This window comes from Solanum stenotomum, chromosome 7 (genome assembly GCF_019186545.1).
Source record: "Solanum stenotomum isolate F172 chromosome 7, ASM1918654v1, whole genome shotgun sequence".
NCBI lineage: Eukaryota > Viridiplantae > Streptophyta > Magnoliopsida > Solanales > Solanaceae > Solanum > Solanum stenotomum.
The window spans coordinates 56,411,781-56,467,685 of record NC_064288.1 but is presented as its reverse complement, the minus strand read 5'-3'; the positions used below and the strand labels follow the sequence as shown (position 1 = coordinate 56,467,685).

The window sequence follows — 55,905 nt, the reverse complement described above, 5'->3', positions numbered from 1 at the left end:
ATTAGCACAGTGAAGTTACAATTTTACCCTTATGACAACTTTTCACTTCAAAATTACAACCACTTATTTGAATTAAAGTGAAATAAATTGGAGGGAAACAACATACAACAACAACAACAACAACATACCCAGTGAAATCCCACTAGGTGGGGGAGGGAAACAACATACACTTTTACAATTTTCAAGAAGTGTAAATAAGGGTATAATAGGAAAAAATTTGTTGTCCTTTCTTGATTTGTCAAAATGGACAACTAAATAGGGACAACTAAAAAAGGAAATATGGACAAGTAAATAGGGACGGAGGGAGTAATTTTTAGTTCTTTTGGGCAATTTTAGGCAAAGATCTTCATCTAAAGCATTAAATTTCTAAGAGGCTTCATAAGGTGAATGATTCTCTACCACTTCGTAATTATCACACTCAATTTCATCCATTAAATCATTTGACTGAGATGTAAAAGTATTAATCCTACGGAATTTTAAAATATCAAATTGAATCAGTAAATGACATCAAAATTAGAAATTAGTATTAGATTTTGTTTTACCCACTTCAAGGGTTTTCCCAAAATATATCTTTCAACACATTTGGGTGTTGATGGCCACGGGTTAACTTTAACTTTGACCAGATTTGGACTTCTCGGAAAATGACTTGTGTAAGGCAATTAACCATTCTAAATCTGTTTTTTGAATAGAATGAGATATTCAGGAGGCCCGAGGGCATAGTTTTGATCATTGTGAGCTGGATAGAACTACGTTACCAAGTAGGGGATCTTAACTCTTGAGTCACTTCTTTAAGAACAGCAACAAAAGTTATGATGCTTTCATGATTTGTAATCATGGAGGTCTTTTCATGGGAGCTTCCAGCAGAACTTGAAAGAGTTGGAAGCAGAAGTATATAGTCCAATACATGAGGGGAGGAGTTGAATGCAGGCACACTGATGCAAAGTGCTTGAATTATAGGCATTAAGTGGACAGGATATGAATGTGCATGTTTATGCACAAAATATTGCAAATAGCAATTAAATTCAGCACATATATATTAGGGATAGGAAAGTGATAGGAAATTCAATATGGAATCTCAAAAGTCCAAGCCAGCTGAAGTTGAATGGATATTGAAAATGCAAATCTCAAAAGTAGTCAAAATCCATTTCAAAATAAGCAATGTGCAAACAGACTAATCACAGGCACATAAAGGCCATATAACACTTCCACTGAGGCAATCCTCATATATCACATATAACATTGCACTGGGTTACCCAAAAGAATGAATCAATTAGAACCCCAACACTTAAAACCTGAACAAAACAAACCAAATACGGGGCAAGGCACCAAAGTTGCTATCTTTAAACTAATAATCACAACATTTCTAACACACACAATCCAAAAATACACATAGAGAAATGTATCTCATCATACCTCATTAATAGCCAGCATCTGCCCGTTGCTCTTCTTCACCTTCTTAAGTTTCCTCAGAAAATACCTTTTATTCGAACAAACCACAATTAGCCTAACCATTAACCAGCATAAATACATCAAGTAGATCGATAGGAAACGAGATGTAAATACCAGAACTTGGACTTAGCACGAACTTCATTGGTAGCCCACAGCTTCATACGATAAATCTTGGGATGCTCATCTGATTCAGATGGCAAAGCTCTTCCAACAACCTGATACTGATGGAACTGCAATTACAACAATAAAACAGCATTGTTTATTCAAATCTTTGAGAGAATCGGATAAAAGTGCAAAATTTTGGAAATCCATTAAAGAAAAGAAAACCCTTTACCTTGTAATTCACCATTTTTGCACAGCTATTCCCTCTGCGACGCTTCTGAATACGAAAGGGAAGAAGAGCGAAGAGAAAGAAAGGTTTTAAGTTAAAAGGGCCTCCACAAAAACCCTAGTTTCAAAGGGCTACTAATTTGGGCTGTAAAAGGAGTTTGGGCTTAGTCTTTAATGAACCGGCCCATTTAATTAATATTGAGAGGAAATTTCATAAATAACAGCATTTTAATGCATGTATATATAGAGTCTCGAGCCCAAAGAACTAAAAAACTTGTGTAAAACTTTCAAAAGAGCAATAAGAATTGAGGATCAGACCATAAGGGTAACATTTGGATGAAAGGATGGATGTCGTTAAATCGTACGTTAGAAGGTGCACGATGACATGAACCTTACAATTACAACATTAAAAAGAACGTTTAAAAAAAAAATATTTCATTTTCCTTTATTTATTCAATCATTTTGTTGTTGTGTTTTTGTGTTTATTCAAACCGTTAAGAACCGATAATGTGATAACAAAAAAAAATCAAAATTGTTATCAATTAAATATTAAACTCAATAAATTTAAATCGATCATAAATCAATCTCTTGTGGCACACACTTATTTGTAGATATACGTACGCACATATATAGTTCTGTAATTTTATTAAATATGCATATTAACCTGATGACATACTTATATATATTATTAATTGAATTTAAAAAGCCATGAATCTTAGTAGCGGGCTTATTTATACATATTCTTTATTATTCACTCAATCGTTTTGTTGTGTTTTCGTGTTTATTTTCTTACTATTTATATGTAAATAAAAATGTAAGTGATGCGGTCAAGTTAAATAGTTTTTCTATATATATAATTTGATAACACTGAGGACAAAATATACGAACATGAAAAAATATAAAAGACAAAACTTCTAATGTTGGAATTTTGTGTTTTGAGCTTTGCCTTCAATCCTACCTTTTGAGGAAGAGGCCACTAAGGAAGGTCTTTCAACCATAATGCCTCTATGGACAGGCGGCATGCTCCATTCTTAGTATTGCACGGTCAGCCCGGCATTAGTAGAGGCGCGCAAGCAAGCGAATAGAAAAGTAGTCTTTCTCCGCGGCAAGAATATTCAAGTACCAAACAGCACGAGGAGTAGTCTTACCGATGTTGAATTTTATTCCTTAGGTTAGGAGGTTCATAGGTTCGTAGGAGGAGCCTTATGACGTATGCCCGTCTTTCTAAAAAATTGGAGTTTTGATGGACTCTTGTGCCTATGTGTGAAAACGAGTATGTGAACAAAACATCTTTCAAACATCGAGATGAAATAAGTCGCGGGATCGGCAAACAAAACTAAGAGTTGCTCAAGGCACCACGAGCCCTTGGCACAATGATCAAGTCAAACAAAGCGATATTATTTTCAATTCATTTTTTAACCCATAGGTACCAAGCAATTCGTTTAGATTTATTTCAGTCGGTGGAAATTTTGATTTTGCACAAAATACACATCAAAATGAATTTCAAAAATTCACCATTTGGTGTTGGGAAATTAAATTTTTCGAGGTAAGTAATACACTCTTTAAATAATTATTGAAATACTTAATTTATATTAAGTTATGTGTTAATAATTTTACATCTTATTGTAGAATGACATGTCTCAAAATCAAAATGATGATAAAGATGAAGCTTCATAACAATATGTATATTGTGATATATATATATATCACAATATACACATTGTCTTCTTTAGTGCTATTTAGTATCTTAAATTACTACCCCGTTCATCTCTTTCTTTTAACCTGTATTCTTAACAACTTCTTCATTAACCCCACCCCGGAGATGGACAACAAGACGTCCTGTGATTTTTACGGACTTTTTTAAGGCTTTTGAAACATCCTAGAAATTTACAAGTTAATCCATCGTTGTTACTAAGAAGTTAAAAGCCTAACCATATACTAAGGGTAGTTTTTAACATACTACGAACATATTTACATACATAACTTTAAAACAAACATAATTTAAAATAAACATACTTTACATATATTTTTAGGGAAAATACATGAAACATAAGAGACTTACATGACTTAGACGGAGAGAGGTTTCCTGTATTTTCCCTAAAAATATATGTAAAGTATGTTTATTTCATGACTTAGACGGAGAGAGGTTTCCCTTTCGGGAACCCCGACTGACCTTTTCACACTAAAAACAAACTTTTTTACACACTGGATATTACAAGAGGGTTGTTTAGAGATATTTGGATTTGGTAATGGAGAGGATATTTCGGAACATTGGAAAGGGAAATATGTTGTGTGTTCTTTCTTTGGTTTTTCTTTCTTGTTCCTCTTTAGTGTAGAGTAGTGTCTTTTTATAGAGGTCGAGAGAGTCTTAGTACAAAACGTGAAAAACTACTAGTGGCCTAACGTGGCAGAAGCACTAAGATAGTGGAATAAAAAGTAGTGGAATAAACTTGGCCGACGCTTTAAAAGATAAGATCAAATAATTCATGTCGGGTACACATTTGGGCCCCATCACACATGCATTATTTTCACTTATTGACACAAACTTTGACACAATGTATAACACGTGCCTATCAGTTTTTCCTCGTTGGAGGATAGTGATAAAGTAAGCACTCACACGACAAATGTGGGCATACCCACATGACACACTTTTATTCCTACTTTTATTGTCTTGTTCTTCTTCCTTCTTCCGTTTCTTCCTTCTTCCGTTTGTCTTCAGGTATCAAGGTTGTGCAGAGCTATGGAATCGAAATTCATTCCTGAATCATCATCTTCATTAGGATCTTGAGCATCTTGATAATATGAATGTTCTTCATAGTCTTCTTCTCCTGAACTTATGGATCTAGTTATATTTCTATCAGTAGTGTTCCTCCTTGAGCTTGTATTAGTTCTGTCTCGTTCTGTATTTATACATTCTGTATCTGGTACCAGTCTGTCTCCACTTGGATCTGGATTTGGTGGAGTAGTAATTACATGTTTATCTTGTCCCTGTTGGAAAAACTTTTCTAAAGTCTTTTTTATTATGCTCTCTATTTTATCATTCTTTTTCTTTTTATGGAGCATAGTTTTCTCTGCTATTGTCTCTATCTGAGTAAATGATCTGGGTAACCTTCTTCTTGATGAAAAACCTTTACCTTCACTTTTTGGCAAAGTGACAGCCATAAACGGGTTTGAAATGTCTTTACCGGTTACCGTTTGAACCGGACTAGTTGTATCTTTATTATCCGATACAGTGGATCTTTTTGCATTCGTTGGGGAATGCACACCCTGCTCATCCATTTTTTCTAGAGATGGACAACTCAGTTCTGAGGTCTGTGTACTGGTGTGAATTTTCTTAATGGAGTCTTTGCCTTTGAATGATTTTACCAGCTCTATTAGTTTAGCATTCTCTTGGAGTAAAGCTTATACCTTTGCATTTAACCTTTTGAAAGTCTCGGTCATTGAAGAACAATGGTCACAAAAAATTATTTTGTCTGTGTCTTTTTGGATCTTGTATTGTGGGGTTTGTTGTGGATTTTGTCTGAGAACTGGAGAGATATAGTNTGTAAAATGATCCTTAAAGTATTTGGAAGCTAATGGTGAAAACCAATTTGAAAACGGAGTTAAAATCAATTCACAAACTCAATTTGAAGGAAAATTCACATTCTTGAAGAAGCCTAAAATATTTGGATCTGAAACCCCGACTCGAAAATGAAATATCTCTTGAAAAAACATCTTACCCATGCTTAGATAAGTTCAAATATGAAATTTCATCAAAAACGGAGTTAAGATCGACCTTGAAATTTTCGATTTATCAAACTTTAACTTTACCGGAAAAGTCCAAATTGTACGCGGTTAATATGATGAAAATAATCGATGAATCAATAATTTTATGTTAAATTTAGTTTACCCATAACAAGAATCGTAAATATACCTTTTTCATCAAAAAGGGAGTCCAAATCGATAAAACCCCAATTTTTCCCAAGAGATTTACGGATAGGAAAAAAAAACCAGATAAAGAAATTATGAGAAAATGTCAAATTGAAGATTGAATACTAACCCTCATATTAATTCAAGAAGAAACCCATAATAATCACTCCATTCCGATCTCTAAAACTCCCGATATGCTCAAAATACCAAATGAACACAGTCTGAGATTTTTATAACAGTACATGACTGTTATGCACCAGAAAAACAGCAGTTAATCTTTCACTAAAAAGTCGTAATTTCCTTATACGATAGTGAAATGACCCGATTCTTTTTGTAAATGTCTTAAATAATGATACGGACCTGCTCGTTCAATCGGAGCTCAATTTCATGCTCGTTTGCCCAGTCAAATATCATTTCTACTCGGTAAACAATTATTTCTTATTTGCGATAAAAGTCCAATCTTGGGTTAGCGAAAATGCACCAAAATTTGCAGATAAGTCCTATAATTCATGCTCAAAATTTCAGAACCTTCGGCATAATTTTTCGACCTTTAAAACTAATAATGAATCCCTTAGTTGCCACAATTTGCTGAAATAGTGTCAAAGCATCAAGAAGCTTAAAAGCTCACCCAAAACTCATTTGGCACTTCCCGAACACAAACCAAATATGCTACTAGCTTGAAAATGACATTTCGAACTCAATGAAATCATCGAAATTTGAATTCGAGGTCTCCTTGACCTGGTATCAGATAAGGCGTCAAGAAACTAACTTTAGGCTCAAAAACTCGAAACGCACTCGGGGCCTCTAAAAATTCAACCAAGACTCATTCTAGACTTAGAATCACCCCCTGAATCCAACGGTGCCCTTGGAATTCCATTTTGAGCACCGGAACCTAGTTTGTTGACCAAAGTCAACTTTTGATCAAAATTTCACAATTTTAGCAACTTAGGACCTCAAATCTTTGTTTTAACTCCAAATTCGACTCCGTAAATTCTCATAGACCCGTTTCGACATTCTAAAATTGCTGGAATCGACGGAAATCTGATTCGAGTCTCGAAACTCCAAATGACTCGAAGTAGCACTTTTAATCAAACTTTAACTCTTAAAAACTCAACTTTTCATCCATTTTCCTTCAAACCAACTTCGAAAATACAATAATTAGGACTCGGGGAAATTATCGGGAGGGGTAAAACGGTCATTTTATGAAATTTCCAAAAATGACCTTTAGGGTCATTACACCAATATCCTGATTTACAATCGAATTTACTAAATATCTTTTTTCCCTGGATTCGATTGATCAATTTATTTTTATCGGGTAATTTATATGCATTTGTTCTGGTGTTATCATTAAGTCGTTTGTAATTAATTACCATTTTTGCTTTACCTCGCACTATTTCACTGTGATTTCTTACCATGAATGCTGTTGATCTATGTTTTGATGTAAATCTTCTTATTACTCCTAAGTTTAGTAGTTCTTTTATCTGTATACCAAAATCCTCTAAGTTTTTATTGATTGCTTTAATAGCAGCTGTTTTTATTATGTATTCAGGGTTTATGATATCTAATTTACATACTACCTTATTATTTTTCCAATATTTTAAAGGTTTTTCTCCTATTATTTCCATTTCGTCTAATATCTTTATTATATTGTCTAAATCTTTAGGACTTCTAATTGTACCTATCCTATCTATTCCTAGTTGAAAATTATAGAATGCATTTTCTACTTCTATTAAGGTATAATCTTTTTCTCTTATATCATATTCTTCTTCTTCCTCGTATTGTTCTTTATGTCCTGAGTCTTTACAACATTGACTTTTATTTTTGTAGTCTTTACAACATGTCTGTAAATTATCAGTTTCAGGAGTGCTTGGAGATATACCAGCTTGTCTTCCTTTTGTTTCAAATTTAATAGTTTGTACTGGTGTATAAGTCAGGTGTTTGAAGAATATTACCCCATCTCTTGTAATTAATGTTCCTCCATTATTTTGTATCATAAATTTTAATCCTATTACAAATTCTACATTTATGTTAAGATCTCTAACCCATATCATATCAAGTGTGTACATTGGTTTATAAAATTCATTACATGTATTCATAAAACTTACCTGAGTCTTTTCTATATAATGTTGGTATGTATTATACGTTTCATCCATTTGCATTGCTGCAATTGGCTTATCTAAGGTTCTTATTAATTTTTGTGGTAGAATCTTTTTATTTATTATACTACCTGTACATCCTGTGTCTACCAATGCCAAGGTTTCTAATTCAATATTCTGTATTTTAAGTCTAGCTAATACCTTAACAGTAGTGAATTTTTTATCTTCATTATATATTAAATTCTCATAATGGTTTACCATAGTTTCTATATTCATTAATTCTGCTTCTTGGGTTGGTGTTTTGCATATCCCCCATTCTTCCGTCATATTTTCTTCACATTTTTGTTTTCCTTTTTCTAACAATATTACCTTTTGTTCTAGTTCATTTATCCTACTTTCTAATGTTATTATTCGTAAGTTTATTATATCGCTACTTATATCTCTATTTTCACGTCCTTCTTTTAATTTTATTTTTAATAAATTTTCTATGCATGTTATACATCCTTCAGCATAACAAAACTTACATTTTGCCCTTTTTCTCTGCTTGCATACCATTTACATAAAATACATTGGTTACTACCTATTCCTTTATTTCTTTCAAACTCATGGGTACATTCTTGTGAAATATTCATCATTGTACTTCTTTGTAATTCTTCTAAGTCTATATTTTTGAATTCTAAACCTATTTCATTTATTAGTTCGTCATTAGCTGAATCTGACTCATTAGACCGTGTTGTTTCTTCTATTTCTACACTTACTATCGAATATATGCTTTCATTATCTGACATGTATTCATCAACATTAATCAATGTTTCTTGAAAATCTTCTATTAATTGTGAGTTTCTAGTTCTACTATTATTTCTTTTAGGACATATACTTGCTAAATGTTCTATACTTCCACATGTAAAACATTCTAGCTTATTTTTATAATTTCTATCATTTCTATATTTTCTAACATGGCTATCCTTATTTAGATATTGCTTTCTGGCTGAAGACTTTCTTAAATAGTATCTTTTATTATACTGCTGATTGTAATAAGGCCTATATTTCTTGTATCTTTTCTTTCAGCTCTGATACCAAAATAAACATACTTTACATATATTTTTAGGGAAAATACAGGAAACATAAGAGACTTACATGACTTAGACAGAGAGAGGTTTCCCTTTCGAGAACCCCGACTAACCTTTTCACACTAAAAACAAACATTTTTACACACTGGATATTACAAGAGGGTTGTTTAGAGATATTTGGATTTGGTAATGGAGAGGATATTTCGGAACATTGGAAAGGGGAATATGTTGTGTGTTCTTTCTTTGGTTTTTCTTTCTTGTTCCTCTTTAGTGTAGAGTAGTGTTTTTTTATAGAGGTCGAGAGAGTCTTAGTACAAAACGTGGAAAATTACTAGTGGCCAAACGTGGCCGACGCACTAAGATAGTGGAATAAAAAGTAGTGGTCTAAACTTAGCCGACACTTTAAAAGATAAGATCAAATAATTCATGTCGGGTACACNATGCCGGGTACACATTTGGGCCCCATCGCACATGCATTATTTTCACTTATTGACACAAACTTTGACACAATGTACGACGCGTGCCTATCAGTTTTTTCCTCGTTGGAGGATAGTGATAAAGTAAGCACTCACACGACAAATGTGGGCATACCCACATGACACACTTTTATTCCTACTTTTATTGTCTTGTTCTTCTTCCTTCTTCCGTTTGTCTTCATGTATCAAGGTTGTGCAGAGCTATGGAATCAGAACTCATTCCTGAATCATCATCTTCATTAGGATCTTGAGCATCTTGATAATATGAATGTTCTCCATAGTCTTCTTCTCCTGAACTTATGGATCTAATTATATTTCTATCAGTAGTGTTCCTCCTTGAGCTTGTATTAGTTTTGTCTCGTTCTGTATTTATACGTTCTGTATCTGGTACCATATATATATATATATTAAACAAATTTATCTTGTGATTAAAAAAAAACAAAGAGAGGAGGAAAATGTTTTTTCACAAAAAAAGAAAGGAAAATCACTATATAAATTTTATGTTAATTTTTTTTTAAGAATGAAATAATTATCCCCAAATTTAATTATTTCTCATCCCTCTTTAAGCCCTTAAAAAAAATTAAAATTTGTATACTAAAATTGCAAATATATCCAAATTAAGGGTTACTTTTATAGTATTATCAAACTTAAACTGAAGAAGCATTTTGACTATTTTAGCTCTGCAACTTCCCTGATTTCAGCTCCAAAATTCTTCACTCTTCATTCTTCAATCTCTCGTAAATCCTCTGGAAAAAACCCCTAATTGTTAGGGTTTTAGTAAAACTCTTCAAATTCTCGTGAAAATTCACTTCATTGTTTCATTTTTGAAGTTTCAGCGAATCAAAATTGCGAAAGTTGTGATTCAAATCGACGATCTAGATGAAAACTAGGGTTTTTTTACTCTGTTTTCTCATCCTTTCGTCGAATTTCTCTCATTTACAATCGGAGGAAACGAAGACTAACAAATTCCGAGAACGAGAAGCTACAGATGATTCCAGTGCTTATCCAAATATGTAATGTTTCGATTCACTCCAATCTCTTCTGTGTTTACTTGCAAATGATGTGGGAAATTAGTTGTTTTGACTTAATTTTTCTGTAATGCTAATTCTTGGTTTTAATTTTAGCAGCATTTGTGTTCTTTAGTGTTTAATGAGTATTTGTTGTGTGTATTAGCGTGAATTTTGATCAATCTCCTATTTTGTGTAGCTAAATTTGGAGTTTAGTCAATCTCTTTTATATTCAATTATACGCACCATGGAAAATTGTATGCTGATTTAATGTTGTTGTAAGAGAGATCTTTGTTTTCAACTCTTGCTTCCTTGTTGTTTTATACTCTCCCTATTTCAATTTATACGACATAGGTTGACTGGCTACAAAGTTTAAGACAAAAGGGAATATTTTTGAAACTTATGGTCGGAACAATTGTGTCGTTATAAAGCTTTTGAAACTGCTGGTTTTAAATATGCCATAACATTTTTGTGCTTATAAAAGCTTCTTATTAAGGGTAAAATGAAAAGTTCAAGTTAAATTGTTTCTGAATTTAGAAATGTGTCATTCATTTTGGAATAGATTGATACGGAATTGTGCCATTCTTTTTGGAATGGAGGGAGTAGTAATTATTGGAAATTTCTCTACTTATTTTTCGTGATTTTTCTTTTGTCAGTTTCATACTCTGTTTAGCGATATTTGCAGTTAGTTGATGATAGACTAAGAAAGCAGTAAGAGCTCTTGAGGATAAATTAATAAAGTTGAGACTGTATGTTTGACGAAGGGAAAAGGGTAAAAAATGTCCTCCTTCCATCTATTGGATAAAATTTGACCCTCTTCCACCTATTGGATAAAAAATATCCTTAATGTAGTAGAAGTGGCTCAAAAATGCCTCCTTCCAAGTTCCACCTACTGGATGAAAAATATCCTTAAATTTTAACTAAATATGTGGCCTTCATTAAATACGTGCCCATGGCCTTCACTAGTTCTCACAATGAGATTCATTTAGTTGATAATCATACTATCATCAACTCCCATGGTCCCATGAAAAATGGAAGCTTATGGCTGGCTCTCAAGTACTGAAATAATTGTGATATATGCAATATATAAACTTTTTGTAAATACTAAGCTTGAGATAAGCAGCCCCGCAATGCTCAAATTTTTTGAAAGAAATGACATCGCAATATATGCTAGTTCAAATTTTATGGGACCAATAAATAAGTCCACGTATTTAATTAAATTTCATATAATTGTGTCGTAATTGAAGGGTCAGTTTTAAGCCTGAAAATAACTTTAGGGGCAAGCTTGTTCCAATAGGTGGAGGGAGAGTATTTTTGAGCCATTTCTAAGATATTAAAGGCATTTCACCCTATAAGTGGAAGGAGGAGATTTTAGAGCCATTTCTAATAATTTAGGGACATTTTTTTATCCTTTTCCGTTTGAGGAATATGCTCTCATTCTTAGTTTCTTTTTGGTGGACCTATGAAGTTCCAGTTTGTATGGAAATTCTTCCCTTTTCTGTTTTTTATTTGACATCATGAGAGAAATGGTTAAAAAGTGCTTCAACTTTTCTGCTTATCAACAAGACAATTAAAAAATTGTTGAGTTTTTAAAAATGTATTCTGCAGAGATGAGGATGAATTGCTGAATACACAATGCCCCCAGCATTTGGAGCTAAGATGGCAGACAGAAGTTAGTTCTAGCGTGTATGCCTCGCCCTTGATAGCTGACATTAACAGGTAACATGATACAAGCTTCTGATTTTTGTTCTGTAATTTATTTTGTTTGACATGTTCTGTATTTGTTTCTTGGATTGCGATTCTTTAGTGGTAAGGGTTCTGCATTAACTTACTGTCACAAACTAGTTTAATCAATGGAACTGTGATGAAAGAGAAAAAAGAAAGTTAATCATATTGATTTTCTTTGTTCTGGTGGCTGGAGTTTATAAGAGAGATAACCAGTGAGTTTACATGGTAAATGAGTGTCTTCAAGCACACTCCCCTCTCATCAAAGAGACAAATAAAAGCAAAATGTACCATTATACCTGTTCTACCAAATTTGACGAGTATGAGTTTTTGAAGTTTAACAATATCATTGCAATGTTTTCTTAATCTATTCCTTTTGGCTCATTTATTCATCCTAACAATATTTTCAATTTCTTTGTTAGTGATGGGAAGCTTGAGGTTGTAGTTCCCTCATTTGTTCATTACTTGGAAGTTCTGGAAGGTTCTGATGGAGATAAACTGCCAGGTATAATTTGTGGGAGGTTGGTAGTGAGAGTAAATTCAAGAACTTCTATGAAAATTTAAATGAAAACTATTTGGTTAGCCACAGAAGACTGGAAACACCCCGTACCTGGTGCATAGTCACCCAAACTAGCTTATAAATTGGATCTGAATTCAAATTTGGCATATCGAAGGACAAAATAATGCCTTGTATGAATATTTTTCTAGAAGAATACTCATGAAATGTGAGAATTATGTAAAATGGGGATGATATTTCTGTTAATTATATTACTTCACCTTATCAGGATGGCCGGCTTTTCATCAATCTACCATTCATTCCAGTCCTTTACTGTATGACATTGACAAGGATGGAGTGAGGGAGATAGGTTTGGCCACCTACAATGGTGAGGTGCTCTTTTTCAGGTAATGCTACAGCATCTTTCTTTATATTGTCTTCTTTTAGTAATCAGATATTTTCTTGATTCAACATGACATGGTTAGCATCTAAATAGGGTGTCAGGATACTTGATGTCTGATAAACTTGAGATTCCTCGGTTGAAGGTCAAAAAGAATTGGTATGTGGGTTTGAATTCAGTCCCTGTGGACCGTTCTCATCCGGATGTCCACGATGACCAACTAATCCAGGAGCATCTGATGGAATCTGTAGTCCGTAAGTATTTCCCTTTTTTACGTGCAAGTCAAATGCATCTTTACCTCCATAAGGTAGTGGTAAGGTCTGTGTAGATTCTACCTCCCTAGACCTCACTTAGTGGGACTTCACTAGGTATTTTGTTGTTACGTGCAAGTCAAAATGGGCATAGAAATTCTTGGATTTTTCCATTGATGTATCTGTCTTTCCTCTTCTAATGCCTGTTTGTTTTCCTTACATATACAAAACTGAACCAGAATAGGATTGCAGTGATCTTTTCTTTTCCAAGTGTGCTATGACACTTGTTAGAAGTCTGAAGCAGCCGCAATTGAACTTCATTCATTAATTTTATAAGTTAATAGTGCTGGGATCAAAATTTACTGCCTCTTAAACTATAAATTATCCAGTTTGAATTCTTTCTTCTAGTATGCATTATGGTTTGTCACTTGTATTTTGGTACCTTGGGTAACATTTCATCTATAATTGGGCATCTTATCATGTTTCATGGACTTAAAACTTGTAGCGAGAGCCTGCGCTCCCTGTTTATATGTTTTGTCTTATTTCAGTGTTTTTCCAGTGGGATTTAGCCTGGATTCAGCCTTCAGTATCTATTTAGATTTAACAAGCTACTATGGAATGACTAGTTTCTTGAAGTGATCATATCTTTGTGTTTCAGGAGATACTCATGCATGTCATTTAATTAACATTTCCCGTCCTATGATAATCCCTTTAGCCTCTTGAAGTGGAAAGCCATGGGTTTGACCTGCATCAACTTTTACTATATCCTATGACATATCATAGATGTGAAAATTTTCTTTTAGGTCATAATGCATCTAGTCACAGTGGCAACCATTCAGACTCTACAGCATCGGCTGTTCACAATGAGACACATTCTGCTCTGGAAGAAGTCCACCATGATGCATCTAGTCACAGTGGCAACCATTCAGACTCTACAGCATCGGCTGTTCACAATGAGACACATTCTGTTCTGGAAGAAGTCCACCATGATGCATCTAGTCATAGTGGCAACCATAATGCATCTAGTCACAGTGGCAACCATTCAGACTCTACAGCATCGGCTGTTCACAATGAGACACATTCTGTTGTGGAAGAAGTCCACCATGATGCATTTAATGCTTCAATATCTTTGCCATCAGAAGTTTCACATGACAACTCTTCTAACATGGCTAACTTAAACAATAGTATTCTGAGTTCTGAAAATGAGAAAATTAGGAATTTGGAAAATGGAACCAATACCGGAAGAAGGCTTCTTGAAGATGACGTGTCAAAAAGAGCTGAGGAGGATGTTCAAGCTGCAACTGTGGAAAATGAAGAAGGTCTAGAAGCGGATGCTGATTCATCTTTTGAGTTATTTCGTGACAGTGATGAGTTGGCAGATGAGTATAATTACGATTATGATGATTACGTTGATGAGCACTCGTGGGATGATGAAGAATTTCAGGAGCCAGAGCATGAGAAAGTAGAGGATTATGTGGATATTGATGCTCATGTTTTGTGTACGCCTGTAAGTCTTTTACAAGGTTATAAGATAGATATTTATTATGATCCTGATGGTTTTATACTTTTAAGGGTCATTTCATTTGTATCAGGTCATAGCAGACATTGACAATGATGGGGTGTCAGAGATGATTGTTGCAGTTTCCTATTTCTTTGACCATGAGTAAGTTCTCTCTTATGAGGTGCTGTTTTTGTTCGTAATGCTGTCTTGTTTCGCTCTGCTGACTGTGTCACTGCTGATTACTTCATTTATTGTGTCATTAGAAAGTTACTATTTTTTCCTGGTGCAGTGCGTGCTTAGGAACACTGCAAAATATGTTTTTTTAATTGTCACTTGCAAAACATGTTAGTTTTGGGGAAAGCGGTTCTTATCTATAATCTGATAGTTGCTAGGCTTGTTGAACATGCTGGAATTAGGTTGTTGCTAATCTTGAATCAGCTCTGCATTGGATAGGTTGATTTCAAAGCACAGGTCAGCTCTGACAATTAGTGCAATTAGTAGAGTCTAAGATCTTTTGAGTGGCTCCTATTCGTGTCTCAGCCACTACTTCTTGATGTCTCTCATCTTTGCTAATTGAGGACGCTTAAATTTCTTATGGAACACATGTGCTTTGAAGTAACTCATGTCAATGTCAGCCCCTTTGTTTGCTTCATTTAGGTGTCTACTAGCATGGGCAACAACTATTGCAAGTTTAGTCTAGTGCATATGTCACTGCCGATTGATCTTTAATCAACAGGTACTACCAAAATTCGGAGCATTTGAAGGAGCTTGGAGACATTGAAATTGGAAAATATGTATCTGGTGGTATTGTTGTTTTTAATCTAGATACCAAGCAAGTTAAATGGACTCTACAGCTGGACCTAAGTACTGACTCAGAGAACTTCCGTCCCTACATCCACTCTGCCCCTACGGTAGTTGATTTGGATGGTGATGGAAATTTGGACATTCTAGTTGGGACCTCTTATGGAATGTTTTATGTCTTGGATCACAAGGGTAATCGGTTTTCATTTGTTTTATCTTCTTGTCATGTTGCTATATACTTTTTAAGCATCTTTAAACTTTCAAATTTCTATGATCCACCTGAAAAGTAAATACCCCTTTTATGCCATGATATTTTTACTTTGTGCCATTTTCTTCTAAAGCTTGCATGTGCCCTTTCCCTGCTAGCTTTCCTTTTAGATTGATTAAGCCCATGAGTTTGAGGTAGTTCCTGGTTGAAACCAATAGGTATTGATTGGTGCAACTGTATCCTATTGACTTGGGTTGTAGACATGTCTATCTTGTAGAGGAATAAGCAAGAGCATCCTTTTGTAGTCTGATCTGTATATATTATTGTGCATCATAGCCTTTACCATTTCAAAGCAAAAATATTATTGTGCATCATCATAATGTTTTGAAGGCTTAAAGATTTACTGTGTCAGGGAAAGTGAGGGATAAGTTTCCTCTTGCAATGGCTGACATCCAAGGGGCAGTAATTGCAGCTGATATAAATGATGATGGCAAGATTGAACTAGTTACTACAGATTCACATGGCAATGTTGCTGCATGGACTGCACAGGGCAAAGAAATTTGGGAGAATCATCTTAAAAGCCTTGTTCCACAGGTACACTATGGTTTCCTGTCTCCTTAAATTTAGGCCGAGTGTGATATGAATTGCAAAACTTTTAAAACCCCAGGGACCTGCCGTTGGTGATGTGGATGGGGATGGCCATACCGATATCGTTGTTCCAACAGTTTCAGGGAATATTTATGTTCTGAGTGGCAAGGATGGCTCCATTATACGCCCATATCCTTACAGGACTCATGGTAGAGTGATGAATCAAGTTCTTCTTGTTGACTTGACCAAACATGGGCAGAAGAAAAAAGGTCTTACAATCGTTACTACATCATTTGATGGTTACTTGTACCTCATAGATGGACCTACATCATGTGCTGATGTTGTAGATATTGGTGAAACATCGTAAGATATATCCTTAGATTCTCTATTTCTTTTTTCGTCTGTTCTCTTTTAAAAGGATAAGATCTTTCAAAAAAACATATTTGGACATCTTCTTTTTTCTGCTCTTGTTCACAGATACAGCATGGTCTTGGCTGACAATGTTGATGGTGGAGATGACCTCGATCTTATTGTGGCTACCATGAATGGCAATGTCTTCTGTTTCTCGACACCTTCTCCACATCATCCCCTCAAGGTACTCAACAAGATCATCCTTTTTGGCTTTTGCTTGGTTAAGATCTTTGATCAGTAGTATCTGCATGATATCAACTGCAGTCATGGAGATCACCTAACCAAGGGAGAAATAATGCTGCATATCGATTAGATCGTGAGGGAGTCTATGTTACTCCATCATCAAGAGCTTTCCGTGATGAAGAAGGCAAAAGCTTTTGGGTTGAAATAGAAATTTTTGATAAATACAGATACCCATCTGGGTCTCAAGCTCCATATAATGTCACGGTAAAAGATCTTTACCTTCTAGTCAAGTTTGCCTTGTATTAATAATTAATCTCTCTCGCTGCTTACTAGTGAGTAATGGTCCTTTTTTAATTTCTCAATTACTACACAGGTGAGTTTGTTAGTACCTGGCAATTACCAAGGTGATAGAACTATTAAGCAAAATAAGATATTTAATCAACCTGGAAAACATCGGCTTATGCTCCCAACTGTTTCTGTGAGAACTGCTGGTACAGTGTTGGTGGAGATGGTTGACAAGAATGGGCTATATTTCTCTGATGATTTCTCCTTGACATTCCATTTTCACTATTATAAGCTGTTAAAATGGCTTCTCGTTCTTCCTATGCTGGGGATGTTTGGTGTGCTTGTCATTCTTCGTCCGCAGGAGGCCATGCCATTACCATCATTTACGCGAAACACCAACCTATGATGCTGCACAAATAAAATACAACACATCTTCATCGGGTTATAGAAATGAGGCATCTTCTCCAGCTGGAACTTTGAGCTGACAACGGCCTTTGTGGCCAGCGGGAGTGTTCAGCAATTCAACTGTGACTAGTAGTTGAACTGTATAGGAAAAAGGGACAATTGCTTTTGATCCTACCTGAATATGAATTGAGCATACAAGTCGGTTTGTGACATTATTGTACCCCCTTCCCCAGGTGTAACTTATAATTGTTAGACACATTCGAGTAAACAATGGCTATTTATGGAACCACAAGTTTGTTCCAAGGTGGTTAACTTTCATTTCCCGAAGTTTTGTACTCTTACTTTAGTACTGTATGATGACAATAGAGCTAAGTTCGACCATCTTATTGAACCACATTGTTCTTCTGTCAGATTGTTTATCGTGTGTGTTTGAGTTCACCATTCATGCTTTTGCCAGTAAAGTTGATCTTATTATTGTATTACTTGCCTCATTACAATTGAAGAGACCATAATCGATAAGCTGGAACTGACCGTAGATTTCTTGAACTGTTTATGTTACTTCACAAATTTCGTTAATTCATCATTTTCCCTTCATTACAGTTAAGATTTCAATAGACAGTACCAACATTTTCTAATCAAGACATGGGATTATACGATCTTGCGTTAAGATGAAACATAAATTTCAATTCTAATTTAACCTCTTATTTTATTTAAAATGGGATTTTGACCTTGAGAATGCATAAAGAAGTGCCAATGGAGAATGTAAGATAAATATTGGTTGATTTACATGCATCTTTACAAACAAACTCTCTATCCAACATGCCTTTCTTGATTGATCTGATCAGATACCACATGAATACGAGAAACAACTATGTGTGGAACATTATCATTGCTTTCTTCTGGCAAACTAGATCACAATGAGTTAAATTGAATCGAGAAGCTCGTAATGGATGGGTTTGAGTTGTCCAGTTGAGCAGCCGACCCAATCATGAAGCTATAATGAGGAGTAATACAATAAAACAAGTATTTTTGAGGAGATATTGGACATGGATCGAGACTGGGAACTGAACTCTATGAGATTGAATCCCCTGAACCATCAACTCTCTGACTCCCCTTTTTCTAGTGGCTTACCCTCCACACAATCTCCAACTGACAAAGGAAAAAGACTCAGCCACGACAAGGTTTTACACATAGGCTACGATGGATATATTGGAATATCTCACCAGCCTTAAACATATATAAATTATGGGTTCTTCAGAGTGGGCCGGTAAGCCAGGAGTGCCATAACAAGCAAATTATGTTACCACAAAATGTAGAATTGGAGTGACTGAACTAATAACCTGCAACCTGCAGGCCCTTCTAGTGTTCTAGTGTCTACCCTAATAGGTTATCCAGCATAACCAACCACACTTTGGCAAAAAGACTACAACACTTTGAAGTGAATGCGAAAACCTTTCTAAGAATTGAACATGGAGTCCATGTACTTGCACTAGTAGCTTTCCCCATGTAAAAGGGCAAGGCATACACAATATTTGAGACATTAACTTTGGGCCATGTTCAATAACGTACTCCAAGGGACGACTAAGAATGAATATTTAATACTTCCTACTAAACAAACTGTTAAAAGTAGAATTTCAAAAATCAAATGGAAGAACAAAGGTAAAACAACTCTTCAGCTGAGTTTGGCCATCATGACTCAAAAGCTATTTCCAATTCTAACTCATTAAAGATATAACAGAAGATTTTACAGAACCATTGAGGTTAGAATTTAGCTAAGTCGAGGTTCTAAGCATTCCACGATCAGGTCAGTCAAGCAAAGGGAGTAAGTGAAAACTGCCATACTGTAGCTGAGCCACCTTCGCCCAAGGATGGTAAATTGAATCCCCTCTTGACAATTGAGTTCTAAACAAAATCAAATCACATACTCTTTTAATAATAACAGTGTCCGGGGAAACTTGTGTTCGTCTTGACTATTCCACCAAGTACCTGCTACCTCCCACCAGATACCAGGTAAACTTTGCCCAGCAAAGCTTAGGCAAATGGCAAGGAACACTTTTAACTTTATTATGACTCGGCTGGGATTTGAACCTCAACCTTGTGAGTAAGAAGAGCTACACTCCCTTACTTGGTAGCATAAAAAAATTCAAGTCATACATAACATGTGCTTTATATTAGATTTGTATCATCAAGGAACAAAACTAGTATAGCAAAAAACACTATCCATCGCAAAGTTGACAACCAACAGTAGATTTATATACAAGTTTAGAGAATCCAGTATCAGTCTGTAAATCTGAACAGAAAGAAAAAGCATTTGCTGATGCACTTACAAGTATATCCATCAGAACAAAGACAAAAGAGCTTAGAAGAACATTAATAGACCTGTAAAACAGGCCTTTTGCCAAGCCTTTTGATTTCTCTATCCATTTGACCAGTGAGCATCAAACCAAACATCTTGAAATCACATAAGAAAGACCAAAAAGGGTGTCCAAATGTTGCAGGAACATTCCCTTCAACAAAAAAATGACTATACCAAGCCAAGCCATACCCAAGAATTGGCACAAGTATCACAAACCACTTATTAAACAGCACTGTGTAAACCAAGCATAAGATACTGAAAAGTGTACCAACAAAATGCCAACGCCTTGTTGCTGGTTTTGAGTGATGATTCATGTAGTAAGGCCAAAACTCCTCCATACTTCTGAAATTCATAGCTCCCCACAACTGCAAACTTAATCAAACAAACAAAAAATTGGAATTCTTGATTAAAAATCAGATCTTGGAACCAAACATCAATAATACAGAAATATTTTATCAAGAAAAACAGTTCAAGAAACCCCAAAAATGCTTAGTTGAATCAATTCTCTTGGGGGGTTTTGGCTCTAAGGTCAATACCTTGGAGTTCAAAATCTAAAACCCAGAAATCTAATCAACAAATTAAGGTTTTGGGTATGACAAAAACACAAACTTTAGCAGCAAGATCCAATAAAAATTGGTGTGGTTGACCAAGTATCTGATTTTTTTTATTTTTTTTTTAAAAAAGATGTAAAATTGTGGGCCTTGCTAGGTAATACTATTTGTTTGGGAAATTAAAGAAATAAAAAAGGAAAAGGTGGGTTTGAAGTTATCATCTTCAAAATAGTAAAATGGTCTTTCTTTTTATCAAAGATGTGTGATGGCAAAAGAATATATGAGATTTCAGAAATATGTTGATTTGGTCCCATTTTTATCTTGTTTTTTCCATGTTGACCATTGTCATTTTTGTTAGAGCCCGTTTAGATTGACTTAAAAGTTGGTCAAACATACTTTTAAGTCAGTTTTTGACTTCTGAAAGTATTTAACAAATATAAAAAATAACTTAAAATAAGTTACGAAGTGTTTGACAAGGTAAAAAATGACTTAAAATAAGTCAGAAACCAAAAGTAGGTCTCCCCTACTTTTTATTTTTTGACTTAAAAATCATTTCAGTTTGACTTTTTATTTTTGACTTAAAAGCTACTTTTTTTAAGTCAATCCAAATGGACTCTTAGTTTGTTACTTGTTGGATAACTTTAAAAAAATAGTTTGTTACTTGATGACTTTGGGGATTGGTAATTGAATATCACTAGGCCATTTGCTACCCAAAGAAAAAAGGATTAAAAGAAAGACATAATACATAAACATGATTTTTAACTTAACTTCAATTGACAACTATGACCTTTAACTTTGGGTGTGTACAAGTAAACACTTAAACTTGTATAAAATTGAACAAATAGACGCATTCGTCCTACGTGACACCCTACATGACAATTTTGTGTCAACATGACTAACCATGTGTATTATGTCATGTAGGACACATGTGACTATTTGTTCAATTTTATGTAAATAATCGGACAAAAGCTTTCAACAAAAATCTCATTAACTAGGGTTCATGTGATAATTTAAGCATGAACAACAACTCAAGAATCGAAACACATAAAATACCATAGTCACAATAGTTAAGAAATCAAAACTCAGAGTAAGAAACACAAATTGAATTCAGAATTCATGGAACTTCGGGTAGAACCCTAGATTTATCTTTTTACTAACTGAATTTAAATGTAGGGTGTGAATACGAACTTAGTCCAACACTATGAATAGCCTTGCATATCTGATTATAAAGCTATTGGGTTTGGGGACTTCATTTTCTTGAGCCTGAGGAAGAACACTAGTTTTCTTTGAGGAAATCTTTGATCTTGGAATCTTGGTGCTTGATTTTGAGAAAAGAAATCCTTTTATGGAGTTCTTAGAGTGAAAGAACTTGGGCAAACCTTGGATGGAAGACTTCTCTTTGAATTTTAAATTTTTAACATGGAAGTTTTAGGGTTCTTGATGGAGAAGAGGAAGGAACCCTATGTGAGTTTTGAGAAAAAAATTTGGAGACTTGAGTGTTTTAGTTGAATGATATACTCCTTTAAAACGCCCAAAAAAGACTTAAATTGAGGCTAAAAAGCTCGGAAAAGGACCAAAGTAACCTTGGAACACGTGCATGAAGTTTCTGGAACCGTGGAACATTCCATCATCTGTAGTGTCGGCCATAAAACATCGACTGCATGACAAGGATTAACTGAAACAGGCATAAATTTTTTACTCCCAACTCTAATTAATGTAAACTTGATGGAGTTGAAAAGAAACTCATAAACCTTTAGTTTGATAGGTTATGGGCGACCTAACTCTTCATATTTTAAGAGATATGATCGTTTGAAGTTAACCCAAATAAAATCTTATATTGAAACTCAATCTGTAAGGAAGCTTTCAACTCAACTTTGTGATAGATGGTTCTTATTACTTTAATTAAACTCCAAATCTATTCTCACCCTAAAAAATTGACCTTAACACCTAAGCACAACTTAAGAATCACACGATAAGACCTTATACGCATATGAAGAATGGTTTGAGTCTTAGCATAGAATATTTCGAGGTGTTACAACTTTTCTTTAGGAAAACTACACAAATTAGACTCATTGGGGGAAGTATTTATCCAAATTGGACCCACGGTTCAAACTAATTACCCGACTTCCCCCTTATTCTACTCACTGAACCACTACTTCTTCATCCCTGATACCATCAGAGTATGATACAACTATAGCAAGTTACTTTCCCTTTATTCTAAATTATCAATTAATGTTATTAAATAGGATTATCCGTAATTACCTTTTGAATAATTTGATTGTGTAAATAGTTCTTTTACCTAAGTTCATAGAACTTAAACTCATTTAAATTTAGTGGTCTGCAGAGTGTAGGAATTATAGTAGAACAATTATGATTCCGATAAGTGTGCCCTCCATCTCATATTAGTTGATCATTTTTCTTTTTGACACGTATATTAAGAAATCATAAATAAAAAGATAATTTTACTAACTCATGACTTAAAAAAAATTCTTGAGAATTTTACAAACAATTATGAACACTTCTAAAAAAAATTAATTGCAAGGGTAATATAAGAAAATTTTTAATTAATGCTTTCTTAATTTAGCAAAGTAGACAATTAATATAGACAACTATTTTTAGTAAGATGACCAACTGATATGTGACTGGGAGTAATAACTAGATGCATACAAGGAATAAAAAAAAAAAAAGTAAGCTATTCATCTTTCCTTCGTTACAGAAAAAGATAAAATAGTAAAACTACACATGAAAAATAAATAAACATATTGTTCACTCTCATCCCTAAGACTTGAGTGAAAAGAAAAAATGGAATATTTGTAAAAAAATGTACTTTGTGGTCCTTCCTACAATCTCTTAATGAATTTATAAGCCATGATGACGAATATATCATATTAGACTATAATATAATAAGTTGCACACACTCTTCACTTTCGATGCCGCACATACACTTTTGGCTAATTTGACACACACCCTTGACATTTTTGAAGAGTCTTGAGCAACATAGATAATATATAGTCTAAAAAACTCTCTCTCCTGTGGCATAAACATTCCAAAAGATGGCTGTAACAAAGTAGAGGCAAGCAGTGAGAGTTAAGAATGCTTGAAAGGATCCAAGCCACTGTACAAAGAACCCTGTTCCAATTGTGCTGATTATAGCTGCCAGTGTTCCTGCTGAATTAGATATCCCTGTTTCACAAGTACAAAAATTGTTAGCTGCACATAGAGGTCGTCCATATTGCATATACAACGTTTTTTTTATGGTATAACATCAATAAAACTAATACAACGTTTGATTACTGGTATATGGAACGTAGTACTGGAAACTTAACGTTGTGTTCTAATTTTGGTTTAACTTCTAAAGGAACTTATGTATATTATCAATACGTAGATAAGAGTATTTAAAGATGAAAATGTTCTTAAATTACACAATTCATACATGACAATCCATGTATAATTATTCACCGCTCTCCTCCCAGTACTTTCTGTCTCTCCTTCATATTTTGCAACTGAGTTTCTTTACTTTGGTTGTCTTTACTATTTCTACAGTCAGTACTTTCCTTTCTTTCTTCGAATTTTCATCATAGCTTTTGACTCGTGCATTTCTTTTGAATATGTTTTTCTTGAGCTGAGGAAACAACCTCTCTACCCCACAAAAGAAGGGGTAAGGTCTGGGTACACCCACCCCTCCCCAGACCCCATGTGTGGGAATATACTGGATATGTTATTGTTGTTGTTTGTATTATTATTCACCGCATAAATAATTCCTGCATTATAATCCCCTTACTACTAGATTGTCAATGGAGCGATCCCTTAGAGTAGCAGAAGTAAGATTAGTTAGTACAAATACATACCATGTAGAAATCCTGCATACTGAGGTGCAATATCCTGTCCAAACAGAAAACACAAGCTAAGTAAATTGACTTTCAAAGTAAAGCATCAATATTGGCTTGTGAGGTTATAGAAGTGTATTCAATTGAGTTATGTTGCCTTACTTGCATATTAAGTAGAAAACCAGCTTGGCTGAAAGCGCTGAAGCTCAGGGCTATGGTTATCAGCACTGATGCAACCTCAGGCGTTTTGGCAAAATTCAAGCAGAGTAAAGCCATCCCGGGTCCAATGAAACCAATAGACTGCAATGTTTAAAACAAGACGTGAGAATTTCATTAAAAGTTCAACACAACATGAATAGTAGACTAAGATTTTGGATTAGCAGTACCCCTTCGATTAGCAGAAAAGAAATGTGGATTATCAATGTAATTTTCATATCTATAAATGATAATTGAGGAGAATAAGTGGGAGGAGATGAAGAACTACTCATGTGTTGTATAAATGTAATAGATGACTTGCTGTTCATGACTGTTTTCTCAAAGAAGGTGTAATTCTTGCAAAAAACACCAAATCATTATAGGTAGTTATTTCGTGATCTCTATAGACAATGTAAACTACAATTTTAGTATAATATCATCTGAAAAAGTTGATTCCCCTTGCCCTTTAGCCCAATAAAAAAGGAAAAAGAATCCTGTTTCGAGAAGTCAATAAGTTACCTGCATGACTTTCCTGACAAAGGTCAATGAGTACCCTGCTTTGATTAGGAAATCTGATGCAGCTCCGGCAACATAGCCTGAGATTGCCATTGTACCCCAAGGCACTGCACTGAACCAAGCTGCTTGCTTCAAATTCACATTGAAAACCTAGCAACAGCGGAAACAATTTCATTCAAACAGATATCAGGAAGACTTTCAAGGTTTTTCTAATAATTGGCTCTCAAGTCTAAAACACTTAGTATATTTGCAACCACACCACAAGTTGAAGAATGTAACTTAGAACATATTATATAGAGGGAACTTCTTTTAATCTTCTTAGCAAGATGAACTCATGCAAGATCTTCTGTGTTGCCAAAGGCAAAAAGGCAGATTAAACAAGGGAATCATGACTCACCGTTTTGAAATAAACAGGCATCCAGGACAGAAGAACAAAATATCCCTGCAACAAGTTAAAGAGTTTTAAAGGTCATTAAACAATCTTCAAAGTTCAACATTTTATCACCAAAAGTAACGACATTTATGTTCTAATATCAATAAAGAACCAAGTCATAGAAAGAGGGGGTACCCAATTATTAGTGACATTAGCGAAGATAATAGCCCAAGTGGGCATTTTTGACAATAGCAGTCGCAGTGGTGGAAGTTCTCCTTTTTTTAAAGAAGAAGAATCTGATTTCCCTGCTTGGATTAACCTCAACTCTGCTTTAGTGATAGAATTGCTTTCTTGTGGATCATTTGTTACCCGGCTAATCCATGTTGTAAGCCAGAGAAGTCCAAGAGATGCGAAAAGGATGAACGGACCAGATATTCCAACTGAGGTCATAAATAATGGGGTTAGAACCAAACCCACAACATTTCCAAGATGGAAACCACCCATGGATATTCCAACAGCAGTTGCCCGTTCATGGCATGGAAACCACCTGCATAATTGGAGGCACATACAAACTCAGCTACCGTTGAAATTGCAAGAAAAAATTCTTTCAGTAACATAATCATAGGTTTCCGCAATTTTGGCATTTCAAGCTATAGTCAGCATTTTCAGTATTTATGAGTATTCTCAATTTGCCACAAGTCAAAAATGAGGCGACTTAAAAAAAATACTGAAGTTGCTAGGTGTTTATGCTACAATGAGAAATTCAAATTACCTGGACAAAAGAGTGTTCATGGAAGGCAAAGCTACTCCTTCAGCAAGACCAAAGAAAGCACGAATGGCCAAGAGACTGATTGTGGAGTGATATGCTGCCCATGGAGTAAGGAGAGTAGCCAGAGACCAAAGAGCTGCACCCCAAGCAATCACTTTCTTTCCTCCATATTTGTCAACTAACGCTCCTCCAATCACCGAGGAAAATATGTAACCCCAGAGGAAAGATGACTAGCAAAGCGACAATTATTTCATCATCAGCATCATAGACATAAAAATATATTCAATAAATGCAATGCCTTGCTGTAACTCTTTATCAATAATCTTGGCATTACTAGCTATGTATGAACGATGGGCAGCCCAACCATATTACTCTATACTGAAGCAGCAGTAGCTGACTAGGTTTTAAATTGATGCTCTAACGACAAGACCATTACATATCCAACTGACATTACATACTGCATCAACCTAAATCACTAATAAATTTTGTTTGGAGCATAAATATTCCTATTTCAAAGATGTGTAATAACAGAAACCTCAAGCATGAACCATAACTATACTTGGAATAATTATGATGTGTCCAGAATTATTCTTCGCAATCATCTGCCCATCTACAGTGCTACAACTAGAGTTTACAGGTCTGATCAATATTACATTAGCATCCAAAACTTAATGCCTTAATTATACTAGAGGAACTTTTTGTAAGGTAATAAGATAAGACTGTTTTTCTTCCTTTTCTCTTGTTTTTTTCTTGAAATTCTTAAGACTAAATCGATAAACAAAAAATATTTCACTGGTCAGATTGTATAAATTTGACTATAAGATCAACTTACGACAATCAATTTAAAATAGAGTAAGTAAAACTTTTTTGTGCCTACTTGTCTTGTATACTCCACCAAAAAAGAAAAATAAGTTAAAAGTTTCATTTCCAAAGCTACCAGTAGAAAAAAAGGCCTCCCTCAAAGAAATGATTAATAAAACATTTTGGTAATATGTATAAATTAAATGAGTAATAGACCTACTACAAAAGGAGAGATAGTGCTGAAAATGAAGAAGGTTTGTAGGTGGCTTTCACTTTCAATTGTTGTTAGATATGTATCTTCTACCAACTAATCTTAGAAGCAGGAAAATGACTTGTCCTTAAGGTGAGGAGGTTGTGACTTAAGGGTCAATAAAGTGAATAAATTTTCATTTAGAGCTAAAAACAAAAAAAAACATTAGTACATGATTTCTTCCGATTTACCTAAACTTGGTAGGTCAAAGTTACGCGGAGCTGTGCTGGTAAAAGATAACAAGTTTATAGTGAAATAGTCATGCAAATTAGTCTAAATAGCAAATTGTTTAAAGAAATAACAGGAAAGTGACATCCCTTTTTGGGAGCAAGGAAAATGCTTTTAAGTTTTAATAAAGCCAACAAAGGGACCCAAACAGCAACTAAACTCTTAGAAATACAACAAAAAGGCCAGGATAGAGGTCCCACCCAGATCAGAATCCATCCCCAGTTTGTGGTTGAATGTGAATTTCCTAGCAGACAAAGCTTGATGACTCAGATACACATTCTTCTTTAGAGTTCATCTCATTTAAAAGTCTCACCGCCTACAAGTTGTTGCAAAACTCTATCCACTAAAGCTCAAGAATATGAGAAAAATCACCTATCATTTTTTTTATCTCAACTGGGATTTAAATGATTATTTTCACACGCTTTATTGACCATTACACGTAACTTGAATGAAAGTTCATCTCCTTAAAGGTAAAAAACAATTTGCAATCTTCCACTTGAAAGAGTTAAAAGCTAACACTTGTTGAGAAACCTGAGTTCTCAGGTTCAAAACTCAGCGTACACAAATTTTTCCCATCTATCCTAGCCTTGTTGGAAAGAGTCACCAAGTACCTGATACTGGCGGGAGGTGGCAGCTATCCAATGGAATTAGTCAAGATGTGCGAAAGCTGGCCCGGATACCAGAGTCATTAAAAAAAAAAAGAGTTATAAGCTAACACCACTTGGGAGGAGGGTGAGCATGGCAAGCTGACCATATCTTAGGCTTTTCTTGCTTTCCATTGTTTCAGTCTTTTATATTAGCAGACTTGGCAGGAAAATAACAGCTACCATTCTGATCAACCACAAAGACTGGTCCCCCTCATTCCCCCACCCACCCCACCCCAAGTGTGTAATATTGGAATAAACTATAATGAGGAATTGCACTCAATATTATCACAACAACAGCAACATACCGTGTGTGATACCATTGGTACGAGGATAGGATGTACGCGAAACTTATTTTTATCTTTAATTATAGGTGCAGAGGCTGTTTTCGATAGACTCTCGCAATTCAAAGCACAATTATAAGAAAAATAAGAGCAGAAGCCATTAAATAAGCAAAAGAAGTACCTGAACAATACCCAAAAAAGCATTGCTCCATCCATGTTTAGCAGCTAAAGGAACAATAGCAACAGACATAACAACTCTATCAGCATTACACAAACACATAACACAAGCCATTAAAGCCACCACTTTAAATCTCTCTGCCACCATAAACTCTCTTTCTTCACTTCTTCCACCAACAAGCATTCCCCTCTCTATCCCCTCTGCTGTACACTTCACAGTAAATCCCCTCTGCTTCTTCTCCAAAAAAACTTCCTTTTTCAATCTTTGATCTCCACCACCAGAAAGATTCAAACTTTTCCATTTTTTTTGAATTTTTGGCTGAAATCCTAAATGGGTTTTCCTAAAATTGATCAATCCAAAATGGGTATTTGAAAAAGATGAAGAATGTAATTGAATTTTATTGCTAAATCTAACAGCTTCCATTGGGAAGAAGAAGAATCTTGAATAAAAGGAATAAAAGAATGAGTCTTTTTGTTGTAATGTAAATTCCTATAACAAGCTCTTTATATGAAACATTTTGATATTATTAACTATAACAATATGTAATGAAATTGGGGTTGTTGAAGAGGGTTAATTGGATGCATTTATATATAGAGATTGATTTTCTGGTGAAAGAAATGAGGAGGAAGGGGAAATTGCGTGCGCGTTGAAAGTTGGTGAGTTTGTAGGACTTTTTGCTCTTTGAGGGTATTTTCGTCCATTTAAAAAGTTTACCTAACAACCAAAAAAACATTACTCCTCCGTCCCAATTCATGTGACACATTTCGAATTACGAAATTCAAACAAGTTTCAATTCACGATCAAACTTAAACCGTATAACTCTCAAAAAACTAAATGTATTACATAAAATGAGACAAAAAAAGTACTGTTGTTGGTGATAACATTTTGGATCGTTTGATTCGTGGGATATGGATATAAACCATTTCCCTATAACAATCTAAAACATCTCAAAGATATTATCCACAGTGTATATGCACCTAATAGATATTAACCTTAATTAATTAATACGTATGTAACTATTATGAATTAGTTTAATCTACCACCTTTATCATTGATAAAGTAAGTAATATAGTTTGATGTATGTGTTGGATATAAAAATAATCTTTTTACTATAATGTAATATTAAAACATTGACTATGATTTATTTTATTTTCATGAGTGAAGGTTTTAGGTTGTCACACGTCACATAATTAATATGAAAGCAAGAACTATTAATTACATATACGGATTGTGATGGAATTGTATTTGTTAATGATGCAGTACGTCATAATTGAATTAATTAAATTAAAATCACAATCACATAAAAAAAATCAAAAATTCTTGTGCTCTGTCTAAAATAAAAAATTGTATTTCTAAAATCTAATTGGACAAAAAAAAAATCTTTTCATTTATTTTTGGTAAGAGAAGATATATGCGATTAAATCAGTACAATTATTGATAATATTATAATTAGTATTTTAAGAAATATTGGCCTTTCCAATTGTCCCCATGAAAATAAAATATAATCACAAGCTTCTATTTTTTCCCTTCTTTAATTAATTACTTACTAATTATGAAATGCTAAATCTATCTAAGTTCTCTAGATTCACCTAACCTTTCACACCCTGAAAAGGTAGATGGCAAAAGGTATTTGAATTTATTATTAGTGGTATAAAATAACTTCTTAATGGATTGAATAAAAATAAAATAATTGAATATTTTCACACTATATGGCACATTTTAAATGTTTATATAGTTGAAATTGACTATGAAAATAAGAGGTATCGCTAGAATAAAACAGGTAGATAATCAGGATTTAAATTTCAATAAAAGAACTTCAAAAATAAAATTAAATAATATTTTCTCATATAAATTTTATACGAGTTGTAGACAAAATGAGCCAGCCACGAGAATTATTCACTTTTTTGGAATATTTTTATTATTATTTTAAAACTAGTTTTTGATTATAATTTTTTCAAAGTCAAATTAGAGTTGAATACTAAATATGGATTACTGCTTCAGTTCTCATTTGGTCATAGATTTTGAACATGAAATTTGAGATTTTGAAATTGAACGAATTAAAATTTTGTAAATGTAAGTTAAATTTCTCTTAAGAATCTAAGTTAGTTTTTAAGAACTTGAAAATATTTAAATTTATATTTCAAAATTCGATCAAATTCCAAGATTAAATATATTACATATGAAGATAAATTTCTAAAATATGATCTCAACATTTATGGTTAACCGCTTGCAAAAAAATATTTAAAATCTACTATCAAACCCTACGACATTATTTAATAATTAACTCAAATATCAGTATCATTAAATATAATAGAATTATTTTCAAAAGTGGTTGCATGAATTGGACATTGCAAAAGGGTAATGTCGTCCATGCAATTTTAGTTGTTTAGAATTTGAAATGTGACACGTTGGCAATACGTGGACTTGACTAAGGCAAATAATGTTTTTGTCTTTTTAAAAAAATATTTTTGCTTTATTTAAGGCCAGTCAGGTCAACTCCCAACAACCCCCCACCCCATTGAATTAGTTAAAAGTATTTTTTTAAGAATCAATGAAAAGGTATTATCTTATATCTTTTGGATACGGGTGTTCATGAATCAGTTTGGATTGGTTATTGGTCAAATTTAAAATCAAATTAATTTAATTGGTTCTTATATTATTAAAATCAAATCAAAACTAAATATAATATATATTTATCGATTTAAGTATTATCAATTTTGGTTCGATTTGATTCAATTATTAATCATACATTAAAAAAATATTCATTCAAAAGCGGGGAAAAAGATAACAATTCATTTGAAACGAAAAATAGTTAGAACAATTAACACTGCAGAAGTTTCGATCACTTAATTTACCGTGAGTAGAACTTCAAAATTCATCATTCTGGCTTAGAAGGAAGAGACAATGTATTCCTAGTCCTATCAAAAAACTATCATAGACACTTATATACATCATACATTAAATTGATAAGATAAATGTACGAGTCTATGACATTTTTGCTTTCATAAATAAATTTTGATGAAAACATATTTAAGATATTTAAAATTGTTTACAAAAATAATATATTATGCATGTATAATAGTAAAATAAATGTATATAATTTATCGGTTCGATTTGGTTATTTCTTCAATTTTTTGTACAAAATCTAAATCAAATCAAATACTATCTATTTTTAAAATCAAACCAAATTCAAACCCAAATAAAATCGATTTATTTAATTAATTTGATTTGATTTTTTGATTTGTATCATTTTTTATCCAAATTGTAAATACCCCTAAATCTGTTTTTCTGGAGAAAAATATTCAACCTTTATAAATTCACTTATTAAAAAAAATCGCAACCAATAAAATATTGATCATATTTTTTGTGAGATTGAGATGATCTCGATTAAAGTCAATTCAACATTTTCCTACCAATTTTATTTCCCTTTTGAATTTATCAATGAATGGGTCCTCGTCTTTTGAAAGATAATGTTATATTACTAGCTAGACAATAGATCATGTAGTAAAATTATTTTAGTATGATTGTATCGTTATTATTTATTTCCTTTTTTAATTTTTGAGTAAATGGGTCTTCACCCTTTTGAAAGAGTGATATACTACTAGTCAAACGATCGATCATCATATAATTAATTAATTTAATATAATTGTGTTGTTATTATTTATTTCCCTTGAATTTCTAAGTGAATGCGTCCTCACCCTTTTGAAAGAGTGAATTATATTACCAGTCAAACGATTGAATCACGATATAGTAAGATTAGTTTGAAACGATTATGTCGTTATTATTTATTATTTAAAATATATATTTTATGTTTATTGTATTTTTAATAATACTTTTATTATATGTCCTAATTTATAGATTTATTTTTTAAATTATTAACATGTAATATTATATAACGATGAAAATGATACAATTTACCTAAGTAATTTATTTTAAAAGAATTTGCTAAGGGCAGATCCCTCACCAACCATTTTAGGTGGGTTATACTTGGAAACCGCCTTCCATAGTCAACAAATTGAGTCCAAATACTAGAATTGTTATCTTATTTTTGTGGAATAAAAATAATATCATATTTTCAAATAATTATTTTTGAAATACTTTATCACAATCAAATATGAAATAAACTTATCGTAAAACTAATTCCCAAATTAATGAACATGATCTATCAACCCAAAATTACCATGATATATGGCCAAATAGTGGGTTCACAAAATATAGTTTATAAGCAAAAAATAGTAGCACTATCCATAGATGACCAAAAAAAAGTAAACAATAAGGAAAATTCATATCTAAGACTAATATTAAAACACTTGTGCTTTTCACATTACAATCTCCTCATTATAGTACAATTTATAGATTTCAACCTTGAATTCAAAGTCTGATTCACTGTGCTGTTTAATTAGATAAAATGAAAGTAGTTGGGCAAGTATTTCTTATTTATATTTGGCTTAATATATAATTAACCTTTTAAGATAATCTGTATATTTCATATAAATACTTGAACTAATCCATATTTCAATTAAATATCTAATAAAATATTTCAATTATACTTTCGATTTAAATTTCGAATTTCTTTTTACATATGTTTTAATTTATCTATTATGTAGTTAAGTTAACCACATAAACTATGTCATTTTCTTTAGTTAGACGTTTTCCCTCAATAAGACATAAAACCACAAACTTTTTACTTAAAATTGATGCGTATAATTAAAGAAGATCACAATTAACTATCTAATAAACGGATGAAAACATGCATAAAAGATTTTTCAAATTTGAATCAAAAGTGTTTAATCAGAACACGTTATTGAGAATTGAGGTATTCAATCGAAACATAATTTAATTTGAATATCTAAATGAAATATCGTGATTTAAGTTTATATTTTATTAGATTGTTAATAAAATAATGTTGAGTAATGATGGGGAGTAAGTAGTAACTTTCTGTTTTTTTCTTTTAAACATTTTTCTGCAAGATTAATTTCTTTTTATATTGATTAGTTTAAATAGTTTAATCTAATTATGTTCTCCCAAAAAAGAAAAAGAATGACAACATGTTGACACGTGTCTTATCTAACATTAATACTGAAAAATATAGACAAATTGTTACCAAGTAGAATTCACCTAACACCAAACAGGAAAAACACACACATATGAATTGACATGTACCACATGTTTAATTGGAGTTTATGTTATGTTATTAATATAATAAATTTTTCTTATGTTAAATTAAGAGAGAATGACATATAAGTATAGTCTACACAATAGGTCAATAATTTTGCAAAGTTGTAATTCAAAACAATTGGTCAAGATTCAAAGTCAGATTTTGATAACAAAATGCAAGTGGTGCACACCAAGTTTATTTGGGTAGGGAAAAAAAGATTTTTAAGATAATTCATTATTGTTGAACAAATTCAAATAAATGGATTTAACTTTTAAATATGATTTTGTGACAAATTTAGAGTGGATATTGTTTAAACTGGTTAGAAATAGTTTAAAGAGACTGTTTACCCAAATTGAAGTCGTTTGATGGAGATTTGAACTGATTTTAAATAAGATTTGCAGTTGAAAATTATAGAAGTTTGTCTATAGATGTGTAAACACTACTACAACTACAATAACTTAATGTAATATCACAAGTGAAGTCTAGGTGGGTAATGTGTACGCTTACTCCTAGGGGTATAACTTTTTAAAATTAAATTGGTTACTCCTAGGGGTATAAATTGATTCGATTTAGTTAGATTCGATCGATTTTTCATATTCTTTTAACACCCCTACCCTGCAAGATAGAAAAATTAGTTTTGATAAGTCCTCAACGCAAATGTGACAACGCATACTAAAAATGGAGCAATTATCATAACAAAACAATATGAATAATAGAAGAGCCACAAACAGTAAATAGTAACATAGATGAATAAGAAATAACTCCCAAAGTCAATATATAGTACAACTACTGGTATGAAAAACTAAATGATATAACCCTCAACTACTAACTCTTTACTCTTATCTATATCCTCCATAAGCTTCTATCTAAGGGTATGTCCTCAATAAGTTGAAGATGTGTCATGTCTTGTCTAATCACATTTTCCCAACACTTCTTCGGCTTACTTCTACCTCTACTATAACCATCCATAACCAACCTTTCACACCTCCGTATTGGTGCATCTCCTCTTCACATGTCCAAATAATCTAAGTCTCATTTCCTGCATCTTATCCCCCATCAAGACCACTGTTATCTTGTCCCAGACATCCTCATTTCTATTCTTATCTCTTTTAGTGCATACGCCAACACATCCACCTCAACATCCACATTTCCACAACTTTCAAGTTTTGAACGTTGTTCTTGATCGGTCAGTATTCAGCCCCATACAACATACTAGTCTAACCAATGCTCTGTAGAACTATTCTTAAGTCTTGATAACACATTCTTATCACATAAGACTTCGGATGCGGGTCTCCATTTCATCCACTCTGCACCAATGCAATGTGTGACATCCTCGTTAATTTTCTCATATGGAATGCGTAAACACTTTTAACAATATTATACACCATTATATAAAAATTGTCTTCCGTCTTTTTTCTTGAGCCTCTTCTAAAATTTAACTCAAATCACTTCAAATATAAGTATTAAAAAAATTGAAGCTTCGAACGACCTTCAATGGTAAGACTTCTACTCTTCAAATTTTTAATCAACTATACTAAAATTAAAGGAGATTGATTTAAGTTCAGTTAGTCAAGTAGAGAGATATTTTTAACTTTTAAGGTTGTCAATAGTTCAAAAATTAAACTAATAATCCGTGTCAAGTTAAAAATTATTCTCAATTCGAGTTTGAATCTTCAAAGAAACCACAACATGACCTTCTATGAAGGTTCCATTGTACTCTACTCTTAAGGTTTCACTAATTATGAAAGATTTTAGATTAGAAGTGAATCAAGCGACAATGACACAAATTTGAGGTGAAAAATAATTTATTGCCTCCCAACTATAGTATATTAAAAATTGTTCAATAAACCACTATAATATCCGTTCATACAAGATTCTAATAAAAAAAAAAGAATAAGAAAAAAAGAGTAGGTCCTTAATTAAGGCTGCAAAATCAAATACGAATTGTATTTTTGTAACAATAGATACATAATTTTTTCAATTCAAATCGATAGATATATTGTGACGTTCTAATGAGAAATAAAAAAAGAATTCAACAAATTAGGAAACCAGCTTTATATCAACCTCATAAACAAAAAAAAAGTAGTTAACTGTCAAATAAATTAAGTTCAGGTACCTTTTAAACTACTTGCTAATCAGATTTTTTCAGGATGTTAGGATGATTAAGTAGTAGTTGTTGAGTGTTGAACTGTATTACTTACTACTTGGTATGAGATTATTATATTATATAGAGAGAGAGACATGTGAGCCACATAATTTTTTAATGAATAATTAACATGGTTTGTTGAAACCACTCACTTAAATAATTCATATGAAAATATAATTCGTCATGTTAAGATATAAAATTTGAGAGAGATACGCAGTACGTGTTTGTGTTGGTAAAATAAAGGTAAAAATACAATAATAGAATAATAATTTATTTATTGACAAAATAATAGCAGTGGGTAAATAAAATATTATTATGACAAAGGGAAATTTTTTTAAAATATGTTACTAAACTTTTGAGAAAAGATTTATTTTCATCATCCATTAAAGGTCGATTTATATGTGGTACGCAGTGTTCATTCGTGCCATTATTTATTAATAGAAAACGATTTTGGCATATTTTGTATAAAATAACAAACTATTAATTCAAATTAAATGCTATAACCATAGTTTAATTTAATTGTAACCCGTAGCAAACTGTTGCCATTCGCCTCTCTCCCTGAAATTCTTGCTTGCCACTCTCGTTTTCTCGCTGGCAGTCTCTCCCTCGCTCTCTCACTTTTATACAAACACAAATGTATAAAATGTGTTTCTGTTTGTATAAAGTGAGAGAAAACTGTATATATACATATCTTTTCATTCGCCTCTCTTCCCAAAGAATCTCGCTCGCCACTCTCACTTTATACAAACAGAAATGGATAGTTTGTGTTTGTATAAAACGAGAGAAAATTGTATATACAAATACAAATACATATATTTTTGTCATATACACTTATAATTATACAAATACAGATCGTCCTCTGCCCAATTTTCTTTTGTCTTTCTGTCTTTCTCGCTTTATACAAACACAAATTATACAATTGATTCTTTTGTATATGTATACTGAAACAGATTATACAATTGATCTTTTGTATATGTATACTGAAATATATATATTAATAGCCATAGCAAAAATATAAAGTTTGATATGGAGCACAATTATACAAACTATAGCTATAGCATACAAATATGATTTTTATGTTTGATAAACCTAAAATTTACTCTAATTTTAACATGTGTTCACCTCACTAATTAAATCAATTAAACTTTAAAAATAACCTTAATTAAAACATACATTCAAATTTAATTTATCTTATTCACATTCCCTTTTTATCCATCCCAACACTTAATCCTTCATTGACTTCTTCACTTGCTCAATCGATGTAAGAGAAGTGCTTGTGTAATGTGTGAATGACTACATTCGAGACGATCAATGACATAAGTTATTCATTTTGTGAGAAAATCAATGGAGAAATATAAAAAAAGAAAGTAAAATTTACATTTAGTATTCATTGACCTTGAAAAATCCTACTATAAAGTTTTGAAGGAAGTCCTTTGAAAATGCCTCAAGGCTAGAAGAGTACTGGTATAACCTACACTATGACTATGAGGAACATGTATGATTGAGTTAAGTCTCGGATTAAAATAGTGGGAGGAATTTCAGAGCAGTTACCATTATTTATTTTTTTCTATTTTGTTCCCATCAAATTAAACAAGTAAAGTTTAGTGAATATTTAACGAAAACTAAAAATATCAAATTTTGACAAATTTAAAGAACCAAAACTATTCAGTATAATTAAGAGGTCATTTCTGTCATTTTCTCGAAAAATCAAACATAACGTACGCCAAAAACATAATCACTATTTTATTTGAGCTAATTTCCCGCCCCTTATCACTCAGCCTTTAAGCTACAGATATCAGTGTGTCCCTTTTGATCATTACATCTAGGGTTTTCAATTTTGAAGATGAAACGGATTCGCAAGCAGAAGAAGACTGAAATTCCGAAGGTATGATCATTATTGTTACAATGTATAGCTTCCAAAATCAATCTGCATGTGTTTTCTTAGCTTAATGTGTCAGTTTCGATTTTGTTTTTTGGCAGCTGATGTTAGAAGAGATTGTCGGTTTCACAACTGAGAATGCGAATGGACTGGCTTCTGGAGTTTCGAATTCGAAATGTGTGTATATTGCAGGCTGTGTTGCGGTGGTTTATGACGTTGATTCATCCACGCAGTCGCATTTGGTTGTGTCCAATCGATTGCCGAAGCCGTTGAGCTGTGTTGCGGTTTCGTGTAACGGACGTTTTGTTGCTGCTGGAGAGGTATGTCATCTGTTCTCAACTTGGAGAATTTCTCTATTTGTGGTTTTGTATGAAACATGTAATTTTTGAGGATTTCTCTATTTGTGCTTTTGAATGAAACATGAAAATTTGGAGGATTTTTCTAATTGTGCTTTTGTTTTGTACTACATTTTGTAGTCTGAAGAGATTAGAATGACGTAGTGATCTAGATGGAAAAAAATGTGAGGCTTAAGTAAGCAAATGAGGTTGAACGTTTGTGTTTCTATTTAAGAGTTTAGGTCTAAATGTTGACTAGTGGGAATAAGAAAGGTAGGAGGAGGCATAGTTCCGGAGTCTTCTTTGCATTAGAGGAACTAGTTCAGTTGAATAGACTAGAAGTAGTTTTGACTTTTTAATTTTTCTGATATCGCCATCAGTCAATTATATGTAGCTTCAAACATGAAAAAATTGGAGAAATTTATACATTTGTACTATATTGTGTAGTCTGAAGATTATAATGAGGTAGCTCATGGTCAAGGAGGGTATGGTGTACCAGTCATTGGATAGTCAAAGCATGATCCTTCAAGAAATTTCACAATGATGTGCCAGTGCCATAAGGATTAACTTCATGGTTTTATAATTAGTCTTCTTTTTGAAAATAAAAAAGGATTAACTTCATGGCGGTTGGCACCGAGACTGATGGTGATGAGGTGTTGAAGGTTTAAGTGGGTCCATATCCTTGTTGTATAGTTCAAATGCATGTCAATTGAGGCTTATAAGGTCTTACTTGATTTTGTAAGGATGTCACATTATGGGCTTATGCTGACTCTTTGAGAAACAGAACAACAACTTATTGTCTCAATGCAAGATTATGATGGTGCTCTTGATGGCTTAGATTTGTACCCACTAAAACAGTCTTTTAAATTTGCACCAGTAATTCCCCTTGCAGTGCACCCTTGAGGATAGAGTCCGGTCTCTGTGCTGTTTCTTGAGGATGTTGCTCCAGCTTAGGTGGTCGTAGGCTCATAACTAAGTGTTTATTTTATCCATTAATGCAGTAATTTGGTGAAATAGGAATCATTATGTAGAGATAAAAGGGTTGGATTGGCAATATTCACCTTTGTACCGCTTCTTCAGTTTGTCTTTTCAGCTTCAACAATATGTCTCCTCTGCTTGTTTGGAAGATACAGGTTACACTTTACTAAATATTAAATCAAATTGTATTCTTGTTTTAGTTTTTTGGTGTAAGTCCGAATACATAGGTAGTCATGACACAACCTTAGATGTGTTAGAACTTAGAAACATTGTAAGAAGAGCAAGGCTGATGTAACTATCCATTTTGGTCCAGCACAATTTGTGCTGATGTCTATATATATACAAAAATGTTACCTTTTCAGGAAAAAATATGTCTTTCTGCTTCTATGGCTTGTTAAAGCTGCAACATGGATAAAATTAGCTGTCTGCTCAAACTTATTAACTATATGCTTGTATAACTGTCTTTCATTTTAGTGGTAAGACCTACTTGTATATGTATAATAGCAGTAAAAGATACATACATAGGCACATATAAAGAGTGCTCTGTTCAACTGGTGTGACTAGCTTTTTTATTTTTACTTTTGTTAAGTCAGTTTTTGCACTTGTCAATGCTTCAGTCAGGACCTCATCCTGCTGTAGTGATATGGGAAGCAGCAAGTTTGGTTATGAAATACGAATTGAAGAGTCATCAACACGGCGTAGCATGCATTGCCTTTTCACCTGATGGTTTGTTGTAATTAGTCATTGCTCTTTATCTAAGCAACTAGTTTTCTTTGAGATACATGAAATGGGACATAACCCTCAGTGTCTTATTCTTCTTTCCCGTTTTCTTGATTATGTTACTACCTGCAGGCAAACACCTTGCTTCTGTTGGATATCCTCATGATGGATATATTTGCCTCTGGGATTTTCAAAGTCAGACTTTAATTACAAAATGCAAGGGGTGCACACCAAGTTCCGCAATTGCATCTGTTAGCTTCTCATCAGATGGAAGATTCTTTATCACCGCAGGAAAGAAGCACCTGAAGTTCTGGAAATTGGGATTATCTACCAGATCTCGTATGATAGGTAGAACAGCATCAGGTGCAATTGGAAAACAAGCTAATCTTGGTCATTATAAAGGATGCTCTTTCATAGCTATTGCGTCTCCTATGTGGAGTGAGAGTAGTCTCCTTGATCATATTCAAACTGGTGAAGCTTCACATGTTTATGCACTGACAGATGCAGGTTACAAGTTTAACATACATCTGTTATCTTCATGTTGTTGCACGTCCCTGAGCACTTTAATTTCTTCTTTTGTTAATAGGGGTTTTGTGCCATCTTAACTCAGAGATGACTATTGCAAATTCTGTTGAATTACAGGTATATATTGTTACTTGCACATTAACACTCAATTACACTGAAGAAAGCTTTGAAAGAAATCCTGTACTTCCTGAAATTTTCTGATATTAAAGTGCTATAAACTGGTATGTACTACCTTTTCAAATATAAGGCCCTCTAGTCTTCTCATCATTTTTGTACTTGGGACTTCAGGTTGAGAAAGGCTTTGGACTATCTGTATCCAGAAAGTTGGTTGCTTGTGCATGCAATAATGGACAAGTTAAACTTTTTTCTGCGAACACTCTTGCATATGCTGGAAGCTTATACTATCCTGAAACCAGACACAGTAAAGAAAGTGTTGCAGACTGCCATGTAATGATTGGAAAAAATGGACATGAGCAATTGCAGAGTCTACCTAATGCAATTGCTTGTCAATTTTCAACATTGCAAAAACTTGGTAAGTAACTAGCTATTTTCAGTAGAAGGAATATATTTCTAAATTCATCAATTTTGATGGTAACTTCTCCTTTACAGTTGTGATATATGATGACCGCAGCCTTTTTATATGGGATGTTCAGGATGTTGACAAGGTGTTTCTCTGAAACTCTTAGTTCTTTCCGAACCTTGACTTTCTTATTTCCTTTAGTTTGACATAAGCCATGATGGATCATGCTCTTTTGGGATGGAACTCAACTTTGTGACTATGTGACATATGTAAGACTGATAATCATGATAGCCCCGTGATATATTTTCCAGGCCAGCAGGTGCTCTGTGCTAGTTTCACATAGTGCTTGCATATGGGACATCAAGAATTCCTCATGCGAACACATGCATGACCCCTCCAAAGCATGCGTTGCTAAAGGATGTTCTGGTGGAGTTTCCTTTGCAACATGCTCAGCTGATGGCAGTATCAGGTTGTGGGATCTTGAACTACAATCAAGTAGCTTGCCTCTTCCAACAGAAGACAAATCTATGAGTACCTTTTCAGCAGGCTCTACACATTTAGGTGTGCCATCTTTCCTCAAGATACCAAAAAGTGCTCTTTCTATACTTGAATATTTGCTTAAGTTTGCCTCAAATATATTAGCAAAGATCAAGTATAAAAAAATATATTACGTTATAAAAAAAGGTTTGCCTCAAATATCTCTATTATAAATGCCATTCATGTTGTTAATACTCTGTTTTTTTTTGTATATAAACAGAGAGGACTGGTGTTTTTGAACGTGATTCTCTGGTATCAGGCTTTGCCTCTACAGGTTATCGTTCAATGGCAGTCAGTTCAGATGGAATGTATCTGGGAGCTGGTGATTTCCTGGGAAACCTTCATATATTCAACCTACACACAACTGATTATATGTGCATCCAGGTAGACCTGTATAGCTTTAGAGTGCAGTTAACTGAAGCGGTTTGCTTCTTCTAATGAGCTGATCGGGTGAAGTTTTTTTGGTTGAAATCGTATCTTGCTTATAATTCTTTTCCAAGTGTATACTCCATGGCCATGTAAACCAAATTACACCTGCTATCCTTACATTTGTAGGGTGCTCATGATGGTGAAATTCTATCACTGAGTTTCAGTTTGCAAAGCATTGTTGCTCCTGCTGGTACGTGTCCACGCAGCCATTATTTTCTTGCCTCGGGGGGAAAGGATGGCATGATTCATCTCTATGATGTTCAAAGGTTTGTCTTTGGTCTTTTGAGTTTGTTCAACAAGTTAAATAGTCATTTATAACTAACTTGACCAACTCCCATTTCAGGAACTTTGACCTCATCGAAAGTTTTCGTGATCATTCTGCTCCTGTGACTTGCGTGAAATGTGCTTGCAGTGGCACTAAGATTATAAGTTGCAACGCGGATAGGTTAGAGTAGACTTTGAAAGGAACTAGTAAATTTTGATGAAATTGATATGTTTGAAGCATAAGCATCTTGACACACATACTCTTTTCCTCTACACCCATAAGCTTCTTAACATTTAACATGATTTTGAAACTTATGCTTGAGGAATGACTTAATTTTAGTACATTGCACGACTTCACTTTTGAGGACCAAAATCATTCTATGCAGCTGCTTCTGCATGATATGTCATGTCCCTTTACTCTTGTGTTTGCCTGACAGGTCTCTGGTTTTCTGTGATGTTTCTATGATCGATTCAGCATACAAAATATCTTGCTATAATCGAGTCTTACCAGGAGTTGTATATGACATGGCAGCTGATGGTTCCACAGAGATTGCTGTCACTGTGGGGCAGGTAAATTGTGAATTGCAGTGCTTGCTTCCTTTATTCTTTCTGAAAGAATTCAGATAGATAATGACTAAATAAGGCTGTTGTTAGTTCTTCTAGTGATAACATGTCAGAACATTTAATAACTCAGACTACATCAAATTGTAGACTTAAGAGTGTTTTTTGTCTTAGGATAAGAAGATTAACACATTCAGCATTCCTTCTGGGAAGTTAATCAGGTCATTTAAGCATACTGGAGGGGATCCTATCAAGGTACATAAATACTGACAAACCATTGAATAGGTATCATCTAGTTGATTTTATGTTAGACCTACATCACTTTTTACAGGTATCTGTGGATCCCAGCTCTAGTTATCTGGTTTGCTCAGACTCTTTTAAGATTCTCTGCTTATATGACATTATGGCTGGGGATATGGTTGCACAAGCAGTGGGGCATGGTGATGTTATAACTGGTGTCATCTTTTTACCTGACTGCAAGCATCTCGTTTCTGTGAGTAAATCCTATGGACATTTTCCTGATTTAGTGTTCTGCTATCTGAACTATGATCTTTCTAATTAGAAGTTTCATAGTTAGTTCCCATCAGGCAACCAGTATAGTGAGAACTAACCTATGATGAACTCCAAACTTGGACATAACTTAGATGACTCTTCCATTTCCAAGTTAGCTCTTGCTTCCTGGTTGATTTATCTGGGTGACTTCAATATAGATTGGCATGGGGAAAACAAGAAAATAAGGAAAACATGTAAAGGATTTAGAATAGGACTAACCTTAATATATAAACTAGAACAAGTAAAAGTAGTCTCTCTCCATGTGTCCTTAAGTCCATGCTCATGATGGTAATGGTTGGAAGAATACTCCAAAGTCCATGATGGCTACCTTGGGTGCCATCACTGTGAGGGAGTGGTGCAAAACATTTGAATTCTTGTTACTTCTACTTAATGAACCATGCTAGATCTGCTACAAACTTCCCCTATCTACAAGGATTTTCTCTATATTTCCTGTTTTACACTAGTTTATTTAGCTTTTTCCCCCAATTTTAACATTGATTTCTGGTGAGTTCAGGTAAGTAGTGATGGTTGTATCTTTGTTTGGAAAGTCCCTGGTTCTTTATCATTAAGGATGCTGAGGAAAATTAAGGAAAATGCTTGTCCGCTATCCCCAGCAAAATTTGCTGCTCCAGCAACTTCAGGTCAAATCAAACTTCATGTGGTTAATCATCACCAACCAGAAGGCATATCTATGACCCCAAAACTCTTCCAAGTAAATCAGAGAGTACTATGTCGAGAAATGAGTTCACCAGCGACAGCATTTAAATTCAGTATTTCAAGACTCCCAAAGTGGGCACAAGCTAAAGTTACTAGCCTTCATTCCTTGATGACTGACCCTAATTCTTCATCCTCCAAGGTATCTCAAGATATAGTAGTAAAACTGCTAATTGCTTGTCATAACTTTCTAGTGTAGATACTTTACGGGATTATGTTCTTTTCCATACATTTATTTTCTTTTATGTCAATAAAAGGATAATTTGTGTATCAAGCAGAATCTGTCTCATTTAAACAATTTCTGAGAAATTCTTTCTTATTTGCGCTTTATTCTTCCATGTGCCAATAAATGTTAATTCTTTCCTTTGATTTTGATGTACACAATAGACATAGTGGCTCATCCAAAGCTAACTGAGGAAACATGCAGGACCCAACAGTCAAAGGATCAATGTCCAGTTTGTGGAGGCAATACTACGTACAATTCCCTTGCTTTCACTGAGATATTTTCTGTACCTTTGCAGACTGGAAAAACTGGATCAACTGATACGCAGCGACCAGCTTGTGAAACTGCCCATGTGTATGAAGAGGCACTACATAATTTGGATGCTGCTGCTGAGAAAGCAATGCAGTTATTTTCTAAATTAGCAAATCAGCATGCGAGAATAGAGAAATCAAGGGAGCATGAAAATCAGCTATTGGCTAAGGCAGCAGAAATGCTTGTGCCAATAGCAAATAAAATCCATGCCACTGCCAAATTGGCACAATCCGCCAACACTGGTTCCAATGGGAGTGCCAAAATGGATATTTCAACCAATGAAATTTGAGGTTATTAGATAAAACTGATCCACAACAACTAGTCAAGCTGAAGGGTTGCCACTAGCTTGTTAACTCAGGTAATATGACTTGATCCTTCTTCCCAGCAGTGACAAAGATCTATTTCCTTACCGTCAATTTCTAACATTTAGACAACAACTATGCTAACTGTCAAACTAGTTACTCTCTCTATTCCCTTTTATGTGACTCTTTCTTTTCTTGTGAGTTCCATAAGAATGACATATTCCTATATTTAAATACAATTCAACTTTAAACTTCCCATTTTCTAACCACAAAAATGCATGGCAGGTTAATAACACAACTTTCAAAAGTTTGTCTTTCTTTGTAAATTGTCCCCAACCAAATAGGTTCACTAAATTTGCATTGAGCTAATCCTTCTCTCTCAAGTTGTAAATGTAATCTGATTTTTATAAATGCTTGGTGCTAGCATCACTTTTGAAACATCCTACTTGGTACCAGAGCTGGATAATGGAAACCCTTGAATTAGCATGTAGCACAATACCTATTTTTTAGATATGTAAAGAACAAATGTTATTAGTTGGTTGTATACGAGGTTTTCACTTAGCATACCATGTACTACTTCATATAATGTGCTTTTCCATCTAAATATCAGCACTTTTGGAAGCTTTACCGTTTGTTCATGCTACATGAACTGCACATAACACTTTGCCTTGCTTTCAGATTTGGAGAACACAAACCCATCCCAAGGTGGCATTGCTTCTCATGATATCTTAACACAGGATAATCTTCAAAGAAGTTTTATTTTGTGCTGTAGATGGCATTTATGTGGAAACTGTCAGCCAGCCACTTTTTTATACATTGCAATGTGACTGCTCAACTTTGGGAAATATTTTGAACATGCTGGTTTGAAGTGGGTAATGCCTAAGACTACAACCAAAAGTACTTCACTGCTGGAATAAAAACAAAGAGGAAGAGATAATGCGGGAAGAGAGGAACCTAAGATGTTTCAAAGACAGCAAATTCTACTCAACAGATCTAATTGTACATTCATCTTTTCCCTACAAGAGTGGGTAGGTAAGGTCTGTGTACATCATATTCTCCTCTGACCCCATTTGCGGGATGACATGTATGTTATTGTTGTTGTTCACTTGTACATAAAAGTGTCAAAATTAACCCAAACCCACTCATTTGACTCGCCCAAACCTATCCTATATTTGAAAGGTTGGGCATGGAATAAAATTCTGATGGGTTGATTTTGGACAACTCGTTTCAACCCGTGAAAGTAGCCCGAGTTTAACCCATCAATGTGTGCAAACCCAACCTGCCAATAAGTATTCTCCACGTTGATGCATTTCCAGTTTCGTGTTTCATATAATGTTTTATGGATTGATTTCAGTTTGTCTTGTCCAATTTAATCCATTCTGATTACTGAGTTTCTTCCCCTTGTATATCTGGTTGTTAATTCATCTTCTGTTTCATGTATTTTAATTTGGTTTTTGATTGTATTTTGTTTATCCAATTTAACGCTTTAAAATTTATGGGTTTTTGTTTGTTTCTAAAAGCCAAGTGCATAAAGTGCTTCACCAACTACAATAGGCTAACGGTGTCTTATAGTATTTGCATGAATATTTACTTATTGATTGTCAGTAATGTGGTTTGAATGTGTAAGATATATAGATATAATGCTTAATAAGCTAGAATATAAGATTTATTTGTATAAATTTATAACCTGCAACTTGTTTTGAGAATATTTGATTCAGAAAGTTTATTGATATCTCCAAAAAGAAAGAAGAAAAGTAGAGTCAAGTTGGGCGGATTGGGTATTACCCATAATTTAGTTCATCTTGACCCAACTCATTTTTTGTTTCAATCTATATTAATTTGCTCAAATTCATTCCAAATTGCCAATTTGATACTCTTAGTGCTGCATTTATAATGTTATCATTCATGACTGTCCACACTGACACCATGGAAGGATCTTCCTTAAACCTACAAATAAACTTGGACCCGTTTGGTAGGCGGTATTAGATAGAATAATCCATGGATTAAAATTTAGTCCATCTAATTCATTGTTTGGTTACTTCATTTAATTTAATCCATGGATTGCTTATCCACCATATGTGATCTTATTTTATCCCTAGAAAATGGAGGGACAACTAATCCAAGGTTTGTTAAACCTTGGATAAGACCCCTAAATGACTAAACTAACCCCTTATTCATTTTGAAATTTAATTTCCTTTTTATTTATATTGGAATGGTTATAAATATTCTTCTTTAATTCTCCAAATCCGTTTAGTGTAATTTAATGAGTTCACTAATATTTTTTTCTCCATTTTTTCTTGATTTTTTTTAATTCAAGATAGTTTGTCGATTACACACTTGAACTATTTGTTGTTTTTTTTTTTAAAAAATAATAATAAGCTTTTGGTATTGAACAATTTAAGTAGTCTTAAATCTATGTTAAGTTTAAGATATATTTGACCAACAAAAAATTAAAAATACACCGTTCCATCAATGATCTTCTTAGTGATACATCACACCTTAAAATTAATAACAATTATATATATATATATATATATATATATATATATTTATATTTGATTTAACTAATCAAATGGAATAGAAATTCCTACAAAAAAAATTTGTCCGGTCCAACGGTTATCTACCTTGACCCAATTACATGAAATAAACACTCATAATAACACAAGAGTATAATAGGAAAGAATTTTTTTGTAGAATTTTAAATCAAACACAAAATTAAGTGAAAAGTAGTGAATCAAACACTTGACAAAAAATAATCCTTGCACTACTAATTCCTGCATTACTAATCGTTGCGTTACTAATTTTTGCATTACTAATCCCTGCATTATCAATGTTTGTACCAAACAACCCCTTAATACATTATACATTTGGTGACTATTTTTAGTTTAAGTAGTTGGATGAACGTCTATTCAAATTAACTCTTCAAGTATTTTTTTTATTTGTTTGTTAATGTTTGATAGAGTATGATATGACATTAATGGATTGACCATTGGAGCTTGTAGAATCTCATCAAAACTTTGGAAATTTTGTGTTAGCAGTCTACCGCACTGCTTGAGCTAAGTATTAAGAATGGGGATTGTGGGACTTGCTTGAGAATTTTTTTGGGAACAAATTATCCCAACTCTTTTAAAATATCAAATACTTTTGAAAAATATTTTTTTTTCCTTAAAAAATTGAGAATTCATTCCAAGAGTGTCAAAAATAGAACTGGAGTAAAGTCACAATAAGCATAAACTGTTAAGTACGGTTTGGACTACCTCTTTTTTGTTAAAACTATAGCTTATCGAATATTTTAATCTGGCATGGCTTCAGACGCAGAGAAACTTTAAATAAATATTTTTTCAAGTTTGGAAATTGTTTGAAGGAATTTGAAAATGGTATATGAGGTATCTTTTTCTTTTCTCTAATTATTTCATTTTTTTCCAAGCCTTTTTTTTTTTTTTTTGGGGTCAATTAGCTGGCCCAATTATTCCTAAATGGGGCACTGAAAGTGAGCTCTAATCAATAGCCAAAAATCAAATCAAAAGTGGGCTTTAATTTTGTCTAAACTCTGAAGTAAAGTGCATGTAAAACCCAGCCTGGAAAGTGACTTATTGGGTCCATTCTCTTATCCAACAGAAAAATATGGAAATGACTGCCAATAAAGTTGTGACAATGAATTCATATTTGAAACTCATAAATCAAGATATCTTTACACAAATAATCATTCAGATTCACTGTTTATTTTTCATATTCGATATACATAGATCATATATTGAATATACAAGAATTTAAACATACTATACATATATCATACTCTATCTGTGCTATTTTATGTGACACTCTTTTCTCTTTAGTCCGTTCCAAAAAAATGTCACCTTATTATAATTTAAAATAATTTAAATTTAAAATTCTTTTTCTACCCTAAATAAAATGATTTTCAACCATACAATAATTAATATCTAAGGATTATTCTAGACCATAAGTTTCAAAACCTTTTTTCCTCCTTAAACATCATGCCAAGTCAAACGATGTCATAAAATAGAATAAGGAGAGCATATTCACTAGTCATTTTTAGTTTAAGTGGTTGAGTACTAGACAATTATTCAGGTTAATTCTTCATATAAAATTTGAAAGACTGTCGTAATTCCAAACTAGTTGAGATTGACTATGTAAATTCTACATATTCATTTGCTTGAATTGAAATCATTTTTTTGAGAAAAAATAATAAAAATCCATCTTTGGAAAAGGGGGAAAAATCAAAAGGAAAGAATAAAAGACTGTGTTTTCCTGTATAAAAACATATCCTTTTGATCCATAACTCACTGATCTTTCCACTTTAGCATAAGAAAGAAAACAAAAAAAAGTAAGAAAAAGCATTGTTCTCTAATTGCTTTTTCCCCCCTATCACTTCACACTTCCAAAAGGAAAAAGAAAAAACATTTCTTGCTGATGATTTTCATGCAATTTTAAATGTTAAAGAAACCATAGCAAAAACCCTTTTTTCTTGTTAGTTTCAAAACATGTCAGTGTAAATAAATAATAATATGTGAATATCCCCAAAAAAAATCATTTTTTGTAATCGGAAAAATCTTTTGGCCAGAAAATTTGGCCAGAATGATATTTTACCTTTTAAAATATTTTTACCTTTTTAACTTTAATACCTTTTAACCAAAAAATGGAAAAAAGATCAGTTTATTTTAAGTTAAAAAAAATATTATAATTTTTTTAATTTTCTGACCAAATTTTCTGGCCATTTAGCACTTCCCTTTTGTAATCAACCAAAGATCTATTGTTGGAATAATTGTAAATCCCTAAGAAGGTATGCCTAGAAATTGTTCTCTTTGAATTCTTTTTGTGACTTTTGTCTGGCTTTAGTAACATGCCAAACTCTAAATTCTTTCTTGGGATTCCTTCACTCTATATGTATAAAGCCATCATTTTACTTGGTCTATAAAGCTATTATTAGAATCCCTACTAATAGTGTAATTATAAGGCCTAATACTATCTAATTGATTAACCTAAGACTACTAAATCCAACATCATTAACCAAGAATGTGTGAATAATCTGGGCTAAGGAGTACAAGATTTGAGTGTGTTTGATATACAAAGGAAATTAATGTTTTGTTTGAAAATAAGCGGGTTTTCAACTTATTTTTCAGTGTTTGATAGATAAGAGGAAATATTATCACAAGAATATTTATATCTAATCTAATGAAACACAATAAGGGTGGGATGAAGTGGGGATTGGCGGGGGTTGGGATGGTCAAGACGCAGTGGTTTGGGGCGTTTGGTGAGTGGAAAGGAGACAATAAACTAGAAATGTCACTTATAAACTTGTTTTTCTTACTTCTATTAGAAAAGTTATTTTCCTTACTTTTAAGGAACTTATTTTCTTAAAGAAAACATCTTTCAACCAACCCAACATGAAAAAAATTAGAAACATACCAAACACACAGGATCATGCTTTCTTGGTTTTTGATTTTACTACTTCCCCATTTCATATTACTTGATCCTTATTGACCTCGCACACTCCTTAAGAAATTTACTAAATTAACTTGAAAATCTAAATTCAACAACTGCATACTTTATATAGTCATTTAATGATAGTGATAGTATTGAAAAAAAATGATAAACTTCTCTTGATTTTCTGAAATGAACGGGTAAAATACTAAAACATCTATTTTTTAAATAAGAATCAAGTAAAATAAATGGAGTATTAATAGTGTCTAATCAACCTTATAAGAAACTAATTGTCTAAGCCTACAAAACTACAAACTTAATATCTAACATTCATTAACCAAAAATGTGTGAAATCTTTAATTTTGGCTAATCCAAGATTTAGGATCATGTTTTATTGGTTTTTGAGATTTATTGGTAGTGTGTCTTACTATCCTTACAATAAATGAATTGTTTTTTACCATGTTTATTATTGGAAGTAGCAAACCTCTTGTATGAATCAAAGACAAATTGATGCTTGTTGATGACCCAATGACACAATATATATTCATAAGAGTATTATTTTGTCCTTGTCCCAAGAAAGTCACTCATTTTGATTTGAGATCACCATGGCTTAAAAAAGCTGTGTTTGTGCCACATGCAAAGGGACACACCACTGAGTTTCAAGATTTGCAAAGAGTATATATGTGTGTAAATGTGCACTTAGCAGAGGCTAGGGGGGACATTCTTTTGAATAGTAGTATGTGAACACATGAATGAGTTTTGTACGGTGTATTGTATTGTTAGTTTAAATATCATATTTTGTTTTGATTGTTACTTAAATTCTAGTGTATTGTATCATTTAATTAAATTCATTGTTAGATAACGAAGAAAAGATCTATTTTATATAACGATCGATTTGGTGTGATCGCGGTGTTACCTTAATATTTTCTTCTCATTTTATCTTTATTATTATTTAATAATTATATTTCATCTTTTATTTTACCTTTTTTCGTAGTAGTTCTATTCCGTGCCCTACTTTTCTTGTAAGTTTATCATTCAAATTATGGATATGTGACATTATGTAACGACGAAGAACGATACAATTTATCCAAATACTTTATTCATTAAAACAATATAGTACGATATAATACAACACAATACATTACATTATAAATCAATACATAACAACCGTCCGAATAAAGTGTAAATGTGCACTAATATAAGCACAGGCTAGGGGGCCGTTCTTTTGAAGTGTAGTATGTGAACGCATGAGTGTGTCTTGTATGGGAATATATATAAATATATTCTAATATTTTCATGTCTGATCAGTCAAAAATAAGTTTCTTAAAAATTAGAAAAATAATTTCTCTTGTGAAAGTAGGGAAATATATCCACCCCTACCGGTACCACCCCACCAACATTCCCCACAGCCCAACGATCAACTCCGCCCTGTCCTCATCCCCCTCTATCACATCCATATAGATATAATTGTCTATTATATATAAATATTTTTAGAATAATATTTTAAATTAACTTATCGAACACTGAGAAATACATAAGAAAACCACCTAGGAAACATTTTTTAGGTACCAAAAATAGGTTTAATGCTATTTGAACATATGAAAAATTGGTTATTGTGAAAGAGGTTCGAATTAAACATATGAAGGGGATATGATCCNCCCCCCCCCCCCCATTTGTTCTTGATACTCGTATCACAAAGATAAAATTTATACTAAATATGTTATTATTATTGATGTTTCGATATTTTGTATTTGAAACCACTAATCACGAATGATTTGAATTTACATTATATAATACCAATTTAAAAGGAAGCGCTCTATAAAAAATAAAATCATTTGGACTAGGAGTGTGATATATTATTTGTGTTTAAGATTCTTTCCCACTGATTTATATCTCTGTGTATGTGGGGTTCAATGGAACTTTATAGTATTGTCCTTTTTCGTTTATGTTTCTTTGAGATGAGGGGTGCACCCTTTTTTTTTCTTTTTTTTCGGTCAGAGTGTTTGGTAGTCATATTGAAGCTCGATTAAATTCGAATTTATACCGAAAAGTCTCACATACATTAGGGGATAAAGTGCTCCCTAACATAGGTAACTCTGTACCTAGAAAGACTCAAATTTGAGATTTCTGTTTAAGGATAAATGAATAATTACCACTCCACCACAATCCTCGTTAGTTGTTTGCATTTTACCTCATTTATCCATGTTCTTGATATGAGCCAAAAATTTATATGAAGGATTTGTTTTCTTTCTAATGGATTCTATATATAATTTTAAAGAACAAAATGAATATGTTTGCCACTAAATTAAAGGAGAGTACTCACGTAATGCCCAACTTAATTGGCGGTGATGGAGTGATAAATATTCCTTCATCATTGATTTGAGGTCTTGGGTTTAAGTCTCATGGGTACAAATCCCTTTCGTTAGGGAGAATTTTTCATCCCCAATGTGAAACGTTCCGACCGAAATTTAAATTTAATCAGACCCAATAAAAATACCAAACATCCCATGAAAAAACACCCAATCTTACCTCCAATACATTTTAAGGAGCAAAAGGTTCAAATTTATATTTTACTTATTCTTTCTAATATATTTGAGACATTTATATCCATAAAATTATCATTCACAAATTGTCTCGTATTTGAGTCAAAAGAGTGTTAATTACTGCTAAAAATATATATTTAGCGATAATTAAATTATTATTATTAATTAATTATCACTAATCATATTTTTGGTGCAATGATATTTCATCAATTAGTTCAATAATCTGTTACTCTCCCCTCTTCTCTATCTTTCAACAATATCCTATTAAAATCATATTTCTCTTCTTAAATCATGTATATAGCTATACATGAGTCTAGAAATTATATAATTAATAGATGGTCCAATATATAATTAGTGTAAAGAGTAATAATGAGGAACAATAATTATGCAATGGGAAAATTATGATGCCACTATTAATTCACATTATTGACTTTGGCTAAATTCGTGGAACCTATGTGCACGCGTGCGTTTTTTTTTTCCAATTGATGTTGATATGTGATAAAGCGGTATAAAAATAATAATATAGTCAGTGTAATTTAGTAAAATAGAATTTCTAGGAGGAAATAATGTATAAAAAATTTATCCCTATTTTAAAAGTAGAAAGATTGTTTTCATTTAAAACCTCGACTCAAGAGAAAAATAGTCAAAACAATATAACGAAAGTGAAGAAGTCATGACTATATACCATACGAAGCATGATAAATCATTTTGAATAATAATTATAACAAAATATATATATATATTTTACTATATAAGAAGAGGGAATAATCAACCACAACAACTCAACATGTGGTCCAATAAGAAGAGAGACCAATATATTTATAAAAATAAATGACATATAGAATAAAATAGAGAGAGTATTATTTTTGGAAAATGGAAAAGGACAAAACACATATANCCCCCTCAATAAAGAAAAATTAATGGCGTAGTGACAAGTACCCCTAAAATTAAGTTGTATATCACTGGTTCAAATCCCAGTGAAAGCATTTTATTTTTTTCTTATTCATTTCAGTTTTTTTAGGTTTTTTTTTAATCTTTAGTTCTGTTTTTCAAGTTTTTTTAGTTTTTTTTTTTTACTTTAAAAAATGTACTAAAAGTTTGATTTTAAACCCAAAAGAATTCAAGGTTTCCATTTCTAAAGGCTTATTTACACGTTTATACTTTTATTTTTCGAATCCTCTGAACGAAAATTCTAGGTCCGCCACTATTTGGAATTATGTAAAGTTATAAACATGTCATCATTATTCTCCAATAATTATTTTAAGGATATTTTTACCTAAATCCAACCTTTGAAGATTATTCATAATTGTTGTAATGCATGGTGAATAAAAACCCACTTAAATTCCCATTATTGCCTTATATTAAGAGACAACAAAATCAGTTTTGTCATGTCTCTATATTGTCTCATTATAGTTAAGATGCCATGGTGGATAATACCATGAGCTCGGAACAGAATTTGAAGTTTATAAATTTAAATTTTTAATTCTTTTGAGTCTCTAAGTTTAAAATTAATTGTTAATTTATATTTATTAAATAAATTTCTTAAAATAAATTAAATATAATATATATTCAAACGAACTTGTGACTTGTTTACTAATATTTAGAGAGTATGCTTCAATGTTTTATCAACAAAATAGGTTTTTAGATTAAGGCACTTTTTAAAACATAGATCTTGTCATTATAAAATAAGTACAATAAAATTATAGGATTCGTTTTAGTTTAAGCTATATATATATATATATATATATATATATATATATATTGTGTTTTTTTAAACTGAATCTCATATTCGTCTGGAATTTGAGTCTGCTGAATTTCTGCTTCAACAATTCTTGCTATTCCTGCGCATTCTTGATCTATTTCGATCATTTTATATATATAGATTTTTCATATTGACTTAATTTAGCATACAATAACGTATATAGAATTCTACGATATTGTAACTAATTTCAAGACTACATGACGTAAGATAAAATAATTTTATATTTTATTTCAAAATTGTTATTCTTATCCCGCATACTAAACGAAATTAATAATTGCTAAGGTTAAGGTTAGGTGGACCCACAATACAGACAATGGAATTTTTGTCTGAAAAATCTTTTGATCATCACACTAAAGTATCATATCCACTTCTGACCAAAGTTATATAATTTGATTTATTCCAACCAAAACCAAACACAACATAGAAAGACAAATTCAGAAGAGGCATAAATATTTAGGAAGGAAAAAATATTTGCAACTTAGAGACAGACAAATAATATAATATACTAATAGTTTTGTGGTGGTTGCATTTTTTTAATTTATATTATTCTTATTTATGGATTAGAAAAAAGAGAAATGGTCAAGGTTAATGAAGGAGTATTACTTTATCCACATGCATAATATAATATAGTTTTATATTAGAATAATATATCAATACACACACATGAATTATTTTACTTTTTATTTATTATTTTAATGAGAAATTAAAATATTGATATCTGCATATTTACACCAAAAAATTATAAATGCATACATGATTGGGGCAACTTTTACGACGGAGAGTGAATTATACTTTTTTTTTTAATTAGGGTTGGCAGCGCCACCCAAATAGGCTCGGCAGTGTGCGATTTTGATTTGGTGTAGGCTCCGAACACCAGATGAAAAATAATTTTAAAACTTCAGACTAATAACATATTGTAAAATAAATTAAAATTTAAAATAAGAAGCAATAATACAAAGAGATTGACAAGAATTTGCAGAGAGAAAGCCTTTTCTATTTCATTAAATAGACGTTTGGACATATGATTTCATATCATGATATGAAATTATGAGATGAATGTGTGCGCCACATATCACTTTTTATGCCTCTTATTTTACGAGTACTTGTTTTGTTATTTCATATAAATTGATATTCACTTTAGGTTCTTCTAATTTAAATTTTCATTGAAAAGTTTCACTAAGTAACTCTATGTACATAGCTTAAATATGAAACTTTAAATTAAAAATAGTTAAATATTTGTCATTCTCATCGTAATTTTTTGGTGTCTACGCCATATGTTACTAATAGAGTAGATTAATTAATTTGAACAAAGTTTAAAATAAAGTCGACTTATAAGTTCAAAAGGAATTAAAATAAAACAAAAGATTCTTTAATACTATTATGAAATGTACAAGTGTGTGTGCATGTCCCTCCTGTCAGATAGGGCTTTACACGAGGGAG

The 55,905-nt window shown here is 32.8% G+C and overlaps 5 protein-coding genes across 8 annotated transcripts in view; 2 read left to right on the top strand and 3 right to left on the bottom strand.

The window, feature by feature from the left end:
* Positions 1-1,931, bottom strand: part of LOC125871804 (60S ribosomal protein L18a-like) — a 5,370-nt gene extending 3,439 nt beyond the window's left edge. The window contains exons 1-3 of the mRNA XM_049552480.1: positions 1,784-1,931; positions 1,564-1,679; positions 1,414-1,477 (exon numbers count right to left, since the gene is read on the bottom strand). Coding sequence (XP_049408437.1) covers positions 1,414-1,477; positions 1,564-1,679; positions 1,784-1,798 — 195 coding nt within the window. The 5' untranslated portion in view covers positions 1,799-1,931. The remainder of the gene's footprint in view (positions 1-1,413; positions 1,478-1,563; positions 1,680-1,783) is intronic.
* An 8,093-nt stretch (positions 1,932-10,024) lies between these two features.
* LOC125870549 (protein DEFECTIVE IN EXINE FORMATION 1) lies at positions 10,025-17,598 on the top strand. Its single transcript, XM_049551004.1, has 13 exons — positions 10,025-10,343; positions 11,946-12,056; positions 12,485-12,567; positions 12,848-12,965; positions 13,055-13,212; positions 14,013-14,716; positions 14,802-14,872; positions 15,447-15,703; positions 16,132-16,313; positions 16,387-16,670; positions 16,785-16,902; positions 16,983-17,165; positions 17,275-17,598. The coding sequence occupies exons 1-13, from the start codon at positions 10,210-10,212 to the stop codon at positions 17,590-17,592; spliced, it is 2,721 nt and encodes a 906-aa protein (XP_049406961.1). The 5' UTR covers positions 10,025-10,209; the 3' UTR covers positions 17,593-17,598.
* Positions 17,599-19,816: 2,218 nt separating this feature from the next.
* On the bottom strand, positions 19,817-20,727 carry LOC125871692 (uncharacterized). Of its 2 annotated transcripts, none has more exons than XM_049552336.1 (2): positions 20,484-20,727; positions 19,817-20,319 (listed from the first exon to the last, which is right to left on the bottom strand). In XM_049552336.1, the coding sequence occupies exon 2, from the start codon at positions 20,298-20,300 to the stop codon at positions 19,962-19,964; it is 339 nt and encodes a 112-aa protein (XP_049408293.1). In that variant the 5' UTR covers positions 20,301-20,319; positions 20,484-20,727; the 3' UTR covers positions 19,817-19,961. The 2 variants fall into 2 exon arrangements, with proteins under 2 accessions (XP_049408293.1, XP_049408294.1); XM_049552337.1 differs by having other exon boundaries at positions 19,817-20,312; positions 20,484-20,726.
* Positions 20,728-23,374: 2,647 nt separating this feature from the next.
* On the bottom strand, positions 23,375-29,116 carry LOC125871768 (probable anion transporter 3, chloroplastic). Its single transcript, XM_049552433.1, has 8 exons — positions 28,567-29,116; positions 26,182-26,408; positions 25,605-25,956; positions 25,434-25,478; positions 25,040-25,186; positions 24,488-24,625; positions 24,347-24,380; positions 23,375-23,681 (listed from the first exon to the last, which is right to left on the bottom strand). Exons 1-8 carry the CDS (start codon positions 28,984-28,986, stop codon positions 23,512-23,514), a joined length of 1,533 nt encoding a protein of 510 aa, XP_049408390.1. The 5' UTR covers positions 28,987-29,116; the 3' UTR covers positions 23,375-23,511.
* An 8,553-nt stretch (positions 29,117-37,669) lies between these two features.
* Positions 37,670-45,954, top strand: LOC125871847 (uncharacterized). 3 transcript variants are annotated; one of them, XM_049552534.1, is made up of 17 exons: positions 37,670-37,752; positions 37,848-38,066; positions 39,677-39,785; positions 39,912-40,286; positions 40,366-40,421; positions 40,593-40,836; positions 40,914-40,969; positions 41,136-41,385; positions 41,582-41,745; positions 41,917-42,056; positions 42,134-42,235; positions 42,492-42,624; positions 42,790-42,870; positions 42,947-43,108; positions 43,682-44,023; positions 44,403-44,774; positions 45,491-45,954. In XM_049552534.1, the coding sequence occupies exons 1-16, from the start codon at positions 37,711-37,713 to the stop codon at positions 44,703-44,705; spliced, it is 2,778 nt and encodes a 925-aa protein (XP_049408491.1). In that variant the 5' UTR covers positions 37,670-37,710; the 3' UTR covers positions 44,706-44,774; positions 45,491-45,954. The 3 variants fall into 3 exon arrangements, with proteins under 3 accessions (XP_049408491.1, XP_049408490.1, XP_049408492.1); XM_049552533.1 differs by having other exon boundaries at positions 45,397-45,954; XM_049552535.1 differs by lacking the exon at positions 37,670-37,752 and having other exon boundaries at positions 37,973-38,066; positions 39,681-39,785; positions 45,397-45,954.
* Positions 45,955-55,905: the final 9,951 nt, after the last annotated feature.

Coding starts and splice junctions, on each gene's coding strand:
- LOC125870549 (XM_049551004.1), top strand. CDS start 10,210: ATGAAAACTAGGGTTTTTTTACTCTGTTTTCTCATCCTTTCGTCGAAT. Junction 14,717..14,801: donor CTCATGTTTTGTGTACGCCT/GTAAGTCTTTTA, acceptor CATTTGTATCAG/GTCATAGCAGACATTGACAA. Junction 14,873..15,446: donor TCCTATTTCTTTGACCATGA/GTAAGTTCTCTC, acceptor TTTAATCAACAG/GTACTACCAAAATTCGGAGC.
- LOC125871692 (XM_049552336.1), bottom strand. CDS start 20,300: ATGAATTTCAGAAGTATGGAGGAGTTTTGGCCTTACTACATGAATCAT.
- LOC125871768 (XM_049552433.1), bottom strand. CDS start 28,986: ATGGAAGCTGTTAGATTTAGCAATAAAATTCAATTACATTCTTCATCT. Junction 25,479..25,604: donor CTAATGTCACTAATAATTGG/GTACCCCCTCTT, acceptor AACTTGTTGCAG/GGATATTTTGTTCTTCTGTC. Junction 23,682..24,346: donor GTATGCAGGATTTCTACATG/GTATGTATTTGT, acceptor CTTGTGAAACAG/GGATATCTAATTCAGCAGGA.
- LOC125871847 (XM_049552534.1), top strand. CDS start 37,711: ATGAAACGGATTCGCAAGCAGAAGAAGACTGAAATTCCGAAG. Junction 39,786..39,911: donor CATTGCCTTTTCACCTGATG/GTTTGTTGTAAT, acceptor TACTACCTGCAG/GCAAACACCTTGCTTCTGTT. Junction 42,236..42,491: donor ATAAGTTGCAACGCGGATAG/GTTAGAGTAGAC, acceptor TTTGCCTGACAG/GTCTCTGGTTTTCTGTGATG.